The 72,089-nt window shown below is 36.0% G+C and overlaps 4 protein-coding genes across 9 annotated transcripts in view; 2 read left to right on the top strand and 2 right to left on the bottom strand.

Moving 5' to 3' along the window:
* The window catches only part of nlgn3b (neuroligin 3b), a 46,133-nt gene extending 23,709 nt beyond the window's left edge, over positions 1–22,424 (top strand). Inside the window, exons 5-8 of the mRNA XM_056457667.1 lie at positions 5,047–5,232; positions 14,388–14,512; positions 18,017–18,684; positions 19,866–22,424. Of these exons, the coding sequence (XP_056313642.1) occupies positions 5,047–5,232; positions 14,388–14,512; positions 18,017–18,684; positions 19,866–20,748 (1,862 nt within the window). The 3' untranslated portion in view covers positions 20,749–22,424. The remainder of the gene's footprint in view (positions 1–5,046; positions 5,233–14,387; positions 14,513–18,016; positions 18,685–19,865) is intronic.
* Positions 22,425–27,195: 4,771 nt separating this feature from the next.
* Positions 27,196–39,049, top strand: plp1b (proteolipid protein 1b). 6 transcript variants are annotated; one of them, XM_056457662.1, is made up of 8 exons: positions 27,196–27,304; positions 27,585–27,686; positions 30,274–30,460; positions 31,398–31,554; positions 33,931–34,105; positions 34,489–34,562; positions 34,649–34,714; positions 38,161–39,049. In XM_056457662.1, the coding sequence occupies exons 1-8, from the start codon at positions 27,301–27,303 to the stop codon at positions 38,233–38,235; spliced, it is 840 nt and encodes a 279-aa protein (XP_056313637.1). In that variant the 5' UTR covers positions 27,196–27,300; the 3' UTR covers positions 38,236–39,049. The 6 variants fall into 6 exon arrangements, with proteins under 6 accessions (XP_056313637.1, XP_056313641.1, XP_056313636.1 ...); XM_056457661.1 differs by having other exon boundaries at positions 27,201–27,304; positions 27,582–27,686; XM_056457665.1 differs by lacking the exon at positions 27,196–27,304 and adding an exon at positions 29,716–29,811 and having other exon boundaries at positions 27,618–27,686.
* Positions 39,050–42,316: 3,267 nt separating this feature from the next.
* On the bottom strand, positions 42,317–52,835 carry si:dkey-125i10.3 (neurofilament heavy polypeptide). Its single transcript, XM_056457660.1, has 8 exons — positions 52,159–52,835; positions 49,811–49,846; positions 49,610–49,727; positions 49,309–49,449; positions 49,162–49,206; positions 47,334–48,977; positions 45,649–45,754; positions 42,317–43,641 (listed from the first exon to the last, which is right to left on the bottom strand). Exons 2-8 carry the CDS (start codon positions 49,818–49,820, stop codon positions 43,537–43,539), a joined length of 2,169 nt encoding a protein of 722 aa, XP_056313635.1. The 5' UTR covers positions 49,821–49,846; positions 52,159–52,835; the 3' UTR covers positions 42,317–43,536.
* An 8,125-nt stretch (positions 52,836–60,960) lies between these two features.
* agtr2 (angiotensin II receptor, type 2) lies at positions 60,961–69,066 on the bottom strand. Its single transcript, XM_056457658.1, has 3 exons — positions 68,835–69,066; positions 64,219–64,290; positions 60,961–62,182 (listed from the first exon to the last, which is right to left on the bottom strand). The coding sequence occupies exon 3, from the start codon at positions 62,129–62,131 to the stop codon at positions 61,049–61,051; it is 1,083 nt and encodes a 360-aa protein (XP_056313633.1). The 5' UTR covers positions 62,132–62,182; positions 64,219–64,290; positions 68,835–69,066; the 3' UTR covers positions 60,961–61,048.
* Positions 69,067–72,089: the final 3,023 nt, after the last annotated feature.

Genomic DNA, 72,089 nt, shown 5'->3' with positions numbered 1-72,089 from the left:
TTTTATCCATAATGCAAATGTCATTGACATACAAGTAATCAACATTATATTACTAGCTTTCATGCTGTTATCGTTACAACTTAAAAGTTCACAGCTGACCTTGCTAACTAGCTAACCCATTGCAATATTGCACGTTCCACTATTGCACAGTGTTGCCATTTGGCAACATGTACATTTGATCGATTCACAAAAAAATTTGAGTTGTGAATATGTCATCATAACTTACTGGAGGTGATGTTTCAGATTTTTTTGTGGATCTGACATAATTTGATCATAGTTTTTATTGACGTTTACATTTGCATTCAGCAACTACTCACAATAAATGCCAGTCTGCCAGAAATTGCGCTACAGAAAAGTACTGCATGTCATGTGACTTAACCAAAGCACATCATTGGCTACTCTAAGGTCTTCTCTTTCCAACAAAAAAAACTAATGTTGGTCTTAAAGAAACAGTGGCAGGGAAATGAACATAAATATCATGTTGCCATATGGTGACACCATGCAGTAGAGGGTTAAGTTGATTGAACATAAAACAATTAAGTAGTCCCAAAAAATCTCACGAATTGTGTTGCTTCAGCTCATTTTAAATAAGTAGCTTAAACAAGCAGTATCAGTAGTAATTCTAAAATATTTTCTTGCATAATTAATAAACATTCATCAATCAGTCATTTTTACTGAAGTACCTAGAAGGCCAAGCACTTTTGTACTTTCACTCAAATGAAATTAAAAGAAGTATTTAACTAGCATATTATTTCATTAGTGTATCTGTACCTTCTCTCAAGTACTTGATTCATGTGCTTCGCCCCTCACTGATGAATATTGAGAAGGACAGTGTTTTTCCTGTTTTGTAGGAAAGATCAATGTGTTAAAGGAAATATACTGTCACTCCAAATGAAACTTGTTGGCCATTATATAAGGACCCGAGTCTTTAGAAGACCTCGATAATGTTTTATAAATGCTTTGGGGAGCAGATCTGTCCATTACAGCCTCATTCAGAGAGAGTGCTGTTAGTGCGCTTCTTTTAAAAGAGCTCTGATTCTGTTTAATCTCTGCAACTAAAGCATCAAAACAACGTGGAGTTCCTACTCAAATGTTATTAGACAGAAAATTACCTGTGGTTAAAGGAGGAGATTGAATGAAGAAAGCCCCCTCTTTAGGAATGAAGATGCTCTGAAGAATGAAATGGTGCTGCTGAACCGTATAAAACAACAATCATGTCTGAGAGCCAACAGGCATCATCACCTCACATTCTCCTTCCTTGACGTTCTGTCAGTTGCAGTTAAACCCCTGAATGAAAGAAATGTACTATATGTAAGTACTCAAATACAATAACAGCTTAAAAACTGTCCTTCAGTGACTAATTTTTGCAGTTAGACAGCGTGAACAGTTAGATAACATCTCATCAATACTAATTTTTACGTGTTGAGTTAAGATGTCCCAAATATTGTTTGGGCTTCAAACAAATCCTAAAAAAACAACTGCAATGTTGTGCTCTAATGCCAACATGGTGAAAATCCGGAGGTGAAGTTTTAGCTGGTTATTATGTCATGACTAGAGTCTACCTAATGAGCTTCCCCAGTGCTTAATTTGTGAATTTTGAGGTCCCGGAACAGATCGGGGTAACGGATCCGGCATGTTACCCGAGGATGTGGGGGGAGGGGGGGCGGAGGGGTGTCACGGACAAAAGTGAAGAGGTGTTGGGGAGTCGCGGAAGAAAGTGAAAGTGAACAGCGGACGGGAGAGGAGGGTGGTTGAGGAGGGGGATTGGTAAAATGAGGTGCCGGATCAGATTTCAGAGGTGCCGGATCTGACGTGTCATCTGAGCTTCCCCCAAGCAACAATAAATCTGCAATTGAATGAAAGAAGCATGTAGTGCTTCACAGCCACGTTCCTGGAGGACCAACCGCTCTGCACATTTTACAGGACTGTTTGTCAATTCCAAGAACGCAAAGAACGCACACGTGTTCACGTGAAGACTGGTCTTGCAGGTCACCTCAGAAGAATGAATTTGGGAAACTGCGAGAACACAGAACTTGTCCTGTGAAAAATGAGATGCTGCGTTCTTCCTGATGGTCATATGACCTTCACGTTTTAACAGAAAATTATTTAAACATTACAACATTCATACAATGATCTATTGTTTATTTCCTTTTCAATATATATATATAACATGCACAAAAACCTATATACTTTGCACAAATAAAACACCCTTGTGTAAATAAACACCCTTATTAAAGTGTTTACGCCTTTATAAAGATTTTTATGTTAATGTTTATTTCACCGTCACATTTAGGGAAACTCCTGAGATAAATAAGTTATATCTCTGAACTTTAATAATAAATCTAAATAAAATGCTGTACTTCCCACCTCCAGTCTCATTGACCTCTGGGTGAGTTCGGTGCTCAAGTCTGCATCGGTGCATCAGCGATACCAAGAACACATCCGGGAACTTTCACGCGTCCTTCGTTCTTGTGGTCTTGAGTTTTGAAACTGAACTTTGCCACTTGATGATGATGACGTTACACGAGAACATAAGGATACAAGATCACTGAAGAACGCATATTGAGAAACAGCCCATGTCTCCTAAAGCAAACACACACGATTAAGATCATCAGCACATTAGCAGAGACTGAAAGAGCTGTACTGGGTGTCAGAGTATAAGGAGACATCCAAAACATGCAATGCTGGTGGTCCTGCAGGAACGTGGTTGAGGAACACTGATATCTGATAGTTGAGGAACACTGAGGAATGGATAGCATTCTTTAGGCAAAAATGATGGTGCCAGAAATAAACTAAAAGATATTTTCACGGTGACGCCATAGAGCAAACTTATTTGTTCCAAAAAGAACCTTTTAGTGAAATGTACTTCAAATAACATTTTTTTAGAATTTAAAAGATTTTTTCCACTAAAAATAACATCCATGGAGGTTTTTAATGGCACAAATGTCTGAAAGTACGAAATTATGCCATAAAGAACCATTTTAGATTCCATAAGGAGCTTTCCTTTTTTTAAAAGAACCATTTTTTACTGTATAGAACAGATATATGAAAAGGCAGCAACAGCAAAAGCTCCAAAAGTGTCAAATTTATTCATTTTTAAAAAAGCTCACAGCCTATAACATTTTGAGCACACTGGCTCTTCATCAGACCCGGCCATTGAGCTCGAAACATTACAGGCTGTGAGTTTTTTTTTTTAAGTGAATAAATTTGACACTTTTGCGTACACCCAGTTGAGATTAATGGGCATGCTTTTGTTAAAGGATTTTTATTACTGTATAGAACCCAATGAAAATCTGAACTCCTCAGTGTGTTAAAGATAGTCTGAAAATGCAGACTTATAACATGGTAACTGTAACAAGGTCCAGGCATCTTTGATATGAGCATTTATTAAGCAACAAAAGTAATGCTATAATAACCTTCAGTATAAAGGCCTGTCATGGTCTGCAATTTTAACTAAATCACACTCAACACACAAGTGTTTTGTTTATGTTTGGAGGGCTGCAGAGTGCGTACTTGATGTGTTGCCATATCCCTTTAATACAAGTGACGCTGATTAAACACCCTTAGCCTTACGCAGTCAAGTTTATTGAGTTAAAAGGACTTAAAAATGAAAAGTCTGATTTACTCACGCTTGACTTGATCAATATAATTTTTTTGTTCTGTAGAACACAACAGAAGATAATCTGAAGAATATTTAAATCAGTCAGAGACTTCCATAGAATTTGTTTCTCCTACTATAGATGTAAATATCTGTTTCCATCCTAAAATGGGTAACACTTTACAATAACAGTACATGAATAATGATGTGTTTATGTAAACTAAACATTAATTTATTATGATCTAATGATGAATTAATGCATGCGATAATCATGAACTAACTTTAACTACAACATCAGTCACATGAGTTCATGTGTGAATAATGGCTACCTTAATTACTTCTTAGTACATGATTGTTTAATTAATGTATCAGTTACCACATTAGTTTATGCTTAATTTAGCAATCATGAACTCATGAGCTGTTAATATATAATTCATGACTACTTGGAGGGGCACATCATCATTAACCCATTCTGAACTACTCATGAATTTTTTTTCTGTGCATGGAAATGTATTATCTTCCCTACCTGTTAAATTTAATGTAATCCAAAAACACACCTCCTCTCCCGCTTTCACTTCTAATGCTAATGGTGGGAGTGATTAGTTTGTGAACCAATGTTATCTCTGCATCTCAATGTACATATTCACCTTTCTGATCTAAATGGTAAATAACATTTGTAATATTCAATAAATTATGGTGGAAAGTATGCACATTGATGCGCAGGCACTGTTATGTTATCAGGCACTCTAAACGGTCACTTCAAAAACTAGCCGGCTAAACTTAGCCGACAATAATACTACAATAAGTTTCTGGCATCAGCAATCCTGTTATCATATTTCATTTACATTGTTTGCTGATTTTATTCAACAAAATTAGCATAAGCCTAGTATTTAGAGCAAGTTTGTCCTAATTTGCCTTATGGTCAGTGCAGTAAGTGACTGTATTATCATCAATAACGTTACTTGTTTAGCACAAAAGTTCGTAACATACACAAACGTAAAAAACGAAATCTTACCTATGTTCTGCCTTTAAGCTTTGTTTTCATTGTTTGCTCGTTACTACACCTGGATGCAGTGCAAAAGTCCAGCATCATCAGATTGACTTTAGTTTTGATTAATGCGGTTGAAGGACATTTGTTCTAGGAGCCCTGTACAAATGTGGCGGTGCTATTGACGCATGCTCAGGGTCTGTATGCGATATCTAGTGTATATATCTATGGTTAAATACATTCATAATAAAGTGATTCCAAAATTTCTAATAAAAAAATGTTTGCAGTCATTAATGTAATCAGTCATTAGTTCGGTGAAATCTATTAGATTTTTCTCTGTACATATGGCTTATCTTGCTTTGAAGCTGCCAGACCACACAGAAATGTTTCATTGTCAAGATCACTGACGAGTAGTCATTTTTCTAATCTTTATATCCTCTTTTTTATCTCTCTCTCTCAGGATTTTTAAGCACAGGTGATCAGGCGGCTAAAGGGAATTATGGTCTCTTGGATCAGATTCAGGCTCTCCGCTGGATCAACAAGAATATTGGATATTTTGGTGGTGATCCGGGCCGCGTGACCGTGTTTGGCTCAGGAATTGGAGCGTCCTGTGTCAGTTTGCTCACTCTGTCGCACCATTCTGAAGGTCAGATATCACACACCTTAAATAATGTATAATGTAAAAAATGTAATGTTGATGAAACGTATATTTAAATGAATTGTAAGTGGTATATATTAAAAGATAGCATGGTACTTTAGCACTTTACTCTAATTATACCTGCACTCAGCTTTAAGCTAATGAAAGGTGTGTCCGGTGTATTTGTGCGGTGTGTAAATGCTGAGACAGCTGCCTCTGCAGCCATGACCACTGTCACATCCCAGTCTCCGTTACCACGGTAATCTCTGCTGTAACCATGGCAACCGTCTCCTGCCTCATCAGCCGTATCCCTCTGCTGTGGGCCTCAAGTGTGTGTGTTTTACAGAGATCACAGCCAATCACACACACCTGCAGGGATATTGATCCTACATCAACGTTTTGCTTCAACGTACAGTATTGATAACACTCTGTCTCCTCTACGCTACGCATCAATCTTTCTCTGTCTCACTATTTTTGCACCGCCACTGTGTTTTATACATGCATTTGCTTGAATGCATATTGTTCAGCAAACTGCACGTTCATTCATTTATTTATTTTCTTTTTGGCTTAGTCCCTTTATTAATTAGGGGTCACCACAGTGAATTGACCGCCAACTTATCCAGCATATGTTTGACGCAGCAGATGTCATTCCAGCCGCAATCCATCACTGGGAAACCAAACTGCACATACTGTATCATTTTAAAGCTTCTTTCTCACTGGAAAATGTACAGCCGCAATCAAAACAAGACGTGGTTATTTGAAAGAGTCATGAACTGCTTTCTTAAATACAAGATCCACTCATAATGTTATCACAATTTTCACAGTAATGGGTTATTTTCTGTTCTCTCCCTCATCTGAACACACTGCTTCAAGAGGCATGGCGGTTGTAGACTCTGAAGTAAATGCCCACTTGTATGATTGGCTAACAGTTGCTAACAGGACAGCTGTGTGTCCATCAACGTAAACATCTGCCTATGTTTTTCTTTCATATATGATTTCTTCTGTGATTTAGGTTACAGATGCTAAAATACTAAATTCCTAACAGGTTATAACAGACAAAATACACAAAAGAATTAAGGCAGTACAACAACAACAACAAAAAATCCTCATTTCCTTTCGCTTTTTCTTATTTACTCAACTTTTGAAAACATCAGTTGCACTGACATAAAATATCTGAAGTTGAGTAAACAAAAAACTCTTTTGGAAATTGGTACTAAGAAATAATACATTATCAGAACAAACAAACACAGGTCAATTGAAAAACAAAATCTAAAACAGAGACACATGTTAACAAAACAGTTATCAGAATTAGAAACAGGACAGGAGGCAAAACGACAATAACCGTAAACAAGACAAGGATCAAAACATGACAGGACAAACAGGGAAAAATGCTTTGCAATGCTTCACAGGGAAAAACAAGACTCAACAAAGGGTCTGTGTGAATGAGGTGTCTTTATAGTCCTACTAATCAGTCCATCATGAGCTTCTAGCTGCGTATGTAATTAGGAGGAACCAGAAACTGGTTCCTACATCTGAATTATAGTTTGAGCATTTGATTTGTCATTTAATTATTACAGGATTTTACTAAGTTGTTCATGAACATTTTTTTTATTTATTATTTGATCATTTGAGCATTTGATTTATCATTTGAGTTGTTTTGAAATTTCGATTTATTATTTGATCTTTTTAGGCATTTGAATTTTCATTTTAATTTTTTTTAGGAAAAAACTTCCATATATATATATATATATATATATATATATATATATATATATATACATAACAGATAAATACAAATTAACAGTCCACATGCGCTAAGCGCTTCTTTTTGTTGAGTGAACAATAAATGTTCACTCAGCCCCCACAACGTTAATGACACTAATGTTATTACTGGTGTCACTATTATTTTTGTCAATAGGGTTAGAAATACTGCAACCTTTATTTTTTCAAGTGAGGAGGTCTCAGATTAACTCAACGTAAAGTAACAAGTTGGCAGAAGCATTTTTGGGTGAACAAAACTAATCTTTTTAACTTAATGAAGAAATTTTTGATTTAGGTTAAGTAAATGTGTTAAATGTAGTTCTATAGGCATGTTTTATGATTTTTGCCAAACTAACAAAAATAAACAAGTAATTTCAACTTTTTCAAGTTGGATTTTTTTAGTGTAATAGTGAACGCATACTAAAATCAGTTACTGACTTGAGGGCAACATTTGTTTTTTAGATTCAGCTGTTCTGTCTAATTCTGTCTTGTTCATAAAGTAATCTGCGGAGCAATGGCATAAATGAAGGATCAATTCTTACTGATGCGGTCTGGATCTTCATTTAAAATGTTCGTCTACTCTTTCTAAATGTTTGGATCAGAAGAAAGCCAATGCAAAAACTGTGTTTTTCCACAAATTGGCAGTGTAGGAACAGACATCGATCTTCTGTGGAGGCAGAGTTTAGCCACAATGTTATATAATAAAGAGGCACATTCACAACCTGTCGTTTTGGAAGATTAGCTTTAATATTAGCTGTTTTTAGACTAACAAAAAGGTTTTGAGTTCTGACATTTAGAGGATATTTTATATGACCTCTTGTGTACATGAAAAGATCAAAGGAATGTCCATTTCTCACTTCATGACCCCTTTAAATTCTAGTATCTAAATTCTACAACTGCTTTCCCGTAAACCCTCTGGAAGACCGTAGTTCTGGCTTTGTCCAAATTGACTGTCACTACCAATTTCTGCAATTATTTCTAAAGCCGAAGAGTCTCCACTACATTTCCATTGTATGTGGACTGCAGGAGTAGGTCATCCGTGTTGAGCAGACATTAGATTTCAGTGTGTGTATTGTGAGGTCAGGGGTGGCAGATTGCTCCGCTACTGCTGCTGTATCATTTATGTAGATGTTCACAATGACTGGACTCTAGCTACATCCAGTCCTCTTTTTTTAATACACTGATTCTGAGTTATTAAGATTTAAGCTCTCTTTAAATTATTTTCAGTCTTCCAGACCGAGTAAATATACACTATTGCTCCAAACAATTAAAAATCAATTTTACTGTTGACTAGAAAAGCTCTTCTGCAGACAAGAATAAATCTGCATATTGATGTGGATTCGGTTTCATTTTGAATACTTGAATGATATAGATTAAATACAATTTTCTGCATGGCAGCAACTAAGGAAATCAGCAATTTTAGGGGGGAAAAAAAGAGTAAATTATTTAATTATTTTATTATTTATACATTTATAGAAAATGGTATATATTGTATAAGAGATTATTAATTAAAAGTCTAGATTATTTAATGTTTTTTGGCATTCTTATGCTACTCCAGTGTTTCTCAATCTTGTTCCTCACCACACTGCACATTTTGAATGCTGCTCTTTTCATGCGGGATGTTGTACTGATTCGGCAACAGGATATCCAACACGATATTCTGCCATGATTTCAGCTTGAAGGGAGCATATATGTTTTATTCAAATGGCATTTTAATGTGTGATATGTGAATTTAGTTTGGGGTGTCGAAGAGAATCGGTGTTTGTAACTGATTTTGTGTCTTTATATAGAGTCAATCTAGAGCTATATATACTTGCAAAATAAGAGTTTTGCAAACAAAAATTAAAGTATTGAGCAAAAAATAAATTAATGAATGCAAATCTACAAAAATCCCAAAGCGAAATAAAATTTTTGAAAAATGAAAATTAATTTTGCTAACAAAAATTAAGAACTACAAAGGGAAAATTAAGTTTTGAGAAATAAGAAATTATTTGCAATTGAAAAAAAAACTGTATATATTTGCAAAACATTTTTTATTGTTTTGCCTTTACAAAACCTGTCCATTCAATTGCAATGCTCATTTTGATTTGCTTTTTAGTCAACCATGAGTTTGCGATGATGTTTTCACTTTGCACTACACATTTCTGTGCTTTTGACTTTGTGGCCCTGCTTTGACAATGGGGCGGAGTCAAAACTTGGCCGTTTACTGCAATGAACCTGCCTCCATTTAAGCAATGTTATCACCTGGAGACACAGTATCACCAAGGTGGTCTTACAGCCCAGTAGACAGCGAAATGCTACTTGGGAACAATGCACACTGTGTGGGGATGTGCCAGTCAGAACACAGTCTAAATCATGTGAAATATGCAGATCAGTGGGACGAGAAGAGGACCAGTATTGAGAAACGCTGTGCTTCGCTAACATAAACTGCATAATCAATTAAAGCAGTGTTTTTATACTGGGATTCCCCAAGCTTCTTTGATATATTATTTAGATTGCATAAGATTTTGATCCAATCAACTAAAACGCATCTCAGTAGTACTGTAGGTGTACGAACATACACAGGGCCTTAGAGCCATATTAACTAACAGCTTGCAACAACCCTGTTTTTGCTTTTAAAAAATGCTGGCAAGATTTACTGACACATCAAAAAAAAAAAGATTTGATTAAAGGGCAAGGACAGATTTTATTACATTTATTTACAGTGGTCCTTATTAAATATGTGATTCTAGGAGTTTCTTTTTTAACAACAAAATGTATGCAAAGAGTATTTAAATAAATCATGGAATGTGATTAACTAAGGTTTGCGGTCGTCACTTTGCTGATATTTACACCATTATTATGATGTGTTAGAACAGAGTGTGTGTGGCTTAAAAGCGAAAATTTGTTTTTTGTTGTGATTATAATCTGGACATCTTGTTTATTCATTCATTTATTTTCCTTCGGGTTAGTCCCTGATTTATCAGGGGTCACCACAGTTGAATGAACTGCCAACTACTCTGACATATGTTATACGCAGTGGATTGCCTTCCAGCCACAACCCAGCACCGTGCTGGGAAACACCCATATCATTGTGTTTATATTAAGACACGTTATCTTTTTTATTTTCACTGCTTGTTGTAGATGGTTTTGCCCACACTGTTAACGATTTTTGTAAATTACACAGTATTTAACTGTGAACTGAACTGTGTTTTACTGTAGGATGGTTATGCAGTGTGTTACTTTATTTTAAAGTTGTATTGTGCATGAGGGTGGCACAGTGGCTCAGTGGTTAGCACTGTTGCCTCACAGCAAAAAGGTCGCTGGTTCGAGTCCCGGCTGGACAACTTGCCATTTCTGTGTGGAGTTTGCATGTTCTCCCCGTGCTTCATCTGGGTGCTCCGGTTTCCCCCACAATCCAAAGACATGTGCTATAGGTAAATTAAATAAACTAAACTGGCCGTAGTGTATGAGTCTGTGTGTGAATGAGTGTGTATGGGTGTTTCTCAGTACTGGGTTTTGGCTGGAAGGGCATCTACTGCATAAAACATATGCAGGAATGGTTTATTTATTTATATATGGAATAGCAGTTTATTCTGCTGTGGCGACCTTTGAAAAAGAGACTAAGCCAAAGGAAAATGAAATGAAATGTATATTGTGCATGAAAATTACTGTATATTCTACAGTAAAGATAAAATACATACTGAAAATACATATACAGCAAGATTAATGGAGCTGTAAATGTAAATACAGTATTTTTGCTGTAATTGATTAATGGCAAGTTACTGGCGGCCAGTAACTTGCTGTATATTCTACAGTTAATGACTAACAGTGCATTTTGGAAATGAGTAGTGTGTAAATCTGTTTATTAGCCTTTAATATTTATTTTTTCATACTCTCTAATTGGGCCATTGGTAAAATAATGCTAAACTACTCATTTTTGGATTCAGCTTTATAATAGCTGGCTAGATCTCCATCCCCCAAAATTCCAACCCCCATCTGGTGGGCATGTTTTACACCCAGTGGGGCTTCCCAGTAGGATATGGAAGTTGAACTTGATTCTTCACTGTTTCCTGGTATTCATTTGCATGAGTCAGAGCTGATTATGGAAGCCTTGTTTTGGCTGAAATCACGATAGAAGTGAATAGAGCAGAAACGTAATGCTCATTTCAGCCTTGGTCCTGCTGGAGCAGTCGGGTGTGAGAGTCTTGCTCAAGGCCACAGTGCCGATGACTCACGGCTCGTGCTCTGCGTAGAACATCTGAGGATATTGATGGGCATGATATTGTATTTTAGGCCTATCGAGTTTGGGATTGGTGTCTCTGAAGACATGCTAGCTGCCAGATATCTGTGTTCACGGTCTCAGAGGGCATAGTTGAGTGTGAAGTTTTAAGTCCAAAGTAGGCTCTTTTTTTACGCATACGTTAGCATATGCTTGCAGTCCAATGCACAAAGTTGCTCTCAAAGTATTTTCCTTTCATTAGTGTACGCAAATTCAGGCCTTCGAAATGTGTGCACTAAAAAAATTCTTCCTTGACCAGTGTCTGTACTTTTTCTCTCTCTTATGAGTGAAAAAATTATTTTATAAAAATATATTTTTATTCCCTTATGCAATCACTTGTATTCTGGGCCTCTATTGCTTTAGTCCATGTTCTGCCTGCTTCATTTGAAGTGTTTCACATTTTGTAACACATTTTCCATGCTTTCACTGTTATACAACAGGGTATTTGAATGTGTATTTTATGAAATAATATGGAATTTCAGCATTCAATCTTCAATACAATCTTCTATTGTTTACCCTTTTCGTTCTGTGTGCGCGAGACCTGTCAACACTGCCACAGGTAATCTCACATGCTCTGCAGAGCCCCATAGAGACGCGCCTTTTTGGGACATAAAAAATTTGTCTGGCCCGGGATCTAAATCTTGTAAAATTTCCAGGATTCAACTTTTGCTTTCGCTTTCTAAAGCTTGTATACGTTTTTGCATTACCTTTTTTACTTAAAAGGTACGTCGCGAGATGGAGGGAAACATTAAATAATATATTTTTTTATTTAAATGACTCAGAAAAACTATATACTCAAAGAGGATGAAATGACTGATCTAAGCTGGCTGCAAAATATATGTATACCATTAGTAATGATTAATCAACACATTGGCCGTAATAATTTATTTTTAATTAAAAGATAAAAAAATTTTTAATCTTGCAATTATGATTATTTTTAGAGATATTGTCTGTTTTTATTCCTTTTTCTGTCATTTATTTCTCATTTGCTAATTATTTTATTATTATTAATTTGATAATGTTAATATACTACAAAGGCTATTTTATTTCTAAAATGCTTTGGCATTAAAGTTTGCTTTAAACTTCAAAGATAGAGAGAAGCAGATTGTACCTGTCAGTGGGTGCACATGGCTCCTGAATAGCCTAAAAGTAAGAGAAATTGTGGATGTTTTTTTATACTTTAACCCATTGAAAATAAACATTCATTCATTTTCTTTTCGGCTTATTCCCTTTATTAATCTGGGGTCGCCACAGCGGAATGAACCGCCAGCGTATCCAGCATATGTTTTATGCAACGAATGCCCTTCCAGCCCAACCCCAACACTGGGAAACACCTGTATTCACGCTCATACACTACGGCCAATTTAGCTTATTTAATTCACCTGTAGCGCATGTCTTTGGACTGTGGGGGAAACCGAAGCATCTGGAAGAAACCCATGCGAACACAGGGAGAACATGCAAACTCCACACAGAAATGTCAACTGACCAAGCTTAGGCTTGAACCAGCGAACTTCTTGCTGTAAGCTGGTGGTGCTACCCACTTCGCCATAATAATGAATAAAATTATATTTAAAAATTAAATTATGTTGTGTTTGTCGTAGATAGTTAACTATTTATGTGATGTGGGAAAATGGAGTGTTTCAATCCGGCCACCACCGCAAGTATATTTCAAACCTGTAGGAAGCACTGCATTAAGCAGTATATAAACAAAAAATGTCCTATATGTGGATACCACTGAGAGATCTATGACTGTGCAACCCCTTCAAGAGTGTTGATGGGCTCAGTCTACTAGATTATGTCTTATGCCCATGTTTTGATAATAGTTCTGAAAGTTATCTGTTGTAATGTTTTGAAAAACATGTGAAAATGTGATTTCTATTCGTTCATTCATTCATTTTCGGCTTAGTCCCTTTATTAATCCGGGGTTGCCACAGTGAAATGAACCGCCAACTTATACAGCATGTTTTACGCAGCGGATGCCCTTCCAACCGCAACCCATCTCTGGGAAACAATGTGATTTCTAAGTTTTTTTTAATTAAATGTTCCCACATTTAAATGTTTCCAAAAATAGACTGCTGTGTCATTTCTTTTTTATTTTATATGTTCAGTTATTCATGCAACAGAATATTCTGGAGGCCGTGAAAGTTTTGTAAAAATGATGAAAAACACTTTTGCTGAATAGCAACTGGGCGGCGCAGTAGCGCAGTGGGCCTTGGCTGGGTCAGTTGGCATTTCTGTGTGGAGTTTGCATGTTGTCCCAGTGTTTACATGGGTTTCCTTTGGGTGCTCTGGTATTGGTATTTCCCAGTGATGGGTTGTAGCTGGAAGGGCATCCACTGCGTAAAACATATGCATGCAATAATTAGTGGTTCATTTCGCTTTGGCGACCTCTGAAATAGAGGCTAAGCCGAAAGAAAATGAATTAATTAATTAATGGTAACTTTAAAAAACCTGGCAGAGAAAGAGTTAACCTCATTTAAATGCTCTGCTGATAAGAAAATTCCTGTCATGTGCTCCGTTTGCAAACCCAAGTATACATATAAATACCAGTGTATACTTTAGGCTTTATATGAGTACAAAATAAATTCATAAATACAATAATCCAGCACATACCAGATGGGAGTTGAATTTCACGGGTTAAAGCTCAAGCCAATTGATGATATTAGATTTTCAAGCTGAAGACTAAACTATGAATGCAGATGAGTATGAAGTGGTTTAAGTCTGAATTAATCAACAGCTTTAATGAATCAAATAAATGATTCATTTAAAGCTTTCAACAACGTGAAATATTTGTTTTTAGATAAGGAATAAAGTGTCTCAGAAAATCAATTACCCCTCTATTCAAACACTGGACTGAACATATCATTTGGCAGATGTAAGAAGAAATTACCTGTCCAGCTCTTACTGGCACCTCAAATGAATCTCAATTAATAATTGCGAATGAATGACAAAAATACACACAGAGATGGCATTCACCATTTTCTAAGAAGCCTGGATGCGCATGGACCTGTCTTTCATGACAAGTGAAGGATACTGCAACTCTGCCCTTTGCGGATACAATACTAGCATAATTACTGATCTGGAATATTGACTTGGCATTTACTGTTTTATTTTCTTCTGACATTCTCTGTTCTCTCTCTAGGTTTGTTCCACAGAGCAATCATTCAGAGTGGCTCCGCTCTGTCCAGCTGGTCAGTGAACTATCAGCCTGTGAAATACACACGTCTCCTCGCTGAGCGCGTCGGCTGTAATGTCCTTGACACACAAGTAAGGGGCTTGTTGTCATTTCTTTTGAGCATTCAGAGTTATTATAATGACAATGACAAAGCAGTTGTGGGGTTTTTTTGTGCCGAATTAAGTGAGATGGAAATAAAAGGCCAAACACATCACACACCCGCACTCAAATGTAGATTATGAAACATTTCTTGGTATGTTTTTCATGCTTTTGCTCACCAAGGCTGTATCTCTTTCATCAAATATAGAGAAAAACAGTCATATCGTGACACGATTACAATTTAACACAACTGTTTTCTTTATTTTAATACATTTTCAATGTTTTCTTTTGATGACATAGCTGAATATTCAGAAGCCATTACTGCAGTCTTTGGCTTCACATGATTTTTTCAGGATAGAGAGTTCAGAAAAGGATTCATTTCGCAGAACATTATAGATGTCCTCACTGTCGGTTTTGATCAATTCAAGGCATGCCTGATGAATAAAAAATTTCTTTCAAAAACACTTTGACTGCTCTCAGACATTGGAATGGCAAATGTCTGAGGTCAGTCTGTGACATTTGAAGCACTTGCTCAGGTAAAAATGAAAATTTAAACACAATAGAGGAAATAAGTGATAATGCAAGTCAATGGTTAGCATCAACTGGTTTTCAGCATTTGTAAACAAGGTTAGAAACTTACACATGAACTGTTGCTGGTTAAAGAAACATTCAAAATAGATTCTTTTTACATGTCAAACAAGTTAAACAGTTGAGTTTTATCCTTTTTGAATCCATTCAGTTGATCTCTGTGTCTGGCGGGAGCACTTTTAGCCCAGCAGAAATAATTGAATCGGATTAAACCTGTGTTTCTCAACCACGTTCCTAAAGGACCACCAGTTCGGCACATTTTCCGTGTCTCCTTAAGCAAACACACCTTATTCAGATCATAAGCTCATTAGCAGAGACTGAAAGACCTGTAATGGGTGTGACAAACAAAGGAGACATCCAAAACATGCAGTGCTGGTGGTCCTCCAGGAACGTGGTTGAGAAACACTGCATCAGACCATTAGCATTTCATTCATTCATTTATTTTCCTTTGGCCTAATCTCCTATTTATCAGGGGTCGCCACAGCAGAATGAACCACCAACTATTCCGGCATATTTCCAGTCACAATCCAGTACTGTGAAAGACCATTACACTCTTGCATTCACACACACACAAAGTGTTTTTATGATTTTCCTATTTAATGATTTTCCTATTAAATGCTTCTAAAACACTTCATAGTTACAGCATTTAATAAGACCAACAGAAAATAAGAAGTTGCTATTTTCTATACGTCTATGAACTATACTCTTATTCCGGTGTAATAATCAAGGGACTTTGCTGCTGTACCGTGGCTGCAACAGGTATAATGATAATTTGATGCTCTATTACTAGATGTGGACTGTTTTCAGGTGCTGCGCATTATCATTACAAATCAGATATTGTATATCATTATCAAAACTTAACGAGTGAGATGCTTGTCCGATTTATTGATCTGTCTATGCTAAGATAGGCTGAATGGATTCAAAAATGTTACAACTCTACTGTTTAACTCTAGGGGAGTTGTAAAATTTTCTTTTTTTTTTTTCAAAAAAGTGAACCTTTAAGTCATTTTGTGACAGGAAGCTCCTATTTCAGAGTCCAGACTGTTATAAATGTGCTCAGAAATACATGAAATTGTTAAATGCTACATTTTATGTATCACCAAGGACAGCAGATTCAGTTAAAATATTGTCTTAAATGTTAAACTTTAGAAAAAAAGTAACCTCTATGTTAAATATCCCTCTATATTTCCACATTAAAAACACTATAATAATAAATAGTAAATACTACATGTTATTAAACCTTACTGTAGTAAAGTACTTGAATAAGTATGTATATATATATATATATATATATATATATATATATATATATATATATATATATATATATATATATATATATATATATATATATATATATATGTGGCGAGGCGACTAAGTGTCCCAGCAGTGAAGATATACAGCCATATCGCACCGCTACTCATGTGATATTGCATTTATGCAACAGTTCGACAGCATTATCGTGTACATAAAAAAGAAAATAAAACATTAAAATCTAAAAATCCTTTTGTATGAGGAACTATTTTCCTCCATCATTCATTCACATCTGCAGCTGATTGAAGAACAGCAGAAACCGTTGCTAATTCTCCAACATCACTTTAGAGCTAGTATTTGAACGATTCTTTAGCGTAATGTCTAAAGTGATGACAAAACAGGTGATTTTGCTGACATTTTTAGATTATAAGGCTGAACGGCATGAAATGCCATCAGTCTACAAAGATTTCTCATTATTTCTTTGTTGCAATCTTATTGTCTGCAGTAATAAAAACAGGAGACTCATTAGAAACAGATGGCCAACCAAAAAGTAACTCAGGGTTATACAAAAAGTGGCCAACACAAAATACATACATACATTCCTGATATGCGAGTCCCATCTCACACTCAATACACTACAGTTACTATGGTATAAATGCAGCACTACAAATTACAAAAAAAGAGAGATCGACTTAGAAAACCACTTACCAGTTTATTAATGATTTAATCAGCTGTAGTTAGAAATTACGCTGGGCTTTTCTCCCCTAAGGACTTACTGTATTATGCGGTCTCTGATGCCATCTTGTGAATGGACAACATCAACCTTTTTTGGTCTGCTCAAAGACAGGCTGATGGCTGTCGACACGCTGTATCTCTAAAATCATAAATATTTAAAAATAGGCACTATCCTTATAAATAAACTGCATAGTTGCAAACTAAACAACTACATTCTCAACTAAAACAGTCTCGAAGGTAAATTATGTTGTCCAACAGCTACAATATTTGTCAAACTGTAGTGAGTTTATTGATCTGCTGTTACTCTATGTGGGCGGAGTAATACAGAATGGTGAGGAGGCTGTATGAGTACTGTTATAATGGGAATATTGCACAGCTATCAGCCAATCAGATTCGAGAACCAGACAGATCTGTATATATATATATATATATATATATATATATATATATATATATATATATATATATATATATATATATATATATATTTATATATTTATATATTTATATATGTATATATATATATATATATATATATATATATATATGTGTGTGTGTGTGTGTGTGGTAACAACAACTATAGTGATACAAACAAATGACCCAATACTGTACTAAGTTTTCTACAACTAGGTATACAGTTTACTGTAGTGAATCTAAAGTACAATACATTATTTATTATAATTTATCAGTTTATCATACAACATTAACCACGGTATGATGTAGCATTTATAAACAAAGTGTTATTACTATAATATATACAGTTTAATTAACTTAATATAGTATGGTTCAAAAACACTGTTGTATACTTAAAATTACTACAGTTATTTTTCATATTAGTGTGTCTATCTTTCAGCCAATCAGGTTGTGTATGTGTGGAAGCCGATTTATTAGTTTTGTGTGTGTGTGTGTCTTTTACGCAGGACCTGGTCCTCTGCATGCAGAAGCGCAGCTACAGGGAGCTGGTGGAGCAGGAAATCCAGCCTGCGCGCTTTCATGTGGCTTTTGGTCCAGTCATCGATGGCGACCTCATCCCAGATGATCCCGAAGTGCTGATGGAGCAGGGGGAGTTCCTCAACTATGACATCATGTTGGGTGTCAACCAGGGGGAGGGTTTCCGCTTCGTGGAGGGCGTGGTGGAACCAGAAGAGGGCGGAGTTTCTGGCTCCGATTTTGACTTCACTGTGTCTGATTTTGTGGACAGTCTCTATGGTTATCCAGAAGGGAAGGACACTCTCAGAGAGACCATAAAGTTCATGTACACTGACTGGGCTGATCGAGACAATCCCGAGACGCGGCGGAAAACCCTCGTGGCCATGTTTACAGATCATCAGTGGGTGGAGCCAGCCGTGGTGACGGCCGACCTGCATGCACGTTATGGTTCTCCGACCTTCTTCTATGCCTTCTACCATCACTGCCAGAGCCCTATGAAGCCCCCATGGGCCGACTCCGCACACGGTGATGAGCTGCCCTACGTTTTTGGTGTTCCGCTTATCGGTCCGACAGAACTCTTTCCCTGCAACTTCTCCCGTAATGATATCATGCTGAGTGCTGTCGTCATGACCTACTGGACCAACTTTGCAAAGACCGGGTAAAACAGACCACACTCCAAAACAGCATAAGCAACATATCAAAACACCATGCAAAATTACCATACAGTCTCAGATAAAAGCAGTACAAAGTGAAACATTATAAGTGACAATGAATGCAACAATAAAATATCTAGATTATCTATAGCATAGATCTCAAACTCAATTCCTGGAGGGCCGCAGCTCTGCACAGTTTTGCTTCAACCCTAATTAAACTCAGCTGATCAAGGTGATTAAAAGAGTCTTGAACACCTTGATTATTTGGACCAGCTGTGTTTGATCAGGGTTGGAGCAAAACTGTGCAGATCTGCGGCCCATTAGGAATTGAGTTTGAGACCCATGATCTAGATAGTTTATACACCATCATTGATCTAGATAGTTTTTACATCATTTCATCAATTTGGTTTAAAGTCTGTACATGATTTAGAAAAAAGATTGAGTGAAAAAAGCATATAAGTTTACAGATTTGTATGTAATGTGTAATAATACATAACAGTCTAGTAATAGTAGCACATTACAGCACTGGGTCACAATACAGCTTGCTCCCATCTCACCCAGCCTCCAGGTTTACAACAGCAAAACAGAAATGACTGGTAAACTGGTAAACAGTCACCATGACCTTGATGTAGGTCACAGAGAGCATAGTGAGAAACTGTGGGAGGAGTAATGCTGTAAGTAAATTTCAATGTAAAACAGAGCACCAGTATTGAACCCAATGAAATGGTGCCCTCTGCTGGAAACAGGTGGCATAACAAACAATGCACCTGAAGATGATCGATAGATGACCCATTTTTACACAACATTATCACATTGGGATCACTATCTTTTAATGTTTAATATGTGTTTAAAACAATACATATTGATTAATTATGTGTTGTTGAAGCGTTTCGAGCCCTTTGGAGATTTTTATTTAAAGAAGTCTCTTATTCTCATGCAAGCTGCATTTATTTATACAGGGCATTAGTATCATATCATGGTTCAGCAATCATCATAATAAGTTGATTAGTTCGTTCAATCAAGCATTTATAAGTGATGATAACAATCGTACTGCTAAATATTTATACTAAATATTACTATGACTTTTAATCTGTTTAATACATCCTTGATATAAAAGTATTAATATATATTTGTTTAATCTTACTGACTTACTCAAATATAATTAGTTGTATTTTGTGTTTCTCAGGGATCCGAACAAGCCAGTTCCTCAGGACACCAAATTCATCCACACCAAGGCAAACCGTTTTGAAGAAGTGACATGGGCCAAGTATGGTCCTCATGACCAACTCTACCTGCATATTGGGCTGAAGCCTCGTGTTCGAGATCACTACCGGGCAACTAAAGTGGCCTTCTGGAAGCACCTGGTACCTCACCTGTACAACCTGCATGATATGTTCCACTACACGTCCACTACCACACGGGTTCCACCTCTTCTGACCACACACAGCTCTCACAGTGCCACGCCACGCCCAGGGGGCAACAAGGCCCGTACTTCTGGTAAACAAACCCCCCAGTCGACAGCCCGCAGTGGGCCACTAGTCATTGCCAATCCTCGTGATTACTCCACAGAGTTAAGTGTCACGATCGCCGTCGGAGCTTCTCTTCTGTTCCTCAATGTCCTGGCCTTTGCTGCACTCTACTACCGCAAAGACAAGCGGAGTCGGCAAGACACACCTCCTCAGGCCGCCCCTCAGCGCCAAACCCCACCTATTGACCTCAACTACGCGCCCACTTCCATCTCAGGGGGGAATCAAGAGGAGTTGTCACTGTGTGACCCCCTGCGTTTGACCCCAGCCTCATCTCCACGGGATTACGCTCTTACACTCCGCCGCTCACCAGATGATATCCCGCTTATGACGCCAAGTTCTGTCGCCATGACCCCGAATAGTGGCACTATGACACCCAACACTGTAACCTTGACGCCCAACAGTGTTACCATGACCCCCAACACCATCACCATGTCACCCAATTCTTTGATGGGATATCCCAGCATGCACCCTTACAATACCTTCACACACGGATACAACTCCACCACCCTGCCTCACCCACACTCGACAACACGTGTATAACATGCGACACTTCGACACTAGCATCCCACAGATCCTTACAACACAATCACAGCGACTGATTACTGTAAACCATATCGAACAGTGCAAACTGTTTAGCAGTGTTTGAAAGTACAATAGCAGGTGAAACCAATACAAAATACATGAGCACAATCACCTCCGAATTACGGCACTAATATGAAACAGTATGACTGTTGGAATAAACCATGTAAACCAGAAGGAAATATCACTAGCAAAAACACGGCTCGGTTGGATTGGTAAAGAACTTCCCGTGACAACATTCTGGAGAGATAAGCTTGTGTGTGAGCAGTTCTCTGTGGACAGACAGAACGACGAGATTCCCTGAGGCTGAGCTGCAGTACCGCTGCCGCCTCCAGGTGGTGCTGCAAGACTCTTAAAACCCTGAAGGTGTTTTGATCCGTGTTTTGAACAGTAGGGGGCGCTGGAGTCCCATCAGTGGTTCAACATAACGAACCAAGCAAGCACTTATTCTAAAATATGTAATAATAATAATAATAATAATAACCTGTAATAACAAACATATTAATGGCTATTGTACAGTATAACATATATTAACGTCAATGTACAGACAGCTTTTTTGAATGTGTCAGAAAAAAAAATATTTCTAATCGTTTTTAAACTCAGATTATATCCATAGCAGAGAAGGTCATTTTGAAGCCCAGATTGGTTTTGAATCCTTTCTTTCTTTCTTTATAATCGCAACAAATGTTCTATTTTATACCACATTTCTCTCTCGCTGTCTTTCTTTTTCCTCCCTCTTTCTCTCTAGGAACGGGTGAAATGTGTACGTTACTTTTTGGTATAATCGATTAATTTAGTTGTAGATTACGCAAACAGAGAGTATTTTAAAGAACACAGAGTGTGAAGATTATTCATGAGCGAGATTTTCAAGTTAAGCATCTTTAGGTAATTTGTGTCTTGCTAAATGTTATCATTTTGTGACAAATGCTTTTCGGTCATCTTAAATCTGTATTGTATCTGAGTTTGTTTGATATGTTTTGTGAAGATGTTGGATCTCAGTTTGAAAGCACTGAGGTTTTTCCTTTTCAGTATTTATCAGTGATATGACATCACTCATACAGTAATATGGCATCACTCACGCTGTGATTTTGACATACAGGCTTTGCTGAGAAACTACAATGTTAATCTTTCCTATGAAACATGAATGTGGTGATTTGTACTGAACACTAGGGCTTCTCTATTGAAGGTCGTTCTCAAATATCGTGTTTACTATGGACCTGCACAGAGTTTGCACAGGGGACACAGTCGTGTAGTCATGGTGTCGTATCCAGCCAGATGGTTAGATTCTCCATGTTAGCCATTCTAACCACCCCTGCCATGATTTTTGTGCCAAATTTTGCGATACAGTTTCCTTGGTAACCAGCGGGAAGTTTGTCTCTTAACGTGTTTGTGTGAAAGTTCAACAGCTTTATAAATTAAGAATTTGCAGTATTTACGACCATTTAAATTCATCTGGACTTTGAAGAGGAAAGAATGGGATGCATGGAGTTAGACAGGGGGAGTGTGTCTCTCCTCCTGGGTGAGGGTGACCTGTGTGCTGCTGCTCAGGTCTGTCAGCTTGCTGAAGTCTGTTCTTTTATACTCTGTACATTTCTGCCTCAAATTTGCAGTAAATATTGAGTTTGCCTAAAGTTTCTGTTTCTTGTTCATCGAAATCGATTTCTCCACCAATTTACATTCAGGGTAGGCAAAATTTGTGCATTTTAGGGAGTTTAACAAAACATCTGTTGTGTGACGCTATTCTAACATTCATCGATCCTCTCAGATGACCTCATGGACTCGTGCAGTGTCCATCGAATGTGTTCTAGAATTGCAGTTGAATTAGTATTATTTTCTGTCTTTTAGTAGATATATTATATAGAAGACTTGCTTTGTTTACCAAATAAAGTGGATCTTATTGCATTGTAAACATTAAATACAAGTTAAAAAGGTATTACTTTTTAGTTCATATATTGAGGTTTTAGTTATGATACTCCCAAAATTATTCATTTTAACAAAATTCTGCACAGAAATAGCAAAAAAATGTCAGCATATTCCGTCTGGCCCTACCCATGAGGTTATACCTAAATGGTAAGTCAGATAAAAACCTTTTATAAAAAAATAAAACTATATGGTTCTGCTTGTTGTGCTGCAAATCCAGAGACTTAGCTTTTGATTATGTCTTGTTATCATTCTATATATTCATATGGTCTTTGCTAATATTTACAGTTGTTATCCAAACCTGATTTCAGCTTGGTGCAGAAGATAAAGTGACATTTAAAATACTTCAATCACTTCATTCATATCTAATTACACTAGCAAAAGTTGTCAGCCAACAAGTACACTTTGTCACCCAGAAAGAATGAACAAGAAAACGCTAGGCACATTGTTTTCTTCTGTAAAACAAGGATCTCTCTCAACTTTTTAAAATTCTCTGCACAACATAAATATCACAGGAATTAAACTTTATTGTGGCACATAGTGCAAAATACAAGACTTTGTATATTCACAATCCACTTCTACATTTGGCAGTGTTGTCATCTACATGAATTCTTATGTCATCTAATATTTAATTTGAAAAATTTGAATGTGTAATGTACAATATTACTCTACTGCAAATTAGTGTTTTAATTAGTTCTGTTTTTTGCTGTTGTTTTGAACAAATTTACCCATTTTGAAAAGAGTAAGCATGTACAAATTGACCCATACTGTAGGTACTGCACATAATGGTTGATTCATGCAATTTAAAATATGTCTTTATTAATGCATCTTGTGCTAAAACAATGATTGCTCAGACAGGACCACTTTGGCAAGTTAAGATGCGTTTATTTATAATTTGGTAGTATGGTTTATAATAGGGGTCCTCACTTTATGGCTGTTGGCACATACAAAAGTTCTTTAACCCCCTGGAACAATAAGCTAAGCAAAAACAAGAGATGAGGTTTAAATTGTGGGTGGCACAGTGGCATAGTGGTTTGCATTAACTCCTTATAGCAAGAAAGTCACTGGCTCGAGCCTCAGCTGGGTCAGTTGGCATTTCTGTGTGGACATGTTCTCCCCGTGTTCACGTGGGTTTCCTCCGGGTGCTCTGGTTTCCCCCACAATCCAAAGAGTGAAATTGGGTAAACTAAATTGACTGTAGTGTGTGAATGTGAGCGTGCATGGGTGTTTCCCAGTACTGGGTTGCAGCTGGAAGGACATTTGCTGCATAAAACATATGCTAGTATAGAGCCAAAGGAAAATGAAGGATTAAATTGGGGTGAATTATAAAGACTTGGTGATCGATCCTAGAACATCTTTATTTTAGCTTGCTAAGGTTTTTACTTCTGCAATAGCTAGGACTTGAGGGTGTGGTGGTCTGAAATAAGACGAGACAACAGACATACATACACAGTTGAAGTCAGAATTATTAGCCCCCCTGAATTATTAGCCCTCCTGTTTATTTTTTTCCCCAATTTCTGTTTAACGGAGAGAAGATTTTTTTCAACACATTTCTAAACATAATAATTTTAATAACTCATTTCTAATAACTGATTTATTTTATCTTTGCCATGATGACAGTAAATTATATTTGACTAGATGTTTAAGACACTTCTATACAGCTTAAAGTGATATTTAAAGGCTTAACTAGGTTAATCAGGTTAACTAGGCAGGTTAGGATAATTAGGCAAGTTATTGTATAATAATGGTTTGTTCTGTAGACTATCCAAAAAAATAAAGCTTAAAAGGGCTAAGAATTTTGACCTTAAAATGACTTTTAAAAAATTTAAAACTGCTTGTATTCTAGCCAAAACAAAACAAATAATACTTTCTGACATACTGTGAAAATTTCCTTGCTCTGTTAAACATCATTTGGGAAATATTTAAAAAAGAAAAGAAAATTCAAAGGGGCGCTAATAATGCTGACTTCAATTGATAACGATATATATATATATATATATATATTTATATATATATATATATATATATATATATATATATATATATATATATATATATATATATATATATAAATAAAAGCCAGCTAGTCTGATCTAACAGAAGAATGATGGAGGTTGGAGCAGATAGTCAGCTGATCGCATCAACTTATGGCAGCACTTGCCTACTGAACAATCGTGTGCTCAATATGATCCACAGTTTACCTCACATAGACTCTTGCTGTGCAACAAGTTTTACAAAAGTGACCCAAGTACTGATAAATGCATCTTACTGATTGTAAGAAAAGCAACAACAACAGCAACACAACTATTATAATAACCTGCCTATTAAAATTAGCCTCTTTCCAGTTTTCACTTGTATAATGGAAACAATGTCATTATTTATGTCGTGTGTACAAAAAGTTTAAACGGGGGTTTGGCGAATACTTCTAATGGAGCACACAAATTTATTTCAAACTGCACACTGACCCTATTGTTTTGGTCATCACTGTAATAGTATTGTGTGCGTGTGTACAATTGAGTGAGAGCATTTGTGTGTGTTTGTGTTACAGAAAGAGAGAATAGTCTGTGTGTTTCTATTTCTGACACAACTGTAGTATTGTATTGACTGTGCTCTTGTCCCAATTTGACTCTAGAAAGGTCAAACCTCCCTCATTTATCTCAAAATCAGTGTGTATTTGACACATATGCCCATTAGTGAACTAAAACTGAACAAAACCTAAAATGGGGCACTTTTTTGAATTTCAGCATTAAAATAAAGACAATAAAATACATGTAATGTTTTACAAAAAGTTGCAGAAAGTTTCTTTAGAAAGTAGTGTGTGTACTTAAGTATAGTACTGATACTTTTTGACCATGTGGGGACATTTTTGCAGTGGTGTAAAGTAACTAATTACAAATACTCAAACTACTGTAATTGAGTAGTTTTTCTCAGGAATTGTAATTTACTGAGTAGTTTTTAAAAATGTGTCCTTTTCTTTCCCTTGAGTACATTTTTAGTGCTGTATCTGTGCTTTTACTCCACTACTTTCCTTTAACCTGCAGTCACTACTTTATTTTTTTGATTTCTTGATTATGAGGATTAGAAAAATCAGTCCTGCGAGTCCAATCAAATCACACATAGAAGATAAATCACATCATATTGAACTACCTCAAGACATGGGTGATTTATAATTGCAGCAAACTGTTTGGAAGTATTTAAAGTGTCCAAGAAGATGTCCAAAGTCTTTACATGCATTGACGCAGAGCCTGTTTAGATGCATGTCACTGCTGAGAAGATGACGGATGTTTACTGTATGATGACCTAAATGGCTTAAACACCCAGCAGACACAATACGTCAACATGTTAGATTGATGTTGTACCCCAAAGTCATGGAGACGTTGCATTTTGTTTGGAAATGAAAATCCTGTTAACGTCAGAACTCAACGTCAGGCCAACGTCAATGTCCAACGTCCAACTTAAAATCAAGGTCTAATAGTAACAGCTTGACGTTGTGTGGACATAACCACTATTGACATTTATCAGATCAAATTTTGGTTACCATACCTGATGAATAAATGTCAGTATTTGACGTCAATATGATGTTGGTTTTAGATGTTTGGTCGACGATGGATTTTGGTTACTTTCTAAACAACCTAAAACCAAATATCTACGTCATTTGGCGTCATTATTGGACATTAAAATAACATTGTCCTTAGACGCTGGCTAGACATTGAATTTTGGTCACCTGACAATCACAACCTAAATCTTACCTAATATTAACATCTTATGACGTTGTGTGCCTGCTGGGCAAAAATACACAACAGAATGTTACGTTTACACACATCCACAAATTACATGTAAATGCATCAGCTTTTAACAGCATAACACTTACTACTCTTGAGTATTTTTGAAAGGGCTACTTTTTACTCATACTTTAAGTAATATTTACATCTGATACTTTTTACTTTACTTGCACTACATTTTTAGACAAATATAATGGTACTTTTACTTGAGTATGGTTTTTCAGTACTCTTTCCACCACTGCATTTTTGGTCATAATATTTTGGTCCATGCATGAGAGTAACACCTCAAAAACATACAAAGTATTTTGAAAATATAATTTCAGATTGTTTTCTGTGAGGATTGGGTTTAGGGAATAGGAGGACAGAATATACTGTTAGTATAGTACAAAAGTAATTACGTCTATGGGAAGTCCCCATAAAACATGAATACACAACTCTCTCCCTCTGTGTGTGTGTGTTTATGTAGAAAAACTAATGAATAAGCCTGAAGTTAGAGCTACTAGCATCTGTTCATGAGTGTTTTGGCCCTTGTGTTCATTTTATCTAGCATGGGAACATTTAGGGTTCATTGCACTGACATACACACACACACAAACACACTCTTTATTTATCATGGCAGTGAAAGAGGACGCTGCGTCTTTAAGATCTGCCTCAGTGTGTGTGCGCGTGTGTGTTTGTGAGAGAGAGAGCAGAGGGGTTTGTTTATTGTTCCAGGGACAAAAGTGTGGGTGAGAATCATAAAAGCATCGAGGGAGATTAAACTACACCGCACATCAGAGAGACAGAGCGTGATACGCACACACATACTCACATGGGTAAGTTCACCTGAACTCACATCAACCAATTAACCACTACTATCATTTACATTACTCCATCATTTTGCTTACTTGCATCATTTTTAAAAATTGATGTGTCTGTTGTTTTTCTAAACAAATGTTTTTCTATGCAAATGTTTTCATCCTTTTTTAATTTGTATGCTGTGTAAGGTGGCATCTGATTGGTCAGAAGTTTAGAAGCATCATTCCTGTTTTTACAGAGGAGATGTATTTATTGCCTCCTAATTAATTGAATAAGTTGTTTTGATTGATTAAGCAGCTGCCTCCGCTGTTGATTGGCTAGGACAGTTGCCACGACGCCTCAGAGGTGTGGATGAGAAGAGCAGTAACCTCAGGAGACTCCGGCCAAAGGTCACACCAGGTCTCTAGGTCAAATATTCTCTTCTCTGTGTGTGACTCCTGTACAGCCCAGTGCCGCTCTAAAAATGGGCAGATGTTTGCGATAGTGATGTGAAGGATTCATGCATTCTTAAATGCGTGCGTGCATGCAATGCATTATTTTGTAGGCTTCTCTTTTTTTGCAGTTTAGTTGAGCTTTTTAGCCATCTGCAGATCACATTTTAGAATGTGCAAATGTTTTTTTTCACCCCAGAATTGGGGACAATTCACCTAAAAATTAAAATGTTGTCATTTATTTGCCATCATGTTGTACCAAAACCATATGCATTCCTTTATTTACAAAAAGTGCTAGTGTTCAAATATAGTTATTCGATACTGACTTTGATTTGATAAAAAAACAAACATTTTCTGTCACAAAAGTCTGTTTGAAAAAAAAAAATGCTGATGCTATTTTCATTCAGAAATTGTTAGTAGATTTTAAGAAATGCTAGTAACACAATAAATGAAACATTCTAAAAATTTAAAATAACTAATGAATTAGTATTTGTATTGCAAGTCCGACCCCAGCATCAGTGGTTCCATAAGGAACCTTTAACATCCATGGAACCTTTTTATCCCACAAGGGAAGATTCTTTTAAATTTACAATGAAAATATGAAGAAAAATAAAACTGATCTTTGAAGAGCCTTTCACTAAAAGTTTCTTCGGAGAACCCCCCAAAAGATCTGCTTCGGCATCACTGTCAAAACCACTTTTAGATTCTTCATCTTTTAGAGTGAATAATTTTTTGAAAAAAAAAAAAAAAATCTTTTTTTGACTATCCCTTTAAAACTCCATTTAGAGAGTTACAGTGCTGAGTATAAGTACACCCCTCACAAATCTATCTTTTAAATTCATATTTTTAATAGGAAGCTATACAATATTATATTTGTGCATATACATTAGATTAGTCAGTACTGAAGCCAAATCTGGAGCTTATTCTAACAAAATAACTTACGATAACGGTCCAAAAAGTAGTACATCCAAATTTATTTGTTATAGAAAAATATTAAATACAAATAAAAAAATAAAAAAAAGAGGTAGGTTGTAATATATTTTTGCAATATTTAGCTTGAATTTTATTGTATTATCTTTCAATTTCTAAAAATGTTTGGTGACTAAAATAGTATTTTAATAAATATATCCGTTTAATAAATCTGTTTTGTTTAAATGCACCAAAATACACTGCCTATATTCACTGAGAAATGGATACAAATATTCATTTTCAAAAAGTGGTGTACTTAATTAGGCTGAGCACTGTAAGGTAAAGTGCAATGTGCTTCTTTCCTATTGTAGTCAAAGGCTTAGCTATTATTAGAGGATGAGTTAGAAGTAGGAAAAGAGTACATTGTTATTGAATTTCCTGCAGAATCTACAGTAACTTACTGTAAATCAGTTACAGCAAAAATACTGTATTTACATTTACCGCATCATTTGTCTTTAACTTGCTCTATATGCATTTGCAGAATTGTATGCATACATTTACTGTAAAATATACAGTCATTTTCACAAAAACATACTGCATAACTGTTCTACAGTAAAATACGGTTCATATTACAGTTAAAAACTGTGCAATTTACAAAAATCGTTTACAGTGTTAAGAAACAGGATGACCTGCCATGATCCCAATTGTAACCCCAGTGTCAGTGTGTGTCTGTCTGTGCCGCTATGGGTGGAAACTCAGTGACGCACTCCGCTGCTGAGTGTGTGTGTCTTGTTTGTTCACAATGATAGTTTTTGTTGTTAGAACAAAAGCCATTATGCTCATCACAAGTGCTTCTTTTTCTGACCACAAAACCTCAAACACACATGAAACCGCACACTCACACTCACACACCCCAAACCTCACCCTGACACCAGGCTGCTCAGAATAGAGAGAGAGAGAGGGAAAGGAGAGAAAGACGCGAGGGAGGGAGAGGAGCAGCTTAAGCGATGCGTTTTTTTCTTCCTTGAGGTGGACACTGGAGTGTATCTGAAGAAAGAAAGCCAAATTACCTCCCTCAATTTGCACAGCAGCCTCTCTGGAGTGAGCGAACGAGCGTCTGCGTGGGTTCGACTCAGCAGTGTCAATGTTTCCAGTGAAACAGCCGTGGTTGTGTAAAGCTCTAGGTGACCTGAGAGCCGTCATCTTCTCTCACATGCCGAAGAAAGCAGAAGTCCACAGCCGAGCCTTCCTTCGCTTGTTTGGCTTCCTTTGGTTAAGTTGCTTCACTAAATAGTGTTTTATCCGCGCAGTTGATTTGCCTGTTAATGTTTTGTAGTGCATTACTACTACTACGTTGAGTTTTTGTGATTTCTTTTGTGGTTGGAGCAAGGCTTTGTGATTGCCTGGATTCATTTTGTTTGCATTTGGCTTCATTTGTGATCCTGTGATACACTGACTACATAAAACTGTGCGTTATGTGTGTGTGTGTGTCCTTGACTAACAAGTAGGCCAACTAACTCTCCCAAGTGTGCAAGCTCGTTCTTGGTGATTATGTTAGCTTAGGCAGTGTGTGAGTGTATAGATGTGTGTGTGTATAGTGTGTGCTGCATGTGCAGTGTGTGTGTTGATCTATTACTCACCTACAGGTTGCTATGACTGCTGCATCCGCTGCCTGGGCGCTGTGCCCTACACCAGCCTGGTGGCCACCCTGCTCTGCTACGCCGGCGTGGGGCTCTTCTGCGGGGCCGGCCATGAGGCACTCACTCACACACACACCTTCATAGAGCTCAACTTCGCAAAGGACGTCCACGACTTCACTGTGATTGCAGACTTGTGAGTTCTTATCTTTTTTTCAGCAGTTAGAGCAAAGATGGACAACTTCAGTCCTGGAGGTCCAACTCTACTCAAACACACCAGCCTAAAGCTTTCTAGTCATCTTGAAAACACTGATTAGCTTGTACAGGTGTGTTTGATTAGGGTTGAAGCAAAACTCTGCAGCACACCGGCCCTCCAGAACCAAAGTTGCCTATCGATTTGATGGCACTGAAGTTGTTTAAATGGCATTTTTTTTTCTCGTGACTAATTCATTGAGCTGAACATTGACACTGTTGTCTTGTTAGCTTTTTGGATTTGCTTTAGTTTTGAAGGCATTGATTCTGTTATACTCCGGTTGCCACCACAGTCCAAAGACATGCAGTAAAAGTAAATTGGGTAAACAAAATTGGCCATAGTTTATGAGTGAGTGTGTGTGAATGTATGAGGGTATAGGTGTTTCCCAGTACTGAGTTGTGGCTGTAAGGGCATCTGCTGTGTAAAACATATGCCCGGATAGTTGGCGGTTCATTCTGCTGTGGCGACCCCTGATAAATAAGGGACTAAGCTGAAGGAAAATTAATGATTCTGTTATATTTTTCTGTTTAAATGTGCTTGATGTTTTGAACTTGTTTACAATGATTGCATGTTCGTCCCTTTAAAGCTAGTTTGACAATGTGCATTGTATAAAGCACTATGTAAATCAGGCATTCTCAATATCTGTCCTGGAGGACCGGTGTCTTGCTGATTTTAGCTCCAACCCCAATCAGACACGCCTAATCAAGCACTTACTAACCTTTCTAGAAACATACTTACAGGTGTGTTAAGGCAAGTTGGAGCTAAAATCTGCAGGACACCAGACCTCCAGGACCGAGTTTGAGAACCCCTGATGTAAATAATGGTGACTTGAGGATCTATTTTTGTTTATGTCTCATTGTGTCCACATTTTGTGTTTCAGTATAAAGTATTTCCAGTATGTGATTTACGGTCTGGCCTCCTTCTTCTTCCTCTATGGACTGTTGCTGCTGGCTGAAGGTTTTTACACCACCAGTGCAGTAAAGCAGACGTTCGGGGAGTTCAGGAGCACACAGTTTGGGCGCTGCATAAGTCTCACTGTGAGTTTGCATGCGTGCAAGTTTTTTATTATTTAATGTTCATGTGCATTATTTGATTAATACAATTTTAAAGTATAAAAATTGCCAAATGTGATTTCCAGATCTGAAAAATTAGGAAGGCGAGTAATGTTTATAGAAATATATTATATAAACAATGACAAAGGCACTATAGAAATAATTATTCAATTTATATTGATTATTAGTCATTATTAAAATGAAATGACATGCCTGTAATTTTTGTCAAAGGATTTTTGGAAAGATTTTTCACATTGATATTTGATATTTATTCATTAGGATAAACCCCTTGAGATGTACCATCTCATTTTCAAGGGGGTCCCACAATTAATCACAATCACATAATAACACCTGCAGACAAAAACAAAACATATATTACACAAAAAAAAGAAATAAAAAAGAAACATTAACAAAAGGGGAAGTAGTATACATACATGCATATAAATGGTATAAAAAGATGTACAGATCAGTGAATCGAATCGCCACTTAACATCCTCAAGAGGTCGACGCAGTGGCGCAGTTGGTAGTGCTGTCGCCTCATAGCAAGAAGGTTGCTGGTTCAGTTGGCGTTTCTGTGTGGAGTTTGCATGTTCTCCCTGCGTTTGCGAGGGTTTCCTCCGGGTGCTCTGGTTTTCCCCACAGTCCAAAGACATGCGTTACAGGTGAATTGGGTAGGCTAAATTGGCCGTAGGGTATGAGCATGAATACAGGTGTTTCCCAGTGTTGGGTTGTGGCTGGAAGGGTATTAGTTGCGTAAAACATGTGCTGGATAAGTTGGCGGTTCATTCCGCTGTGGCGACCCCAGATTAATAAAGGGACTAAGCTGAAAAGAAAATGAATGAATGAATGAATGAACATCCTCAAGAAAAAAACAAGCACAGCGAAGTTTGCTTAAACACCTTAAATGTTGGATCGAATGTTAGCTGGTAAATTATTCTAATTTGTATTCTAATTTATATAATCTACTGGACCCTTAAACATAAACACTCTTTTACCAATAGATCTTTTAAAATGAGGTACAAAAAATAAGTCTGAACAAAATGTCTTACTTGATAATTTAAGGAAAAAAATACAAAATATTGTTGTAAATAATAAGAATACTTAAAAAAATGAATACATTTAAACATAAATTGACATCAGTCTGGAAAATCATTGGTCAGAAATTGTAGGACTGCTGAAATATTCTCCAGCTAGACACTCAAGGCTACTAAATTCTCTGGCAAGCCATGATCAGCTGCTTTAGTCAGCACTTTTGAAAATGTCCATTTGTTTTCTTATTTATCTCCAAGGCAAAAATGAGTGGCTGACAAGTTTTCAAGAATCAAAAGTGCCATATAGCTTTAAATGTATTCTGTTTTTACAGGTTCTATCTAAATTAAATTACTACCATAATATCCTACTTGTCTAAAAAATGATTTACAGGTAACAGTCATTAAAATCCATTGTGTATAATCCAAGATCTTGTCAAACATATTTTGAACAGTTGTCATTTGGTGAAAAATGTAAATTGTAAAATGCTTAACGATCACAGTGCAGCACCAAAATAATAATTGTAATTTAAAATCTTTGTACCCATGAAATTAGTATCATTAAGTATTTTTTATATATATAGGAATGCTACTGAACCTGATTTCACACATACAGTTGAAGTTATTATCCCCCCTTTGAATTTTTGTTTCTTTTTTAAATATTTCTCAAATGATGTTTAACAGAGCATGGAAATTTTGACAGTATTTACAATTAAATTTTTTCTTATGGAGAAAGCCTTATTTATTTTATTTTATAACTAGTATAAAAGCAGTTTTAAATTTTTTAAAAAGCATTTTAAGGTCAAAATTATTAGCCCCTTTAAGCTATATATTTTTTTCGTAGTCTACAGAACAAACCATCGTTATACAATGAATTGCCTAATTTGCCTAGTTAACCCAATTAACCTAGTTAAGCCTTTAAATTGCCATTTAAGCTGACTACTAGTGTCTTGAAAAATACTAGTCAAATATTATTTACTGTCATCATGGCAAAGATAAAATAAATCAGTTATTAGAAATGAGTTATTAAAACTATTATGTTTAGAAATGTGTTGAAAAAACATTCTCTCCATTAAACAGAAATTGGGGAGAAAAATAAACAGGGGGGCTGATAATTCTGACCTTAACTGTATATCTACATTTATTTGTGTAAAAGTTGTTTAAAAGCTAAAGTGGACAGTTTACTCCCATTTAACATGCTCTCAGTGTTATTTAAAATGCCCTCTGTGTTACATAAGATGTTACATTAACTCTCTTAAGTTATCCTATAGATTCCCATGTGTTTGTGCGTTTTAAAGTTGTAGTGATGTGATTGGCTGTTTCTCTTGTGCAGTTTATAATCCTGACGTACTTGCTCGCTCTGATCTGGCTGATTGTGTTCGGCTTCACGGCAGTTCCTGTGCTCTTCTTCATTAACATGCAAAGTTCCTGTCACAACGTCAAGGTCCTGTCAGAGACCACCGCATTCAATCAGCAGTCAAGAGTCTGCATGGATGCTCGCATGTATGGTACGTCTGTGCACATACATCGTTGTGTGTATGTGTTCACAACCCAGCAAACAATTTTGTGCTTAATAGATATCTAATAGACTTGTAAATGTAGACACTTTGGCTAAAACAAGGCTAAACTTGGGCTGTCAGTGAAAATAGACATCTAAGAATGTTACTTTACATCTAAGAAGTTATTCATTTCTGTTTATTTGTCGACTAGTCTAGTTTTGGCCTATTCTTAGACGTCTATTAGATTTTCAGTGACAGCCCAATTTAAGCGTTGTTTTAGCCAAGACGACTACATTTAGACGTCTATTAGACATCTATTAGACATCTATTTTTTAAAAACATAAAAATGCTTGCTGGGAATCGTCATGTCTTTGTTGTATTGTTCTGTGCAGGGTTTCTTTCCTGGAATGCCATGCCGGGGATTGTTTGTGGAAATGCGCTGGCCAACATCTGCAAAACACCAGAGGTTAGATGTTAGAGAATTGAACACAAACATTAGTACACTCAGATTTCAAGAGGACGCATCACTTATTTTTCTTTTCATGTTTGCAGTTCTACATGACCCATGACCTTTACATCTGTGCTTTCGCTGGAGCAGGAATCACCCTTCTTGCCCTGGTTAGTGAGATCGCTTTCTACATCTGCCAACCATCAAGTCAGCTTTATTTACTTTAAAACAGCAGTTCTCAATTATTTTGACTGCAAGACCCTCAATTGTCCATGGACAAAAACCTTAAGACTATATGAGGTTTACTGGATTATTGATTACGATTTAGAAAAGAAAGTTTATTACTAATTTATTTATTTTGGATTTATTTATTTTAGATTTTTTTTAAATATATATCAAAAATTCTCTTATATAAATTCTTTATATCTTTTATCTGACATGAAAAAAATATCATTTTGACCCATACAATGTATTTTTGCTATTGTCAAAAATATACCCATACCCAATATATATACACATTTATTATATTATATTATATTATATTATATTATAATATATTATATTATATTATATTATATTATATTATATTATATTATATTATATTATATTATATTATATTATATTATTTATAATATATTAATATTATTTATAATGTTATGTTATGTTATGTTATGTTATGTTATGTTATGTTATGTTATGTTATGTTATGTTATGTTATGTTACATTAATTTATATTGTTATATTATATAAATTTATATTATATAATATGACATTATATTATATTAAATTTTATTAAATATTTTTTTCTGGATTACCTGATATATATGAATAACATGTAAACAATTACTATTTTATTTTTACACAATTTCTACATGAAATAAAAATGAATTATTGGAACAATACAATTATTATCGTTTTAAATATTAAAAGAAAAGAAAAGAAAAGAAAAGAATTCATGTAGTATTTCCAGTTTACATATAACAACTACAAAAGTGTCACCTTAACAGTTGAGAATGGTAAGTGGTTATTTGCACAAAAGTATGTACTAACAATGTACATTTATTTCTTATTATATTACAAATTTATTTGTATTTGTTTATTTGCCTGTTGACCGACTTGGGTAAATAAGCCCACTGGTATTTTCTGAGGTCAGAGGTCAGAGCTGTCAAACAGCATGAAGTTGATAAGGGAAGTGCAGCAGAGGGATGTTTAGTTTACGATCAGAAACTGACCTCTCTGCTAATGGCAGATCCCCAGTGTCTCTACTCCCTTTTCCTGTATATTTGGCAGCAGTCATTTCTCAGGCTTTATGTAAAGAGAATCACAAAGCGCTGACTGTCAGCACAGCTCATTAGGAGCAGTCAGGGTTCCTCTGTCTCACTGAAGAGATACACAGTGAGATTCATGCAAACATCAACATTGTAAAAAAAATGGAATTGCTCTCATAGTCTCAAAGACAAAAACTGCTTTTTCATAGTCACAAGGTTCCCAATTCCAGAGTCTCTTTGCATCAGATCTTTGTTTATATGTATTTTGTATGTATGTATGTGTATATATATATATATACACTGTTGAAGTCAGAATTATTAGTCCCCCTTTGAATTTTTGTTTCTTTTTAAAATATTTCTCAAATAATGTTTAACAGAGCAAGGGAATTTTCACAGTATGTCTGATAATATTTTTTCTTCTGGAGAAAGTCTTATTTGTTTTATTTTGGCTAGAATAAAAGCAGTTTTAAATTTTTTATGAACAATTTTAAGGTCAAAATTATTAGCCCCTTTAAGGTAATTTTTTTTTGACTGTCTGCAGAACAAACCATCATTATACAACGACTTGCCTAATTCCCCTAACCTGCCTAGTTAACCTAATTAACCTACTTAAGCCTTTAAATGTCACTTTAAGCTGTATAGAAGTGTCTTAAAAAAACATCTAGTAAAATTATTATTTACTGTCATTATGGTAAAGATCAAATAAATCAGTTATTAGAAATGAGTTATTAAAACTATTTTGTTTAGAAATGTGCTGAAAAAAAATCTTCTCTCAGTTAAACAGGGGGGCTTATAATTCAGGGGGCTGATAATTCTGACTTTAACTGTATATTTATATATTTAAAGTCATTGTAAACATTAAATATATTACGACTAAGTCGACTAAGTATCTTGTTTCATTTTTGGTCTAGACCAAATGAACCAAAAGAACTGGTCTACAAACATGAACACACTCTAAATGCTTTAGGCCTCATTCAACATGTTCTTTAAATGGCTTAGAGAAAACACTTAATGTGGGATTTAGCTTGTAATTGCTTATAGCTATTCTAATTCTAATAGCTGATTTGTATAATTTTGCCATGATGACAGTACATAATATTTTAAAGTGCAATTTAAAGTCTTAACTAAGTTATTTGGCAAGTTAGGGTAATTAGGCAAGTCATTTTATGATGGTTTGTTCTGCAGACAATTGTAAAAAAAGTACTGCTTAAGGGGGCTAAAAATATTGACAAGGTCTGGGTGATGCACTCAAAAAAAAAAATCCGTAAAAAAACAGGAAAATGTACAGGCAGCTCATTTTACCTTAAATTAAAAACAGAAACTGCTGTTATTTGACAGTGTGTTTTTTGATGGTTAAACTTCTGTAAAAATGTTTTGATAAATTTAAGGGTTTTATATTAAAAACGGTTATTTTCTGTGTTTTTAAGGGTATAGGAACAGTAAAAAAAATGGAAATGTTCTGTTTTAATAGTATACCTACTGTAAAAAAAATATATATATTTAATGGTATACCGACTGTAAAAAATGGGCTTTTTTGTGTTTTAACAGTATATCTACAGTAAAAGAAATGGACAGATTCTGTTTTAATGGTATACCTACAATAAAAAAATTAACTATATGACAATAATGCAATCCAGATAATTATTTTCCATGTTGAATGGTAACGATATATATATATTTTGACATTAGTATCTCGACAATAACCGAAGCCTCAAAATTTAGAGTCCAATAAGTGGCATAATGTATTTTCAGCTGATAAATTTTCGATGGGCAAAAATTTGGTACATCTCTAATATCAACATCTTATTAGATTCCAATTGTGGTACATTTCTGCTGGCTCATAAAACAATATAGAATTTTTAAAAAGTCCAGAGAATATCATTGTCATTGACATAAATTTTATCACGATTTGATGTAATATCATTTATCGGCCCAGCCCTAAAATGTTAACCTTAATGTTTTTTAAAACATTATAGAAATTACTGTAAAAATTTCCTTTCTCTGTTAAACCTAATTTGAGAAATATTTGAAAAAGAAAAAAGGAGGAAATCCACCGGAGGGCAAATAGTTTTGACCTCAACTGTATATCCAGTAGGATGACAAGAATTACAACTGCTGTAAAATGCTAACATTTTGAGAAAATAAATCCAGATTTTTTTCCCCTAAAACACAGTCCAGAAGTGTATTTAAAAATAAAATGCAGGGAAAAGTGCATACACTTTGTTATGATAAGAAATGTGCTTTTATTAGAATCACATGCCTTGTCTGATGTGTATAGTACATTGAGACTAACAGTAATAATATCAGTGACACCTTCTGATCAGACATGTTATACTTTTGTTTTCTAGTTCGTTTACATGGTCGCCACCACCTACAACTACGCTATTCTGCGGTTTCTAGGAAGAAAGGGAATCCGTTGCTAGGTTCAGTGTTTCTTCGCCTGCTTTCCTGCTTCCTGATGCTGCGGTTTCAGTGTCTTCACTGCGGCCGGTGAGGAAACGCAAAAGAGCTCCATGAAGCCCCTGCAGAGTTCTAGCATACAGAGAACAAACACAACCAAACCACTGGATTCATTAGAGGAATGAACACACACAAAAACACTGATCAATGGATACAAATGAATTCGTTAAAGCACAACACATAAAAGCACAAACGACTGTAGTGTAGATCTCTGGCGGAGTGGAATCTTGCTTCTGTATTTCTTCACTCGTCTCCTCTCGCTGTGTGTGTATTAGACCGCTCTCATGGCCATTTATTCATTTTAATGATTGTATTCATTGTGCTTCATGGTCATATTAATGCCTTGCAGTTTGCCAGGATTTATCGCTTTTCTCCTCTCTCTCTCTTTTATACACACGCACACACACAACACATCTTTTTGAGAGAGTGTGATTGTTGTCAGATGTGGTTTTGCATTGTGTGAGACACACGGAGAACTCATTATTTACAGACACTCTTAATGTTAGTCCTCTTGTGTGTGATTGTATGTTTGTTGTATATTTTGACTAACTTTAGCAGTATGCTGAACCTGATCAATGATGGTGCTCGGTCAAAACAACTAATCATTTTTTATTGTTCTGACTCATTTTAGACAACTAAAAGTTATTTCTAGAGTACTCTTGTGAATAACTGTATGGGATTAATACGAATGTAGACTTTAAACTAAAGTGAGTTTACATAAAAACTGTGTTGACTTCTTTGAAACTCATGCAATAAACTTTAATTTCTTTTAATGAAGGCCTTGATGATCAGTGTCAACTTTCTCATGTGGCGCAATTACCTGTCAGTAACAAAGCAGATCACACTGATCTGCTTTTAAGTATTTTTGTGGAAGCCCGTTTCCGGATGGTAAGTAAAAAAAAAAAAGATGCCTCAATAAGTAAAAAAATTATGACTTAAAAATTCTAAATTATGCTTAAAATTTTTTAATTATGAGTTAAAAAAAATCTAAACTATGACTAAATATTAACAGTCAAAATTATGACATTTGGTCAAAATGATGATTTAAAAATTACAAGATTAAAAAAGTGAAAAGGATGACTTGTTAAAATTATGATACATTTTTTAAAATCTTTATCTCATAATTTAGACTGCTGCAATTTAAAAAAATTTTTATCTTGTAATGTTGAGTCAAAATTACAAGATAAAAAATAAGTTGCAACTTAAAAAAAAAAAAATGAGATAAAGTTAAAATTATGACGCAAAAAGTCAAAATTATGCTAAACATAGTCAAAATAATTTGAGATTATTTTGTAATTCTTTAAATAATGTCTTAAAAATTTGAAATTATGACTTTAAAAGTCAAATTACAAGATAAAGTAAAAATTATGACTTTAAAAATGTTTAATTATGACTGAAAAAGCTAAAAATTACAAGATAAAAAGTGAAATTATGACAGTCAAAATTATGAGATAAAAATTTGAATTATGACTGAAAAAGTCAAAACTGCAAGATAGTTAAAATTATGACATACAGACAAAATTATGATTTTGACAAATCTTGTAAAAACTATAATTACAACTTAATTAAATCTGAATTAAGTCTGAAATTAATTTATAAAAAAAATCTAAATTATGAGATAGAAAGTTGAAATCATGACATGAACAGTTGAAATTACTTAAAAGTCAAATTACAAGAGAGTTGAAAATAATGATTTTTCAAAACATGAAACTATGACAGTCAGTTGCTTGACGCGTGCATGTGAAGCAGCCGGTGAGTGCCAGCACACACACAAATTATGTAATTTTACCATCAACAAAAGCCAAACCCGTTCTATGTTTGCAAATACAAGCACAGCCATTTAGAGGCCATTTCTGGTTGATGATGTCTCAATTTACCGGTATTTTGGAATGAATGTGTGAATGGTCTTTTTTTCCGGAAAAATTCCGGTAAAGTCATTTTGGTAATTTTCTGAATATTTACCGGTATCGCTGTGTAAAAGGAGTTAATGACTTTAAAATGTCAAAATTTCAAGATTAAAAAAGTGAAAATTATGATTTTCACAAAGTGACAGGTTACAATTATGACTGAAAAAAGCAAAACTACAAGAGTACTAAACTACAAGTTATGACAAAAAAAAAAGTCAAAATTATGTGTTTAACTTTAAAAAATTATGATTATGACGTATCTTGTTTAAACATGATTCCAACTTTATATATTATGATTTATATCTGTAATTAATTATGAGTTAAAAGTTGAAATTATGAGATTAAAAGTTGAAAATATAACTGAAAAACTCCAAATATTATGACTGAAAATGTTAAATAAAAAAAAAATTTAAATTAAAAAATTAAACGTTTTTTAAAAAGTGAAATTATGAATCAAAATTATGAGATAAAAGTTTAAATTATGACTGAAAGAAAGTTAAAATTTTGGAATAAAAAGTCAAAATTGTTTCAACTTTATAAATTCTGATTTATATCTGGGAATTATGAATGAGATAGAGTTGAAATTATGATAAAAAGTTTAAATCGTTACATCGTTAAAAATTATGAGTTTTATTTTGTGATTTTGACAAAAATTTTGAAGTAAAAAAATTTAATTATGACAAAAAGTTTAGATTACAAGATAAATTGCTGAAATTATGACTTAAAAAGTCAAAATTATGAAATAAATGTTTTTAATTATGACAGTCATAATTATGATAAAAAAAGTCCAAATGTAAAAATGTGAATTATGACATAAAAAGTCAGTTATAAATAATGACTTGAAATGTCACAATGGCTACATTACAAAATATGCGTTAAAAACTTAATTAGAAGACAGCGAGGTTTAAATTCAGATGTAAAATATCAAAATGATCCCTTAAATAGTGAAACATTATTACTTAAAAAGTTTATATTGTTATTATTATATATTATAATTAAATTGTGATTGTGACTTCTATCTTGTGTTTTTATAATTTTGAGTGGAAATTACAAAATAAAAAAAATCTACATATTTATTTTAAAAAATAAAAGTGTGACTTTAAAAGTCAAAATTCATTCATTCATTCACTTTCTTTTCGGCTTATTCCCTTTATTAATCTGGGGTCACCACAGCGGAATGAACCGCCAACTTATCCAGCATATGTTTTACGCAGCGGATGCCCTTCCAGCTGCAACCCATCACTGGGAAACATCCATACACACTCATTCACACACATACACTACTGATAATTTAGCCTGCCCAATTCACATATACCACGTCTTTGGACCTGTGGGGGAAACCGGAGCACTCGGAGGAAACCGACATGAACACGGGGAGAACATGCAAACTCCACACAGAAACGTCAACTGACCCAGTCGAGGCTCGAACCAGTGACCTTCTTGCTGTGAGGTGAATGTGCTAACCCAAGTCAAAATTATGAATTAAAATGTTAAATTATGAGATAAATAGTTGAAATTATGGCAAATCTTCAAAATTACAAGACAAAAAGTTAAAATTATGCTTGAAAAAATTATTATTACATAAAATGTAGAATAAGTCATAGTTTTGACTTTTAAAAGCATTATTTATTTTTTCTTACCTGGTGGAAATGTGCACCGATACATTTCCACTTATGTCAATGGTTCCGCTGGCAGGGCTGTCACCCTAAAAGGTCTCTCACCCTAAAATGCAATGTTGATTTCAAGAGCCGTGAGTTATTCTGCCACTGATATAATTTGAGACATTATTTGAGGTCGAGAAATGCTGACTTCAGAAAGACGAGAAAAAAAATAGAAGATAAGAAATATGTTAATCAGAAAGAGAATTACTGTATTAAACCAGGGAATTTAGTCAGTAGGCTTGATCAATCAATGATAATTTACTAAAATAGTTATACTGTTCTGTACAATAAACCTTTTTAATGATGATCTGATGGGTAACCGGATGTACTTTGTTTAAAACTTTGGTTCGCTGAAACACAATATTGATTTATTGAAAGTATCTAAACTAACAACATATTGACAACACAAAATGCAATCTATCAGACAACCTTTTCATTCATGCAGTGACAATAAAACCGTAAAATACAGCAACAAATAAGAGAACAACAAAAATAATACACTTTATTAGTGCCATGCAACGTAAATCTTTTGAATCACTGATCAATTGTGTCCGGAATCTCACACGATGCACTTATGAACAAATGTGAAAAACAATCACAAAATTAGATCTTTAATCCTGAAGAAAATACGTCTTTACCTTATGTTGTTTTTAACTGGAACAATATTTTTAATAATGTAAACTGGACTCAAGCATGGTCATTACCTCAAAATGTGTTAATTACAAATAAGGCTGAAGAAATATCGTTTAAATTACTTCATAGAGTTTATCTTACAAAAGTATTTCAACAAAAATGTTAAATTGATCGAGTTAGAATGCTGTTTTTGTTAAAACTTTAATGAAACTATTTCTCATTTATTTTGGTCTTGCCAATATACAAAACATTTTTGGATTAATGTTAAAGCTTTTATTGCTTATAATATTTTACAAATATTTTCCTTATCTTATAAATATGTGATTTTAGGTTATTATGTTAAGTATTGCTCTTTAAAAGATGCTGGTTTTATCATAAATTTTATTTTATTATTGTGTAAATTTCACATACACAAATGTAAGTTTGCTAAAAGCAAACTTCTCTTCATAGTGCTAGAAAAAGAGATTAAAATGTATATAAAGTTATTTCTAAGTCTAAAAATAGCAATTAAAACAGTTAATATATGCTCCCCCCTTAACATTTTTGTATAGAATTGTTTGTATATATGCATTTTCTGTACTAAAAGTGCATCATTAACCTCTGTTAACAACTAAAATTAGAAAATGTATAATATATTTGTATGTAATCTAATGTTTATGTACCCTCTCCTCTCGTTCTTCTCCCTTTTTAATGTAATTTATTCTTTCCTCAAAGAGGTATAGGGCTGTGAAGTGGTTTTGTTGTATAATAATACTGTACATGGTTAATAAAGCTAAAAAAGCAAATGTGAAATTATTGTTGTTTTGTAGCTGCACTGTAAAAAGCAATGAGCTGACTTCAAATGATTAAGTAAATGAACATATATATGCACAATATTAAAGATTTTCAACTTAACGGTTCCACGTTACAAAGGGTTTACTCACTTTTTAAAGTAACTAATCACTTTTTCCTGTGCTGTAAATAAAGAAACATTTACATCCGTTCTTACTGAATTCAAGCAAACTTAGTTTCGGACTCTGTAGTGTTGGTTATCATGTTGACAAGTCCTGTCGAGGAAGAGCCATCAGCGCTGGAAGATTTGATCAAAGCATTTTTCACAGAGGACTTTCCCAGCATGGTGGTACATAGATAAAGAGAGATCCCCCAGAGGACTGCTGCAGCCATTACACTGAAAAAAACACAGCATTACTGAGCACTGCAATGCACTGTGGATGCTCAGAGAAAAAATAATAATAAATGGGACACTCAATCTAGAGATGTTTATTCTCTCATGCCATGCCAAATGTATATGACTTTCTCTCTCCACATGTTAGAAAAACAGCCTCTGTGAGCACAAATAAGGCAAGAGAGGAGACCCTCCAAATGTTAAAAATAAATGATGCTTGAAGAGTTCACACTTAGCTAATGATTGATTATAAAGCTTGTTTGGCATGCAGTGCTAGGAGAGAGCCCTGAGCTTATGAGATCCTCAAGCCCTGGGCTCCCTCCCGTTTGCAGGGCGCGAGAGGTGTTTGAGCTCAGGTAGATCTCAATGAACTCCCCCCGGCTTATTTCTGGCTAATGACAGGTATAAGATGGCTAAGGAGAGATGTACACATTCTAAGAGCTTGGCTATGGTATCAATTTGGTTCCATTTACTTAGGTTGTGTGTTTTTTGGACTGTGGGAGGAAACTGGGAACCCGGGGAAAACCCACGCGAGCACGGGGAGAACGAGCAAACTCCACACAGAAATGTCTCTGGTTTAGTAGGGACTTTAACCAGAGACATTCTTGCTGTGAGGCAACTGTGCTAATCACTGGGCCGCCATGTCCCCCATCTGAAATAGAGGGGGAGTAAGGGGGATTCTTCAAGAGGAAGATATTGAGATAAGAAAACTCTGGTTATTTATAGTGAGTTAGGAATCATCTGATTGGAGAATCAATCGTAAGCTGAAGCAGGACCACCTGAGAACAATCATAAGCACGTGATCCTCTCGAAATGAGTTTATAAGTAAACTTCAGAAAGTGGACTTGTGAAGAGGATTCAGTGTTTTTACCAGGGCTCATGGGCCAAAGTAGGACAATTTGTAAGAACCAATGGTTTAATTAGAAAACTAAAATTACACTTAAACCACATAATTTACCTTCACTTCATAGTGATTCACTTTTGTTTTTGAGAATTGAAATATACTTTTAAGCGATAAAAAAAATATCAGACTCCTTCCAAATCCACGGCACTGGTGTAATAACATCATGTTTAGGTTGATTTATTAAGAAATGAATGCAGTATGAGCACACAGAGGAGGGTGTTTTTAGACGGATGAAAAATGTTGATATGCAAAGGAGAAACCAGGGTGGATGTTGCATAACAGTTAAGAATCTGGACTGTTCATTGTGGGTCTTGCTCACACAAAAACAATTATTTTGCTCATTCTATGGATGTCAATGACTGCTTTTTTCCAACATTCTTCAGAAAGAAATTAAGGCTCAATCCCAATTCTATTTTTGTACCCCTTCCCCTTGGCCCTTGAAATGGAGTGTGAAGAGGAAGGGCTTCAAATTTTACCCCTTAGAAATGGGACAGCACTTCAACACCTGCACACGACATCATATGTCATCATGAGCTATTACTTTATATGAGATTGATGATCCTGACTGCTGTAGTTATTCCAGTTATGTTATTTTTTGGTATTTACTGCATCTTCAGGAAATCACTGAAAGCAACGATATCATTTTATCATAACAGTCCAATGTGGTAATAAGCTCGTAACTGTCTTGTGCATTTACACTGTGGCCATATTCAAAAAGACTGTTTCTCAACCAAGGCTATCTATGCTTATGAGGGAGAGCGGGACTTTCCAATTCCAATGACATTTACAAAGAGAGAATGTCAATTAATTTTTTTTATCAAGTGTGATTATAAAAAATATAATTTACTAATTTTTGATATAAGAGACTGGCTAAATGTACACACTGTTGCCACACAACTGTTTAAACCCCGTATATAAGTGATTTTTGCATATGTGCCCTTTAATGTAAAATATAAATAATGCATTTCATAGGTTTTTGACCTTGTTTGATTTGGCAGCAGGTGGAATACACAGACAAAGGATTCAAAACTATTTTTAGGAAGCATGAGACACTGGCTTCTAATCCTGACTGAGTACAGATGAAGAAGAGATTTGAAGAAATAAACCTTCAAACAATCTGGATGGCAGCGAATGTCAGGAATGTTGATGGTGATTTTCACATTTCCATTTAAAGGCAGCTTGCAGAAGGAACACATGGTTTTACTTTTCACACTGCAAAGAAACACACACAACACCTCTGATTAAAAATGAAACTCTACGATTTACTAACACAAATATGTAAAAAAAAATGCATGCAGATTTAAGTAGGACAGGTCAAACTTACTGTTTAGAGAATTTACAGCGATGGTGCTGCTATGTGTACTGATTTATACTAATAAACGATACTGTGTTAATATGTCATGTTTCCAGAGATCAAATATTTGAAATGTAATTGCTATAAAAAATTAATAAAGGAAAATACTATAACACATACTCTAACAGAAAATGTTGGCCAAATCATACACTGTTAACGATTTTTGCAAATTACACAGTATTTAAGTCTAACACAAACTGTATTTTATTGTAGAACCGTTATGCAGTATGTTACTGTACTTTAAAGTTGCACTGTGAAAATTACTGTATATTTTACAATAATGATATAATACATATACAGCAACATAAATGGTAAAATACAGTATAGTATTTTTGCTGTAATTGAATTTACAGTAAGTTACTGGTGAACTGTTGCCCGTAGGTTACAGTAAACTCTACAAGTAATTGTTAACAGTAATCATTTGTCATTCCTCTTTCTGATTCTTTAGATCTCACTTGAATAGGTGCTGTCTGGATAACATAATGGTGAATTTCAGATTTGAAGCGGCTGAGACTTATTCTTCAGTAAGGCTCTGTGATTAATCGAAATCTAATCGCAATTGCAATTTGAAAAGTTGCGATTAGTTAATCGCAAGAGGCTGCGATATGAGATATATATTATTTCATTTCCTCCACCCAGAGCAAATGCGTGACTGCCATCTGTGTGTGACAGTCTTACTAGCCAATTGAGTAAGCACACTTTCGTTCTGCCCAATCAGAATTGCGCAACCGAACTATGCGGAACGCCCACAATAAAAAAAAAAAAAAGAAAACAAACAGGAAAGGGTTTACAAGTAGGATAATGGTGTCTGCTGCTTCAGAAGCATTAATAGACAAAATAATATCAAAGAAAAACAGCATTGGTAATATGGGAATATTTTGGTTTCAAAGTCACAGACACCGAACAAAAACAGGTAATTTTTAAGAGATGTCGCAGAATTGTTGCCACAACAACTTGCAAATTATTGAGCTGAAGCTTGACTGCAAAAATTAAATCGCAAATCAGATCACAATCGAAATACCTATTAAAACAATCACAATTAGGTATTTTCCCCAAATCGTACAGCCCTTTTCTTCATTATGTTGATGTGCCTCCAACTGAAATGGAATATTGATAGGGGCTTTATTTTTGCACATGGCAAACTAATGGTTAGATGGGTGTGGTTAAGACTGGTGTGGCTGAAGCCATCAAACTAATATTAACAGAGAAGCACTACCATTCCAATCACAAAAGCAAACATTCAGATTTTAATTGAAGATTACCAAAACGTTTTTTTTTCTTCAGTGGATTAACTCGCGAGGATTAATTATTCACCTAACGAATAACAATGTGCACTAGTAAAATAAGTATGGTAAATTTTGATTTCACACAGATTTTAAGTATACTTCAAACAGTTAACGTGACAAAATGAAGCTGTTTTATAAATGACTGACTTACTTCAGTGCAGATTCTTTGTTCAGCCTGTTTTTCTCTGCTGGCACTAGAAGCTCTTCAGTTGTTTTAGCTGATGAATCTGCAGTTGGAGCTTTCAGAGGAGTGCTGTGATCATTTGTAGGCTGGTTTTCTGCTTGTCTTGGTTTAAGTTGAGCTTGTACTACAGGTGCGTGAGCTGTTGTGACTTGTTCAACTACACCATTTTCTTTATTACCTGTGGTATATGAAGGTTTAGACTGATTCTTGAGTGGAGTTTGTCCTGTTTTCTCTAGCATCTCTCCTCTGAATTGTCCATGATCTGCTGAAGTTTTATCTGCAGGTGCTTTCTTTGTTTCACCTTCAGTGTCTTCAGGCATCTTTGCTGGTTTTTCTATAGGTTTGGCTATGGGTTTCTCCACAACACCGTTCTTCTGCGTGTCTACTTGTGTCTTTAGTGGTGTTTCAACAGGTTTGACTACAGGTTTCTCTACTACATCCTTTTTTAGAGCATCTGCTGGTGTCTTCAATGGTTTGTCTACAGTATTGACTTGTGGTTTCTTTCCTACATCCTTTACAGCAGCATCTTCTTGTGTCTTCAGTGGTGCTTCAACAGGTTTGACAACTGGTTTCTGTAGTACATCTATTTTTTGAACATCTGCTGGCGTTATTGGTTTGTCTACAGGCTTGACTACTGGGTTCTTGATTACTTCCCTTTTAGGACTGTCTGCAGTTGTTTTCAATGGCTCTTTTGCATTTTTGCATGTAGATTGCTCTACTGTGTCTTTTATAGGAGATTCTTTTGGTGGCTTCAATGTTTCCCCTGAAGGTTTGACTACTGGTTTTTCCACTACACTTTTAACTTGTGTGTTCAATGGTTCAATGGCAGGTTTATTTGTGGATTTCTCCACTGCATCCTTTTTAGGTGTATCTGTAGATGTCTTCAGTGCTTCTTCTAATGGTGTTACCACAGGTTTTTTCACTATACCTTTCACAGGAGTATCTGCAGGTGTCTTCAGCGTTTCACCTGAAGGTTTGTTTACCGGTTTCTCAAATACATACTTTTTAGGAGCGACTGCAGGTTTGTTCAGTGGTTCTTTTGTAGATTTATCTGTAGATTTCTCTAATGCATCCTTTTTAGGTGTATTTGTAGATGTCTTCAGAGCTTCCTCTGTAGGTTTGACCACAGGTTTCTCCATTATGCCTTTCACAGGAGCATCTGCAGGTGTCTTCAATGGTTCTTCTGCCACTTTGACCAATGGTTTCTCCACTACATTCTGTTTCAGAGTGTCTATAGATGTCTTCGGTGCTTCCTCTGATGATTTAATTACCTGTTTCTCCACTACATCCTTTTTAGGAGTGACTGCAGGATTGTTTAGTGGATCTTTTGTAGATTTTTCTGTAGGTTTCTCCACTACATCCTTTTTAAGAGTGTCTGTAGATATCTTCAGTGCTTCATCTGATGGTTTGACTACCAGTTTCTCCACTAAATCCTTTTTGGGAGAGTCTGTGGATGTTTTCAGTGCTTCCTCTGTAGGTTTGACCACAGGTTTCTCCACTATGCCTTTCACAGGAGCATCTGCAGGTGTCCTGTGTGGTTCTTCTCTGGGTTTGACCATAGATGTTTCATCTACATGTGCTATCTTTGCATTCTTAAGCACAGTATGTGGACTGTAAAACATTCAGAAAAAAATATGAAGCATCTTCTTCTACACCTCATGAAATATTAAATGCTGGTGTAGTCAGTAAAGAATTCAAGAACATATGATTTCTGCTTCAGTTGTTCCATTTCCAACTTCCATTTGAAAAAAGAAATGATACAAGGCCCTACCCAGTACAGAGAAATGTACCTAACCTTTTGGCCAGATATGGTCCACTTTTGGCTGGTGTGTTTTCAGGCCTAAAGGAGCACAGATTGCTTGAGTTAATGCATCAAAACATGCATTGAATGCAGAATCACTGAATACAGTAATTGCAGACCAAACAATAAAACAGCTCTCACTCAAACTTCCTTAAGGCTGAGGTGACGTAAGAGTTTCGAGGGGGTGTGGATGAATCCAAACTGCTCTGTGCACATGGCATGATGGAGGAAGAAACTGGACTGCTCTCAGGTGATGACACATTCACAGGCTTTACTAGTTTCCTGTTAAAGAATAAGCAGAAAAAATGTTAGATAAATTGAGTGTTTAAAGGAAAGAGACAATGTTAACATTGAACAAAATTAGTGTTCAAGGAAACAAGGCCATTGTTTGATTGATACTACCGCTCTCATCCAGCAGATGACAGTGTAGGTGTGCATTTACCGTGGTTTTACATCTGACTGAGTCTCCAGAACCTCTTGAGATTTCTTAATCCAACATCCATCTTGCTTCAAATTTTTTCGAACTTTTGTCGCCTGTAACACGGCCTTCCTGTTAACATCTATAATGATGAGAGAAAACTATCTGTTAGTATATTTTTACATGCACAAATGTATATGTTTTATTGTTTATGCATGCTTGTACCACTGGACATTGCAGGATCCTCTTCCACAGACAAACCTACATTAGAAATACAAGATATATGAAAGAGATTATTTTGCAGCACCCCTAAGTTATCTCTATCTTTCTTCTTGTTATTATCTAGATATATTATTTTATGTGCCTATACTTTGTGGCAGTTGTGACCTCATTCAAAAACAGCTTTGTTTTGGCACAACCAGGTGCTGCGATCCCCTTTACTTTCAAGAGATGCATTCACAAAAAATAAAAAATGAAAAATGTTGCACAACTGCATTTCTTTACAGCATGTTTGTGTTATCTAGGTTGCCATCCAGAACAAAATCTCTGGTGCTGTCAGTCACACAATAAAATGTATTGTGAAAATGTTTTCTTCATGCACGTTTGGTAATGCATTTTAATTAACTGCATTAAGTGGGCACATGTTTGTTCTTTGTTCTTTATCACTAAAGTGGTGCAGTTAAATAGCTAAAAGTTCATTAAAAGCATCAGGACAATAGTGAAGAGAAAGAATGCCACAGGCAACACAAATACAAGAACAAAAAGTAAATGTTCTAAACGTTTTTTGTTCGTTTGTTTGTTTGGCACATGCTTTATTATGTATTCCAAAATGAAATACCTAATTAAATTACATTAAGATGATATGAAACTACATTACTACTATAGGCTATTCTATCAACAGTTACTGTAAACAATCTTATTCTGACTAAAACAATAACTCACTTGATTAAATATCATGTAAACACTTTACCCTGACTTGCACTGGTGTTATTGCTGTAACATCTCAACCATAACACATGCCATGCACTGGCATTGTGCGCATGCTCCGGAAGACAGAGGTGCACATCACCTCTATCTTATTTACTAATTTAAACTTATATTTAATTCTGGTGGCTTGGGAACACCAACATACTGTTATACTACATAAACATATTCTTCTTCTTCCGTTTTCTTCTTCTGAGACTATTTTAAGAACGCATCTCCTCCTAGACTGTTCATACTATAACCACCAAACTAACTCTAAACCTTGACTATACTAAATTAAGTTGCTAAAGCTTTTCCAACTGATCCGACTTGTGGTTTTCCGAAAACTCACGGAAAATTCGGAAAAGCCCCATTGACTTAACATTGGACTTAACTTTGTGACCTCATACTGTAACTTTGCGCCAGACTGTCATACAGACTTAAGGTTACACTTAATTAACTCAGACTACCAATCTGCTAATCACTGATGACCTTTCAACTTACTAGCCACACCCTAGCAACCACTTACGGCACCTTAGCAACTGTCTCATAGACTTACATAATAAAAAAACCTGCCATTGACTTTACATTGGACATACTAACAACACACCAATATGAGAACCATGCTAGCAACATGCTAATTCATACTAGAACCATGCTAATTTATGTTTCAACCGCCTAGCAATAAACTTAGAACACCTTAGCAAATGCCTAGCAACACCTTAGCAACCACCTTCAACACCCGATCAACAAGAATCATGCCGATTCATACTAGAAACCTGCTAACTTATTTGTACTTTTCTCTCGATGTCAACTGCTTCAAAACCTCTAAAACGACTTCAATTATTGAAACTTTAAAACTACTACAAACTTTCAGACTAGACTTTCTCAAGCCACCATAGAGTTTGCCTACAAACTTTATTTTTCTAGTTAGAAATTTAGACCATAGCTTGTACGATTTAGACATACGGACAAAGTATTACCAGCGAAGGTACACAGGTAAGACTATGATAGTACTTAACAAACTTAAGACTGTTGACACCAAGTAAAGCATGATTTTGGCTGATTTATGTCCCTTTTAAATTGTGACACCTGAACACACTTCAAATGTCAGTTTGCAACACGTTTCACTATATTTGTGATAACATTTCTGGCCCTCACAAGATTAGCTCGTGCATCAAAAGCCTTTGTCGTCCTGCTAAAAACGTTGCAGGATCAAAAAGCACATCACACATGTATCGGTTAAGTCCAAACATAATGGCAGGATGTCCTCCTCACTTCCCAGAATAGTGAAACCGTCTTCATTGCTTATTTTGTTGAATTGTCATTGATCACAGTCAGGAAGAACCCCTGCTACATAATCCAAACCCACTCAAACAAAAGCTCTTCAACACTCACTGAGGAGATTTTACGTTTTACAACAAGACCGTAAAAGCTGCATTAGTGAGCTCCTCTCATGTATGCAGTCATTGTTATCTCTGTGAGGACATTCACAAAATGACCCATTTTGACTGTTCTATATACACACAAATCATAAATATGATTAAATGCGCAGGGCTGTGCATTTCTCTGTTGCAGTGTGTGCACTATAAAACAACAGAAGTTCTTACCTGTGTGCGATAAGCTGTGCAGTTTAGTCTGAGAGTGACTGAAAACTCACCAAACTGCAAACACTAGAAATGCACTGACAAAGACACAAAACACACACCTCCCTTGCATGCTTGAACCCACCTCTCACAAAAAAACTCGCATTCAGGCATAACTCGCATTCAGACACCTGTGAATTTATTTCCTTGATGTAAGATAGTGTTGTTGTCTGTATTCATGTGTGTGTGTGTGTTCTTCCAGTCCAGGAACTCTGCATTCTGGTCTGCTGTTGAAACACAGACAAAGTGAGACAAATGGGGTGCTGCCTGTCTTCTTACAGGGGTGTTACAGACTCCAACAGGTACAAAATGCATTTATTTTCACAGTTGTACAGAGTATGCATAACAAGCTGACTGGAAACTGCAGGATTACTTATACGTATAAATAGATTTCTTTCATCTGTCAACATGACAAACATTTGATCTCACAAACACACACCCACACACGTTTCCATATTTCCTTGCAACATTCAATAGGCTTAAATATTATTTTCTACTGTTTAAACCAGTGTTTCTCAACCACGTTCCTGGAGGCCCACCAACACTGCATGTTTTGAATGTCTCTTTTGTCACACTCATCACAGGACTTTGAGTATCTGCTAATGAGCTGATGATCTGAATCAGGTGTGTTTGGTTAAAGAGACTTGGAAAATGTGTGGAGCTGGTGGTCCTCCAGGAATGTATTTGAGAAACACTGTTTTAAACTATACCCAACCTAAACACATCCCTCAAGGAATACCTTAAAAGCAAGCAGACATATTTTTAGCATGATTAATTAGCTGTTTTTCTATTTCTATTTCTATACGATCACATTGTGGGTAATTTTGTTCTATGATTTTTTTGCATAAAGAATACCTGAACCACACAAAAATCATCGTCAAATAATCTGTATTTAGCAGTATGAAACAGCTGGTGGATTACAGTTTTCATTTTCAGAATTTTAAAGTAGAACTTGGATTGACAGTCACATATTTGTGGTCATATTATTAATGAGTAATGCATACATTTTAATCATCTTTTGCATATTTATGAGAATAACAAATGCATAGGTGGAGATTGTCCCTGATGCTATAGTGCAATGGTCTCAAACTCAATTCCTGGAGCTCCAACCACTTCTAACTCACACCTGCTTAATAGTCTCTAATAGTCTTGAACACCTTGATTAGTTTGATCAGCTGTGTTTAATTGGGGTTGAAGCAAAGCTGCGGCCCTCCAGGAATCCAGTTTGAGACCTATGCTATAGTGCAGGGGCTCTCAGACTTTTTCTTATGAAAGGCCAAAATCCAAGCTTGATTGAGAGCTGTGGGCCGAAGGTAAATATAGCAAACTGTATAACAATAAAGTTGCCATGGGTAATTTCATAATTTATTTCATAATAATTAAAAAAGAAAAGAAAAGATTACCTCAACCACATTTACTAATGCATTCTAATCTTTCAAAAATGTATAATATTTTAACAAACTTTGCCTTGATTTGCACGCTGATGTCTTCTGCTTTGTCCTCTATTTGTTAAGTGACACTACATACATTTTTAAAAAATCTGTTTCATTCAATTGAAACAATTAATTTCATTTTTGTTTGTTTTTTTTGTAGCTCAACAATAAACCAAACAGACAAAGGGTTATATTAAAGATCCCCTGTTATGCATTAAAAAAGGTCCTATTTTAGTTTGGGTGGTCTCCACCAACAGTCTGAGAAGCATGCAAGGTCAAAAACACTTTTATTGTCTTATAATATGATTTATTTTTACCTGATTATGCCAACGACTCCCATATGATTCGTTCAGCGATTCATTTGTTCCCAAAAACCCTCCTTACCACGGTGCTAATCTGCGCTGATTGGTCCTGCGGAAATATGAATTTATATAACCTAGTTTCAAATGATAATACTACATAATAATCTACATCTAACTGAAAAGTTTTATTCTTTGGTTTTAATTATATCACTTCATTCGAATATGTAACAGCCCAGCCATGAGGGATATCTCCCTGACTACTGCCTGAGCCAAAGTGATTTTTCCTTTGTCTTTGGGTTGATGCCTTCAGACCAAAGAAGCCCTTTTGTTGATAAACTTGTGTGGTCAGTGACTTGGCAAGTTTATTCAGACATTTATGAAGATGCTGTATGACTGCAGACTAACCAACACGTCTCAATAAAAAGGTTTCTGCTCGTTCAAGTCTCCTGGACTGGGTTCTCTATTCTTTATTCTTATTTTTTTTACAACAGTCCGATGACCCAGTCTATTGCGATTGATCAACTGCATTCAGCACAAGACAGAGGCTGTTTCTCAATATGCGTTCTTGTCTGTACTTGCGTTCTTGTGTCCTCGTGAATTGTTACCAACCGTCGCCGAAGTACTGTTCCAATTCAAAGTTCACATCTTGCTAAGTGCAGATAAAATTCCCAGATGTGTACTTGCTCCACCCCTTTGGCCAAGGATGCATCAAGAGGTGACTTGTGTGAACTTGCGAAGCTCAGGTATCCCAGAATGCATTGCAGCTAAACCAGCAAACGTTAATGGTAGAGAAAATAACCCGCACGGCTTTAAAAATACTCCTTTACTGTGTCACAAAATAAAGTTTAACAGTTTTTCAGGCGAGAATGTAGTTGTTTTAAACTCGAATCTGCAGTTTATTCACAAAGATAGCGCGTCTTTGGCGATGTTCGTTCGGGAGTTCGTTCTTTCAAGTCTGAACTTGGCAAGTCTGAACTTCCAAGGATGCAAGTCCGAACTTTGCATACTTGATATTAAGAAACAGCAGGAGAAAAACGCCCACCATGGCTTATCAACATTGTTGAAGTAGTCAGAGTGCAGAGTGTATTCGTGAGCCCAATGCAGGAGTGCATTAAAGCAATGCAGTTTCACACCAGCATATTGCTCTATTCTTAACCATAAGTAAAAACGGTGACACACATTCAGTATTAGTATCCACACAGTGGCAAAAGCTGAACTATTTTGAAACTTAACCGCCGCACGTGTGTAGGAATAGCTGACGGTACCCATAGCAATGACAAACGGCCGAGGATCGCGAGCTCACAAACGCATTTAAATCCGTAAACAAAGCAGCACACGTCACATTTTTAACGTGGTTTTAGACATGATATGAGAATATAAAGAGTTAAGCAGATACAGTACAAGCGGTTACAAATAACAAAACACAATTAAATACATAATTTGCAAGCTAGAGAAAACAAGGAGGCAACCATTTGAACCGCACTTACCTACACTTGTGAAATGGAGGAACATAGTATAGTCTTTTCTGTTCTTTCCTTTAACAAACGGCTGATAAATCCCCTGTTGTAAGCGTGTAGATTGCTGAAGCACTTGTCAGAAAAATGACTAGTGGTCGACTTAGGGCTATAATGCTGAGGTATTTTTGCAAAAATAAACTTCAACCACTGACTCTTCACAGCCTTATCTTTGGGTAGGGAAAATAACACTAGCTTCCTCTCACACTTCAGAGCAGACATGATTCAGACGGGGTCTGCTACAGTGTCTTCCTCTTTTTCTTTCTACAGTGTTTGTGGGTGAGGCTGGGGGTTTCGATTTTCCCGGGTCTGCACGCGCAACAAATGGGAGGGGCTTGAGTTCCGTATCGACATAACGCCGATGATAGAGTGGTTATCTCATCAATTTTCATTAAGATCTGAACCTGAAACTTATTCATCAACAGTCTAGATTTTTAACCATTGTGCAACCGCCTGCCCTGCTTCTTTCGCATATCAACATTTTTCATCAGTCTAAAAACATCCTCCTCTGTGTGCTCATACTGCATTCGTTTCTTAATAAATTAACAAAAACAAACTGTATTTTACAGCCTTTACCAATTTCAGGCAGAAGTAGAAGCATTACATCTCAAAAAGAGCGCCAGTGCTGTGTGTTTGGAAGGAGTTTGATTTACAAATCACTGACATGAAACACCCGACATTTTGTTTATTGTCTTAATGATACTATGTATTTTTTGGGATATGTTATAAAACATAAACGAACAAATGGAATCAAAGCTATGATATGTCAAAGTGGCCAAAAGGATCAAAAATGTCTCATGTGAAAAGAAGAGATAAGGAAGCAATAAGTTGAAGGAATAAACAAAAGAGGATTGTGCTTCATCCCACTCCATTTCGAGAATTGTTTTGTGTATGGATTTTTCGGTTCGAAATAAATAAATGAATCAAATCTGATCTTTATGAAAAAAATTGAAATATGTACTGACAGATGGGAACATTATTATGGTTAAGGTTAAGAGAAGAACTTGCATCAGTGGAGCAAATAATTAGCATCTAACTAACTGACAATAACAGAATTCCTGAAACGCAAAAAGGATTGTGAAAAAAACATTACAGAGAATGAACATGTACAGCACTTGTGCCTACAGGGGACAGCAGACCTTAGTTAACCCAACTAATTAAGTAAAACATGAGAACTATGTACAACATGACTAAACTACAGCCAAAACTCTCAGAGACAGATGGAATCCATTCACTGAAAGACAAATGAAAACAGGTTCTTCCAGATTCTGTACTGTACTGCTGTTTAAGTGTGTACATTACTATCATTACAGCAGGTGCTCAAACAGTTTTAGAGAATCTCAACATCTACTTTTACAGATAAGCGATACAGGTCACTGGGATAGAGCAACAGGCAAGTTCTAAAAAAATAAAACAGCTGTCATGATGATGTTGATTGTTTCAAAAACAGTAAGGGCATGGAAAGAAGGGATTAATGGGAAAGAAGAATGAAAACAAATGGTTCATTTTATGAGCCCAAGCAGGGAATGAATTGGATTAGCATCAGACGCCACACTCACAAACTGAAATCATCTGAAGCCTTTAGAGCAGTGGTGCTCAAACTTTTTTCATCAAGTACAACCTCAGAAGTAAATTGTCTCTCCAAGTACCCCATAATGACCTGTATTGATTGAAATACAGTAGCGGTGTAGGCCTATTAAACAGCTTCAGCTTGCACAGTTAAAAATGAGGCAGATTAATTCTAACTAGAAAAGTAAAGTTTGTAGACAAACTCTATGGTGGCTTGAGAAAGTCTAGTCTGAAATTTTGTAGTAGTTTTAAAGTTTCAATAATTGAAGTCGTTTTTAAGAGGTTTGAAGCAGTTTGCATAGAGTGATAACATAAAGGTTAGCAGGTTTCTATGAAATTGGCATGTTTCTTGCTTAGATGGTTACTAGGGTGTTCTGAGTGGTTGCTAAGGCATTACTATGGTGTTCTAGGTGGTTGCTAAGGTGTTGCTAGGCGGGTGCTAGAGTGTTCATAGTGGTTGCTAAGGTGTTGCTAGGGTGCTCTAGGTAGTAGCTAAGCTGTTGCTAGGGTGTTCTGAGCGGTTTCTAGGTCGTTGCAAAGGTGTTGCTAGGTGGTTACTAGGGTGTTCTAAGAGGTTGCTAAGCAGTTGCTTAGGCGTTGCTTGGTGGTTGCTAAGATGTTGCTAGGTGGTTGCTAGGGTGTTCTGAGTGGTTGCTAAGGTGTTGTTAGGTGGTTGCTATGGTGTTCTAAGTGGTTTCTAAGGCGTTGAAAGGCGGTTGCCAAGGTGTTCTGATTGGTTGCTAAGGTGTTGCTAGACGGTTGCTAGGGTGTTCTAGGTTGTTGCTAGGTGGTTGCTAGGGTGTTCTGAGTGGCTGCTAGGCGGTTGCTAAGGTGTTGCTAGGTGGTTGCTAGAGTCTTTTGACTGGTTGCTAAGGTGTTGCTAAGCAGTTGCTATGGTGTTCTAAGTGGTTGCTAAGGCGTTGCTAGGTGGTTGCTAAGGTGTTCTGAGTGGTTGCTAGGCAGTTGATAAGGTGTTGCTAGGGTGTTCTGAGTGGTTGTAGGGTCGTTGCAAAGGTGTTGCTAGGTGGTTGCTAGGGTGTTCTGAGGGGTTGCTAAGCGGTTGCTAAGACATTACTAGGGGGTTGCTAAGATATTGCTAGGTGAGTGCTAGGGTGTTCTGAGTGGTTTCTAAGGCGTTGATAGGCGGTTGCTAGGGTGTTCTGATTGGTTGCTAAGGTGTTGCTAGGTGGTTGCTAATGTGTTATAGGTTGTTGCCTGGGTATTCTGAGTGGTTGATAGGCGGTTGCAAAGGTGTTGCTAGTAGGTTGCTATAGTGTTGCTAGGTTGTTGCATGGGTGTTCTGAGTGGTTACTACGGCATTGCTAGGCGTTTGCTAGGGTGTTCTAGGTGGTTGCTAAGGCTGATCCTGGCCATTGATAAGGTGTTCTGAGTGGTTGCTAGGGTGTTTCTAGGTGGTTGCTATGGTGTTCAGAGTGGTTGCTAGGCAGTTGCTGACAGAAATTACCATGGTTCTAGTATGAATTAGCATGTTTCCAGCATAATTTCTAGCATAATCTCTCAAGCCACTGTAATAAGAATGTTTACTATTGTTAGCCATTTTATAAATAATTTAAACATTAACACTGTACTGTGCTTCCAGGTGAACGTTTAAATTAAAATGTGCTTTTAAAAGTTTGTTTAAAATAGCACTGTTCTTAAAAAGTAAAAAGAAAACTGCTGAACTCAAATGTAAACTTTTAACATATAGTAGCATCAAATCCTGAGCACTTCGGAATGATCGCTTCAGGGAACAATGCTGATCACATTGGTGTTACAGTATGCGTCAAAGGGTAAAAAGTTAATTATTGTTAAAGTATATATGCTTTTATTATTCAGCAATTCCTCCGCGTACAATTAAAAGGAAGCCAGTGTACCACAGTTTGAGAACCACCGATTAAGAGCGCACAAAATTGGAAAAACTTAAGGAGTCTAAAAGTAGTCAAGTGATAGGCTGAATTTTATACAGAACCATTTTTTTTTATTTTGTCTTTATTAGAATAGAACAGTAGATATTGATAAGAAGCAAAGTTAATGAGAGAGGATCAGGAAGGTCTCGCGAGTCGGGATTCAAACTGCAGCACAGTGTTACATTTGGAGTGATTTAGATACAATTTGAAAAGAAAACTCAAACAATTTGACATATTTTATCTGTTATCTTGAAAAAAACCTTATGGAATAATGCATCATTTCTGTAATGTTTTAATATGCTTTGTCATCTTACTCTGTTGTTCAAACAGGTCTTGTCAGTGTTTTTTTCCCTTTATTATTATGATTTTCATATTGTTTTTCCTTTTCTTTTTGTTTGCTTTGCCTATCTTATATGTAGACAAAATATATGAAACAGAATCCTTTTCTTTCTAAATATGCCTTCAGTAAAACTTATTTGACAAAAAAACCATACAGGACTTCTGAGAGAAGTGTATGGCATATACTGTAATGGTTGAAAAAATGACAAAAAGCTCCGTTCATGCCATAGTAAGCGGTGATTCAAAAAGATGTGAGTTAGAGCATGATCATGATCAACTTAATGCTGGGTTTTCAAAAGTTTGTAGCTTAGGGCATAGACTCTTTAAAAATTGCAAGGGTTAGCACACTGGTCAGTTATTGTCAGGTCATTTTCACGTCCCTAAACATGAAGCTGTAGAAAAAAAGCATGTCAATCTGATGGCCTCTGGTGGTCCTAAACCAGGGGAATGCTGTAACGGAGTCCAGGTTTGGCTGTATTAGACAAGAAAAAGTTGCAAACCCAACCCTGATGTTCATAGGAACTGATAAAAAGAGAACTAAAAATGAATACTGAAAAAAAAAAAGAGTAATATTTGAACTGCATCATTGTGAAACATGCATCAAAAATTCACTTTCAAGTTCACATGAAGCTGAACTTTATCTTATTATGTTTAGAGACGAATAGAGACAACACAGACTCTTTCTGAAAACATAGTCCTATAAACGTTTCTGGAGATGGTGAATTATGTAAAATGAACACTACGGGATGGTATGACGCCATTCCTTTGCGTGCTTACCAGCTAACTGCTTACCTCCGCATAAATGGCTTTCCTTTGTCCAGTAGCTCACCATGTACATCGGTGGACTTGAGACACAGAGAGGAGTTGACCATGACGACGGGGTTTGAGTCTGATAGAGATTGGTTCCAGAAAGTATGTAAGACAAAAACAGAATCCAAAAAAATAAAACAAACAAGTAAATAACAGGGTGAGAATGGGGTAAATCTGAAAACATGGTAAAAATCAGGCGAGGGCTTTTCTTTTTTTGGATTGCTCTTTAAAAATGTCGGTTGGGTTTAGGGAAGTAGGTGGGCGGGTCAACTGGTGCTTTTGAAAACACTATTGGTTGGGTTTAGGGAAGGAGAGTGGGTCAGTCAATCGGTCAGTCAGTCGACTAAAAACATACACAGTGGATTCGTGAAAACAAAAACTACAAAAAAAACGTAGCTCCAGGGACATATTTGGCGCTCTCCAGACATGTATATAGTGGTAGATTTTCAGAATGAGCCTGGGTTGAATATTGGAGCATCCTTAATTGACAGACATAAAGACAATCTAAGCAAGTAAATCACAGATCAAAAACAACGATGTAACTGACTTTAAATCACTATTTATTTATGATGCTCCATTATAATAATATACTTACAATTCAATTCACGAGGCTTTATAATATACAGCTTATGGTACATTACTGCTTTTCTATTACTGCTGTCTGTCTGGCCACATAATGCCATTAAAACATCTGTATAATGAAAGACATTTATTTTGTCAATGTTGAAAACATTAAGACCAAAAACCTTGTCCCTTAGCATTATCCATGGCCTGCAAGGGAAAATTAGCAACTTCCGCATCCTAGACATAATCTAGGCCATATTTCAAAATTACGTAACCAAATGTTGTTTATACATTCTGCTGCTTATCACAACCACAGCCTGATTAGAAATAAGGCAAAAACAACATTAACCGTGGTAAATGATACTGACATAGTCCTCTGCAGTTTGTAATGATACAGCTTAGAGGTAATGATAGATTTACGAGCTCTGCTGATCCAGAATCTCCATAGGCACCGTTTCTTTGAGATCACTCAGTTTCCTGGAGAAGGAAGACAGTCTGGTGCTGATAGAATCTCTTTTCTGTGTCAGCACATCTCCATAAAACTGCCACAGCTTCTCCCGGAAGTGATTTCCCACAAAACAGTACAGGAAAGGGTTTATAGCAGAGTTGGAAAAGCCCAGGCAAATGAAGTACGGCAGGAGTTTATCGATTGATTCCTGAACCCAGCAATCCATCTTCATTCCTAACTGTCCCAGAGTTTCGAGGAATGCCAGCACGTGGAACGGGAACCAGCAAAAGAAGAAGGCCAACACAACGGCTACCACCAAATGCAACACATGAACCAACCGCCCAGAGTCGAGCTCCAGGCGATTGGGAGTGGCCAGTAGGTGCACAGCGATTCGGCTGTAGCAGGTCGCGATGACCACAAATGGCAGGAAAAACCCAAGAGTGTTTTTGGCAAGTGTTAACCCAGTGTGCCAGTAGTTGTTTGGGTAAAAAATTACACAAGCCGTCACGTTGTTGTGTAAGGGGTGTATGTCGCGAAACACAACGGTTGGCAACGTGGTCAAAGCCGCCACGACCCAAATGAAGCCACAAACACACCTGGCCTGTTTTATGCTCCTGCTGCTTTGAGAATGCAGTGGGTAGACGATGGCGTGATATCGATCCACACTCATACAGGTGATGAAGAATATACTGGCGTAGACGTTTATCGTTATTAGACCCCCACACAGCTTGCACATGATCTCCCCAAAAACCCAGTTGTAATCCAGCGAGTAGTACACAGCCCAGAATGGCAACGAGGTCAGGAACAGCAAGTCAGACATCGCTAGATTAATCAGATAGGTGTTGGCAACAGTCCTTCGGCCTGAACTGTGATACAACACACACACCACCAGCATATTACCAAGAAAACCCAATAGGAAGATGAGGCTGTAAAAGGCAGGGATCACCTTCTTCTGGTACTCTGGGGTGGATGTGTGCTCACACGAGTTTGTCATATTATTGTGGAATGACACATTGGGTGAAGTCAGGTTGTAGGTGGAATCTTTTTCCATGGCGTCACTGTTGATTACGCAGGATGATTCTGGAACGGGAGTTCTGAAGTTCTGGAAAGAAACAAAAAGCCAAATGTCAAATTCACTAAATATTCAATGACTAAAAAGCTGAATTTCCATGACCTATCAACTTTTTTCACATTAGAGTGGCATGGCCGTTGTAACTTAAACGTGACAAGACATCCAGTCTCATTCACTACCATTAGTTTTTAGCTAAACAAAAATTATGCTGCTTGATGTTGTCATAAATCATATTGTTTTAATATGCACTCACCGGCCACTTTATTAGGTATACCTTACTAGTACCGGGTTGGACCCCCTTTTGCCTTCAGAACTGCTTTAATCGTTTATGGCATAGATTCAACAAGGTACTGGAAATATTCCTCAAAGATTTTGCTCCATATTGACATGAATCTCCTGTTCCACTACATTATAAAGGTGCTCTATTGGATTGAGTTCTGGTGACTATGGAGGCCATTTGTGTACAGTGAACACATTGTCATATTCAAGAAACCAGTCTGAGATGATTCACACTTTCTGACAAGATGTGTTATTCTGCTGGAAGTAGCCATCAAAAGATGAGTACACTGTGGTCATAAAGGGATGGACATGATCAGCAACAATACTTAGGTAGGCTGTGGCATAGACACGATGCTCAGTTGGTACTAATGTGCCCAAAATGTGCCAAGAAAATATCCCCCACACCATTACACCACCAACACCAGCCTGAACCATCGACACAAGGCAGGATGGATTAATGCTTTCATGTTGTTGACAACAAATTCTGACCCGACCATTCAAATGTCACAGCAGTAATCGAGACTCATCAGACCAGGCAACGTTTTTCCAATCTTCTATTGATCAATTATGGTGAGCCTGTGTGAATTGTAGTTTCAGTTTCCTGTTCTTAGCTGACAGGAGTGGCACCCGGTGGGGTTTTCTGCTGCTGTAGCCCATCCGTCTCAAGGTTGGACGTGTTGTGCATTCAGAGATGCTCTTCTGCATACCTCTGTTGTAACGAGTGTTTATTTGAGTTACTGTTGCCTTTCTATCAACTAAAACCAGTCTGGTCATTCTCCTCTGACCTCTGGCATCAACAGATGCCCACAGAACTGCCGCTCACTTGATATTTTGATTTGAAAATCCCAGTAGATCAGCAGGCTCTGAAATACTCAGACCAGTCCGTCTGGCACCAACAACCATGCCACATTCAAAGTGACTTAAATTGCCTTTCTTCCCCATTCTGATGCTGGTTTGAACAGCAGCAGATATTCTTGACCATGTCTACATGCTTAAACGCATTAAGTTGCTGCCTTGTGATTGCCTGATTAAAAATTTGAGTTAACAAGCAGTTGAACAGTTGTACCTAATAAAGTGGCCAGTGAGTGTATTTGACTGCTGAAAAAACTCACATATCAAATGTTGAGAAAAATTACATTTTGATAAATGGAAAGTAAAATTTTAAATGATAAAATTCATGATATTCCATTACTTATATATATATATATATATATATATATATATATATATATATATATATATATATATATATATATATATATATATATATATATATATATATATATATATATACTGTATTTTCAATGTCAGGAATAGTTATTTTCAAATTCTTTAAGATTAAATAAAATCCATGACTCATGGCAACCCTAAATGAAATTTGTTATTCTAGCGTTGTGATAAAATGCAAAATCAGTTATCATATTCCATTTATCTTAAACCTTTGCTAAAACTTCCCACATAGAAAAATACAGGATTGTGAAACTCCTAAACGTTTCGCCCAGAAGCAAAGAAAAAACTTCATAAAACAGTAATAAATCGCAGGCAAAATTCTACAGGTTGCCAAGAAATATAATATAAAAAAAAATCTATAAATAAAAGTGAGAAAATATCTCTAGTGAGCTGAAAAGTGTGCGTGAGTTTCCATAAAATGTTCTAATCCTCCACGGACGCTGAAAACACTTTATGTAAAGTACTCGTCCCATGGCAGTGGACACAGCCTCATTGTCTGTCTGTTATGTTATTAGAGCCATAAAACAGAGAACAAAAATCCCAGCGCATATACTGACCGTGAACAGTCCACTGGGACTGATGTTGCAGCATCCTCTCCTCTACATCTCGTCAGTGTGAGAAAGGACTATCTGTGAGTGTGAGAGAGAAATGTGAGAAAGCCAGCGTGTAACTATAACTCTGGTTAGTTTGAGTCCAGCACAGATGTGTTTTATAGCTCTCGGTAGGCTGTGCGCAATACATCTGGTTACTGTTAACATAGGCGGGGGGTCACATGAAGACATTTGATTGGCTGGGAAATCAGTTTTGGGGTCTACAGGGGGCCGTACGAGCAGGATTCAGTCCAGCTCTTCAGTGTTATTTGACACAAAGTAGGTAACCAGTCATTCTTGTCATATTTCTCCAATGAGCTCAGGTAATATATGTGTAATTCAGTGTTTTACAGTTTTCTACTGTTTCTATTTTGGCTGGTTTTCTAGTACAAATTTAAACATCATTAAACATGAGCCTGGTCTTATGTTTCGCGGGTTTATTTGTGCAAAAAGCCAAATATACATTGTGTGAGTCCCAATTATTGATATTTATTCCATGTCAAATGACATTAGAATTCATTCACTCATTTTCCTTCGGCTTAGTACCTTATTTATCAGGGGTTGCCACAGCGGAATGAACCGTCAACCAGGGTGGAACTATACATTGACAGGGGGGTCAACTTTTTTTATGTTAGTTTTTGTAATACATGCTTCAGTGAATCAAATATGTATTTATTTATTTATGTGGCAATATTTAGTGTATTCTGACCTATCTGAATCTATCAGATTAGCTACTTCTGAGGTTACTGTAAGTCAAACTATGCATCTTATTTGACATTACTTTTAGGCTATATGTAGAAACAAATATCTACATCTGTGCTCTAGATCTGCCGGTTTCAGTCTGTTGAATGAGTTTTTTCATTCAGACTCATTGGCACGGTTATGCATTCACAGTGGTATGAACAACTATAGGGGGAATTCAAGTGTATATTTATATTATTAATCAGATTTTTTATATTAATTTTAATTATTCACATAATTTTTTTAAATATAAAGCAGAGCAACTTATTTCTCAGTATTAAAGAGCTGACCCCCTATACATGTTGTTTCGATGCCCTTCATGGGGGATCAAGCGTTAATTAGGGGGGTCTATCCCCCCCAAACCCCGCTGTAATTCGCACCCTGCTGCCAACTATTCCGGCATATGTTTCACGTAGCAGATGCCCTTCCAGCTGCAACCCAGTTCCGGGAAACAACATTAGAATATTAAGTAAAAATCATGTTCAATAAAGAAAGTTTTGAAATTTCCTTTCACAACATTATTTTGATTAGTATGAATTGCTAAGTACTTAATTTGGACAATTCTAAAGAATTTTCTCAATGTTTACATTTTAATGAACCCTCAGATTTTATTCATTGAACTGTATCTTGGCCAAATATAATATCCTACACTGTAAAACCTGATAACTTAACTCAAACTGTTTGAGGAAACCGATTGTGGCAAACACATTTAAGTTTTAAAACAAATTGGTTTGAGCACTGTAAACATATATTGTGTCACATACACATATTTCATTTGTGTTGATATCATCAAACTTTTAAAGTATTAATAACTTAAACATTTTAAGTTCAGTTATCAAATCACTATTAGTTTAATTAACTTAAACAAATTAAGTCCAAACAACTATCAAGCTGCTCAAATGGTTTGGTATTCTAGCATTAGAGTTAACATTCATTCATTCATTCATTTTCTTTTTGGCTTAGTCCTTTTATTATTCAGGGGTCGCCACAGCGGAATGAACTGCCAACTTATCCAGCATATGTTTTACGCAGCGGATGCCCTTCCAGCTGCAACCTATCACTCGGAAACATTAAAGTTAACACAGAAAATATCATTAATTCATTCATAACTCGTTCGATTAGAGTTCTGCTTAATATAATCCGTTCATGAGTTACCATAACCTCTTTTCATTGAGTCAAAGTAACTTTTTTAAAAAACTGAGTTAAACTAACTTATTTCATTTAGCCATTTTCACAGTTAGGTTATACAGTGTAATAAACAATAAATCAATGGAAAGATTTTTTATTCTGCTTTCAGATCATGTCTAAATCTCAATTTCCAAAAATATCAATCTTAACAAATAACAAATATATTCATCATTAAATGTTTTCTGTTACATTAAATAAATCAAAAATGAACATCACTGGAATTAATATTTGACTCAAGTAAAAAAAAAATGTTGTTTTAATTATAAATGTATTTCAATATGATATTTTCCAGATTTTCCAGAATACAAGACATATTTACTTTGAAGTGTTAATAAATTAACTGCTCCATTCACAGTTTTGGTGATGTACTGACATCAACATTGTGTTTCATTTACTTTATTCTTTAATTTCCCTTTATAAAAAAGGCCTATATAAAAGTCTATAGAATGAACTATACCCTAATAAACCACACAGAAATCCATAACTGCACTACATATAAATATATTGGTCGACAATAACAACAAAAAACTAAAATCTGACTTTTTCATGCGTAATTTAGAGTTTTCTTGCTGGTCTTCTGTAGAACCTAATGGTCAAATTTATTAAATTAAATGAGTGTAGACAACTCAAATCGTTCGGGAAGATGATTCCAATCATTTGAAAAGACTTTCGATTTTTTATTTGAGTGTCCTCAAACAGTATGAGTTGCTTTAACTTATTGGGTTATACAGTCCTCAGTTGGGTCCTCACTTAACTGATTGGGTTTTACTGTGTTTAACTTGTTTCATGTACTCAAATTGATAAAGTTCACAGTACCCATTAGGATTAGTTGATTAACTTAAATGGTTTGAGTTACCTCAACTTATCGAGTTTTACGGTGTAGTACAAATTTAAACATCATTACATGGGACCCTGGTCTTATTTTTCGTGTGTATATTTGTGCAAAAAGCCAAAAGTACAATTATTGATATTCATGTCAAATAACATTAAAATTCATTCATTAATCTTCCTTCAGCATAGTTCCTTATTTATCAGGGGCCGCCACAGCCGAATAAACCGCCAACTATTCTGGCATATGTTTTACGCAGCGTATGCCCTTCCCATTACCGGGAAATAACATTAGAATATTAAGTAAAACTCATGTTTAATAACAAAAGTTTGTAAATTTCCTTTTATAAGTATAATAAAACATTATTTTGGTTAATAATATGCATTGCTAAGAACTTAATTTGAACAATTTTAAAGACAATGTTTCCCAATGTTTCCATTTTTCTCAACCCTCAGATTTCATTCATTGAACTGTATGTTAGCCAAATATAATATCCTAACAAACAGTAAATCAATGGAAATTAATTCAGTTTTCAGATAATGTATAAATCTCAATTTCCAAAAATATACACTTATGGCTGGCTTTGTGGTCCAGGGTCACAAATCATTAAATGTTTTCTTTTACATTAGGACAACTGACTGAGTGAGCCAAAAATAAACATTGCTGGAATTAAGATTTAACTCAAGTATGTTGTTTTAATTTAAATGGATTTCAATTTGATATTTTTCCAGAAAACAAGACCTATTTACTTTAAAGTGTTGTTAAAAAGCTCAAATTATTCCTCTATTCACATTTTAGGTGATGTACTGTATTTACATCAACATTGTGTTTCCTTTACTTTATTTCCTAATTTTCTCTTTAAAAAAAGGCAAATAAAAGTCTATATAAGTCTATCAAAAGCATATAAAAGTCTATATAAATTAACTATACCTTAATAAATCACACAGAAACCCATAAACTATACTGATCAATAATAAAAAAAATAAACATTCTGACTTTTTTCTTTTATTTGAAAGTAATTTTGCTATTTAAGGCTGGTGTTATTTGAGCAAATTGTAAGTTTCAGTATGTTTAATACATTAGGAATCTGCCCGTGTATCCAAGTTTCTCATAAATCAAATATGTGTCATGATTATTCATTCATGAAGATTAACATTATACACTCCGAGACCTACATAATCCTCACAGCTGTTGAAAATAATCTCAGTCATATTTCAAAAGTTGCACATGTTCTTAATCAGAATCCTATGCCTGTCAATTCAATACGGAATTTCTGTTGAAGTCATCAGAAAAGCTTGTAGTTATCTAATAACATAAATGATAAAGGCGAAGCATTTCTCATATGCTCTAAGAATATAATCACAGAAACCATCTAAACTATTTCCCTCATTTTTTTCATATCTCATATACCACAGAAAAACAGCAAGCCCAAACCCCTAGAGGGACAATACTCTCAAGTTCGAGACTCTCAAACTGAATCTCGGCTAACTGTCTTAAAGTGCATTTGTAATTTAAATGAAATGCAATCTGATTTTCTAATACACTTCAGGAAAGACAGTCAAAAAGTGATTCCTGAAGCAAAGTACACATATATCAAGATAACTTTAAACAGCTCTGGCATCATATTGATTTTTGCTTCAGTGTGAACAACTGCAATTCTAAAAGGGCTGACAGTAAAAAAAAGGTTTTGTAATATCTGAAATGATCTCTCATTGCTTTTACGTTCAATAACTAAAGAAGTTAGTGATTTATCTAGCAAGATGAGCTCATTTCAGTGCACAAAACTCCAGGAAAAGTGAACGCAGCACTCTGCAGCTCAACGTACCTTTCAGTTTCCTGTGAAAAGTTATGGAAAGTCTTCGGTCCCTCTGAGGTGTCGATATACCCTTGGCGCACGTTTCCCGAGAAAAGCGAGCCAAAGAAAGCTTGCTTTAGCCCCCAGCAGACTTTCCCATTGTGGAAGTGGAGGCGATTCTCTGCATGTCTAAGTATACGAGGGAGTAAACAGCCAACCAGATGTAGGATTTGTCATATTTTTTTACGTACACGTTCGTCCACTGGGAAAGAGAGGGTGGAGAAGGATGTTGTGGGGGAGTGTGAGGGAGGGAGAGAGAGAGAGAAGGAGAGAGAAAGAGAGAAGTGTCCTTTTCCTTTTGCCCCATCTAGAAATATGATACATAGAAATATATGCAAATTACCTGCATGACATACAAGTAAAAATTTGGATTTCACATATATAAAATGTGCAAAATATTTTTAATTAATGCAAAAATGTCAATTTCATATTTAATTGTAACCACTGGAATTTCAAACATGTTCAAATATATTAGACAAAATTGTGTGTGTGTATATATATATATATATAGTTAAAGTCAGAATTATTAGCCCCCTTTGAATTGTTTATATATATATATATATATATATATATATATATATATATATATATATATATATATATATATATATATATATATATTTTTTTTTTTTTTTTTCCAAATGATGTTTAACAGAGCAAGAAAATTTTCACAGTATATCAGATGATATTTTTTCTTCTGGAGGTCAATTTTATTAGCCCCTTTAAGTTAATATATTTTTTCGATAGTCTACAGAACAAACCATTGTTAAACAATAACTTGCCTAATTACCCTAACCTGCCTAGTTAATCTAATTAACCTAGTTAAGCCTTTAAATGTCACTTTGAGCTGTATAGAAGTGTCTTGAAAAATATCTAGTCAAATATTATTTACTGTCATCATGGCAAAGATAAAATAAATCAGTTATTAGAAATGAGTTATTAAAACTATTATGTTTAGAAATGTGTTGAAAAAATCTTCTCTCCGTTAAACAGAAATGGGGGAAAAAATAAACAAGGGGGCTAATAATTCAGGGGGCTAATAATTCTGACTTTAACTGTGTATATCCTATGTGAAATTGAGATATGAACTTGTATATCATTATGTAATTTAGATATACACTCACCGGCCACTTTATTAGGTACACCTATCCAACTGCTCATTAACGCAAATTTCTAATCAGCCAATCACATGGCAGCAACTCAATGCATTTAGACTGAGACAATAATTCACACAGGCCCACCAAAATTGGACAATAGAAGATTGTAAAAATGTTGCCTGGTCTGATGAGTCTCGATTTCTGCTGCGACATTCGGATGGTAGGGTCACAATTTGGCATCAACAACATGAAAGCATGGACCCATTCTGCCTTGTATCAACACTGGTGGTAGTGGTGGACTAATGGTGTGGGGGATATTTTCTTGGCACACTTTGGGCCCATTAGTACCAATTGAGCATCGAGTCAACACCACAGCCTACCTGAGTATTGTTGCTGATCATGTCCATACCTTTATGACCACAGTGTACTCATCTTCTGATGGCTACTTCCAGCAGGAAAACGCATCATGTCATAAAGCGTGAATCATCTCAGATTGGTTTCTTGAACATGACAATGAGTTCACTGTACACAAATGGCCTCCATAGTCACCAGAACTCAATCAATAGAGCACCTTTGGGATGTGGTGGAACAGGAGATTCGCATTATAAATGTGCAGCCAACAAATCTGCTGCAACTGCGTGATGCTATCATGTTAATATGGACCAAAAGCTCTGAGGAATATTTCCAGTAACTTGTTGAATCTATGCCATGAAGGATTAAGGCAGTTCTGAAGGCAAAGGGGGTCCAATCCAGTACTAGGAAAGTGTACCTAACAAAGTTTACTGCTATATATCAGATTTCTATGTGCGCAGATACATTAAACAAGAGTTAAAAAGACAGACATAAGACTGCAAACATCCAGGAGGAAGCATTTCAACATTGCACACACCCAAAGACCTGAAATGAAAGACAGATGTGCTACAGTAGTGCTGTATTTACATTTTATCACCATCTTTTCCAGTGAACAATAGTCTACCTGTAGTTCCTAATGTAAAGTTTCTGCTAATGAAAGCACTGGTCTCAGAAGAGGGGTTTTGCTTCTAAACTGTGCTGTCTGAATCGCGTCCTCTGTCAAAAGCTTTTTACCCAGAGTGTGAAACCAGATAAGCTTCTTAAAACACAGGAAACTGAGAGACGTCAGCGGCTCCCCATTCGCTCTGGTCTCTGGTTACCGTGGCGATGACCCCAAGATTGACCCCTCGGAGGTCATGGCCAGATGTGCTCTAACAATCTCATAACAAGGCAGATAATGATGTCTCAAATGAGGCGGCTTAGATAACCCAAATTTGCCCAATTATGGATGACATTACACAGAAGCGTGCATGTGTGGACAAATTAGCGCATCCCATTTTTTCCCAAACAACTGAAGGTACAGAACACACAGTACCATTTCTCCTACTGTGTCTGTAGATCATTTCTTTAATGAAAAAAATTATAATGTTGCAACAAAAGGGGCTGAAATGGGGGTATCTCCTAAACCTGCTGGCTCAAGTTCAGCCTCTGTTTTCAGAGAAACACTACAACTAGGCAAGGATTGATTCAGAATGGACACAGGAATGCTGCTGTTGCCAATAAACTCCAATTCCAGCTGAGTTGATTCGTTTGGTCTGGAGATACTCCTTGCTTGGCTTTAACTTAACATGATTGGAGGCTGAGGGGGGCCATAATCTACAGCTGTGCCGACTTAAACTGACTACTATTAACAGCTGAAGCAGAGTAACCTGTATTTATTTATATATAGAGAGAACATGGAATTTCAATCAGGCATTTCACTATTGATGCAAGTCTAAAAATGTATAAACAATGAGACTTCCTTCATGTCATTCAATAATGGGCACATTTTGTTTTGTTTTTCAGAAAACATGGCATATCCCTGCTTAAAAAACTGCTTAAACAAGCCTAAGCTGGTTGGTTGGCTTTAGCTGTTCAACTAGATGGGTTTACGAGGGGTTTTGGCCATTTCCAGGCTGGTTTTAGAGGGGTTTTGGTCATCCCCACAGTGGTTTTAGAAAGGTTTGTCCACTTCCAGGCTTGTTTTAAATAGGCTTTGGCCACTTCCAGCCTGGATTAAGAGGGTTTCCAGTCTGGTTTTAGAGGGGTTTTGCTCATTTCCAGGCTGGTTTTAGGG

The sequence above is a fragment of the Danio aesculapii genome, chromosome 5, assembly GCF_903798145.1.
Source record: "Danio aesculapii chromosome 5, fDanAes4.1, whole genome shotgun sequence".
Taxonomy (NCBI): domain Eukaryota; kingdom Metazoa; phylum Chordata; class Actinopteri; order Cypriniformes; family Danionidae; genus Danio; species Danio aesculapii.
The sequence above is the reverse complement of the archived record's forward strand: the minus strand, read 5'-3'. Positions and strand labels throughout refer to the sequence as shown.

Coding starts and splice junctions, on each gene's coding strand:
- si:dkey-125i10.3 (XM_056457660.1), bottom strand. Junction 49,450..49,609: donor CAGTCAGATGTAAAACCACG/GTAAATGCACAC, acceptor ATTCTTTAACAG/GAAACTAGTAAAGCCTGTGA. Junction 43,642..45,648: donor GCCATCCAGATTGTTTGAAG/GTTTATTTCTTC, acceptor TGTTTTTTTCAG/TGTAATGGCTGCAGCAGTCC.
- plp1b (XM_056457661.1), top strand. Junction 34,563..34,648: donor ACATCTGCAAAACACCAGAG/GTTAGATGTTAG, acceptor TCATGTTTGCAG/TTCTACATGACCCATGACCT. Junction 34,715..38,160: donor GAATCACCCTTCTTGCCCTG/GTTAGTGAGATC, acceptor TTTGTTTTCTAG/TTCGTTTACATGGTCGCCAC.
- agtr2 (XM_056457658.1), bottom strand. CDS start 62,131: ATGGAAAAAGATTCCACCTACAACCTGACTTCACCCAATGTGTCATTC.